This window comes from Arachis hypogaea, chromosome 14, assembly GCF_003086295.3.
Source record: "Arachis hypogaea cultivar Tifrunner chromosome 14, arahy.Tifrunner.gnm2.J5K5, whole genome shotgun sequence".
In the NCBI taxonomy this organism is placed as follows: Eukaryota; Viridiplantae; Streptophyta; class Magnoliopsida; order Fabales; family Fabaceae; genus Arachis; species Arachis hypogaea.
In genome coordinates this window covers 87,173,112-87,245,200 of record NC_092049.1, presented here as the reverse complement: position 1 = coordinate 87,245,200, position 72,089 = coordinate 87,173,112, and the positions used below count along the sequence as shown (strand labels likewise).

The 72,089-nt window shown below is 35.0% G+C and overlaps 3 protein-coding genes and 1 long non-coding RNA gene across 20 annotated transcripts; 3 read left to right on the top strand and 1 right to left on the bottom strand.

Annotated features, from left to right (window-relative positions):
- Positions 1-30,579: 30,579 nt before the first annotated feature.
- LOC112743220 (telomere repeat-binding protein 5) lies at positions 30,580-37,022 on the top strand. Of its 4 annotated transcripts, none has more exons than XM_025792435.3 (11): positions 30,580-30,865; positions 32,294-32,391; positions 32,486-32,763; positions 33,170-33,516; positions 33,601-33,768; positions 33,873-33,935; positions 34,031-34,110; positions 34,345-34,583; positions 35,165-35,479; positions 35,585-35,648; positions 36,490-37,022. In XM_025792435.3, the coding sequence occupies exons 2-11, from the start codon at positions 32,311-32,313 to the stop codon at positions 36,637-36,639; spliced, it is 1,785 nt and encodes a 594-aa protein (XP_025648220.2). In that variant the 5' UTR covers positions 30,580-30,865; positions 32,294-32,310; the 3' UTR covers positions 36,640-37,022. The 4 variants fall into 4 exon arrangements, with proteins under 4 accessions (XP_025648220.2, XP_029147950.1, XP_029147949.1 ...); XM_029292117.2 differs by having other exon boundaries at positions 33,601-33,774; XM_029292116.2 differs by lacking the exon at positions 30,580-30,865 and adding an exon at positions 30,874-31,079 and having other exon boundaries at positions 33,601-33,774.
- A 3,989-nt stretch (positions 37,023-41,011) lies between these two features.
- On the top strand, positions 41,012-47,157 carry LOC112743215 (protein translocase subunit SecA, chloroplastic). Of its 12 annotated transcripts, none has more exons than XM_025792425.3 (15): positions 41,014-41,557; positions 42,099-42,183; positions 42,455-42,521; positions 42,721-42,849; positions 43,451-43,613; positions 43,857-44,035; positions 44,407-44,473; positions 45,015-45,161; positions 45,331-45,426; positions 45,507-45,575; positions 45,882-46,133; positions 46,220-46,322; positions 46,474-46,542; positions 46,645-46,711; positions 46,828-47,157. In XM_025792425.3, the coding sequence occupies exons 5-12, from the start codon at positions 43,551-43,553 to the stop codon at positions 46,232-46,234; spliced, it is 888 nt and encodes a 295-aa protein (XP_025648210.1). In that variant the 5' UTR covers positions 41,014-41,557; positions 42,099-42,183; positions 42,455-42,521; positions 42,721-42,849; positions 43,451-43,550; the 3' UTR covers positions 46,235-46,322; positions 46,474-46,542; positions 46,645-46,711; positions 46,828-47,157. The 12 variants fall into 12 exon arrangements, with proteins under 12 accessions (XP_025648215.1, XP_025648210.1, XP_025648206.1 ...); XM_025792421.3 differs by having other exon boundaries at positions 42,718-42,849; XM_025792420.3 differs by having other exon boundaries at positions 42,099-42,196.
- Positions 47,158-54,855: 7,698 nt separating this feature from the next.
- On the bottom strand, positions 54,856-56,573 carry LOC112742722 (uncharacterized). Its single transcript, XR_011871822.1, has 2 exons — positions 56,095-56,573; positions 54,856-55,314 (listed from the first exon to the last, which is right to left on the bottom strand). It is a non-coding gene; the product is annotated as an uncharacterized lncRNA (long non-coding RNA).
- A 6,446-nt stretch (positions 56,574-63,019) lies between these two features.
- Positions 63,020-66,496, top strand: LOC112743208 (scarecrow-like protein 9). Of its 3 annotated transcripts, none has more exons than XR_003171932.3 (3): positions 63,020-63,208; positions 63,626-66,037; positions 66,133-66,496. XR_003171932.3 is itself a non-coding variant. In XM_025792414.3 (2 exons), exon 2 carries the CDS (start codon positions 63,748-63,750, stop codon positions 65,971-65,973), a length of 2,226 nt encoding a protein of 741 aa, XP_025648199.1. In that variant the 5' UTR covers positions 63,063-63,208; positions 63,643-63,747; the 3' UTR covers positions 65,974-66,496. The 3 variants fall into 3 exon arrangements, 1 of the variants encoding a protein (XP_025648199.1); XR_011870969.1 differs by having other exon boundaries at positions 63,092-63,208; positions 63,643-66,037; XM_025792414.3 differs by having other exon boundaries at positions 63,063-63,208; positions 63,643-66,496.
- Positions 66,497-72,089: the final 5,593 nt, after the last annotated feature.

Here is a 72,089-nt window from a genome sequence, read left to right as displayed (position 1 = left end):
TCCGGTGGCGGTGAGACCTCTAACAACGCCGGCGCGGCTCACTCTGCTCCATAGCACAACGGCGCCTGGCCCTTCCCCCACCGCGAGCTCTCTGCCTCTCGCTATCCTTCGTGGCGGCTCTGGTGGCCGTTCCTGATGGCAATGGCAGTAAGGGTGGCAGAACAAACCCCCATCGCGCCTCATCCTCCCCGCAACCTCCTTCTCTCTCCTCGAAGCTCGACGGCGGCATCAATCCGAGGCGACGGTGATAGCACACGGTGGTGCAGCTCTGCGCGGTGGGTCGCGCTCCTCCTCGCATGACAGAGGCGCAACTGCTGGCTCCAGGAATGGGACGAAGACACAGTGACCCCGACGGCGACTGGGCGCAGCCCGCAGCTCCATGGGTGGCGGCGATGCCGTGAGCTCCCCTTCTTCTCTCCTCTGCCGCGTGGCTTCTTCCCCCTTGCTCGGTTCTGGTCCTCGTGATGGCGGCGAGCGGCGAGCAGCTCGACGGTGACGGTGAGGCCCGCCGGCGCCAGCCTGCGCCTCTCTTCCTCCCCTGCTTCCCTCTGCGTTCCCTGTTTCCTCCTGGCCCTTTTCTCTCTTTTGTTTCTTCTGGTAGCAGCTGTTACTGCTGTAGTGTTAGGTGCGTGTGTGTGTTGGGTTCAGGGGAACCGGGTAACCGGGTAGGGTTTTTCAGGGTTAGGGTTCATTTTCAAAAATTAGGGTTAAGGGCATTTTAGTAATTTTACTTAAAAATAAGGATAATATAATAATTAGAATAAATTCTAACCCAACAATAATATTGTATAAAAATACTATTTACTCATCAATCTCACACTTTATTTTCAATAAAATGTCCAAATCAAAATAATTAGAAATAATATAATTAAACCCTTTATTTTCCAAAGTACAGTATTAATATTTAAAATATTAATTATTTAATCTGAATCATATAAAAATCCTTATTATTTCACAACTACTAACTATATGCTTTAAATATTGGAAATAATCCAATAATTATAAAATTGGATAATAACCATAACTTATCTCAAATTCAATAAATCAAAACTTGCCTTAATCATCTTTAATAAAATGATTTCCGAAATTAAGGCTATAAATAACTATATGATTTGAGACTTGATCATAATAAGACTTTTCAAAAGTTCTGGGTATTACATCCTACCCACCTTATAAATATTTTCGTCCTCGAAAATTGATACAAAACGAAAGAAATTTCATAACAGTTCATCCTTGAACACATTTGAGGAAGAAGAAAACATATCTCAAAATATACATATATATGGTTTTCAAATACTTGGATGGTCGTATGCATAAGGATACAAAGGTAGGGGTGTGATTGCAAAGCAAACGTTACAAGATAGGCTCAATGCACAAGGTCATATGATCTCAAAGCTTTACAAAAACTTGAGGTACCAAATAGGATGCAAATCAAGATGGGCGTTCACAAAGCAATGATGACATGGTTCAAACATGTGATAGTAAGGCAAGGCATTGAAGGTTATAAAACATGATGGGGTTAAAACGACGTGCTTATCATCCGCACACTAATCTCATATCAACCTCAAGGCTTCAACTTTCTAACCTCATCAGGCACTTTTCAACCTCATAGCCAATCATAAGCCTAACACCCGCAAGCTCGTTTGCAAGGGACAAAACACCCACAACTCATCATAACGTTACACACCTACCGCTTCACCTTCCATATACACATATCACGTCTTAAAGAACTAATGCATCGCGTTACGTATACGTCTACAAGTCGCACGTGATATCAAAACAATTCTCGAGTCTACTCAGAAGGATACAAGATTTAGAAAGGAGAGTCAAATGTCAAGGATAGCAATAATAGATTTGAGAGAATATATCCAATCCCAGATAACCAAGGATACTCAAGCAATGAAGTTTGCTAGACAAAATTCAATTGACAACCTCAAAGATAACCCTTGAATCAAAGAAATCCAATAGGATCAACAAGGAGAAGGATCAGCGCATTAGTTTGAAACAAATTCAAGGTGAATCGAAGAAGTATGAAGTTTATAGAGAAGAATCTCTCAAATCCAAGACAAAGCTCACAGAACTTCAAGAGCACGATTAAAAATACTTCCGAATACATCGTTCATAAAAGAATCGAAAACTTGCAGGAAAATCACCTCGCAGTCTAAAAGAAAAGTTAAGCAACAAATATCCTTCAAGAGAGTAATAAAAGCATAAACGTGGCTTTGCTCTAGTCCAATTTCACGTCGAAGTAGATTATGTAGAGTTTTAAAAACAAGATGCTCACAAGTTTGGCTAGGAGCTAAAATATTCTCTCAAATATTTTAGAAAGATAATTAGGTGCACAACTTAACCAAAAGCAATCATAAAACTCGGAAGAGAAATCAAATGCTTGTTCAAAAATCTCCAAAGTCCATATTCAAACAAGCGTGTATAACATTCATAGCAAGGGCGAAAGAGGAAGTTAAACTCTTTTTAGAAAGAAAATCCGAGGTAAAAGTTTGCTTATAAATTGGTAAAGGAAACAAGTGGTGCGTTACAAACGAACTGGTTTTCACTAAACAAGGAAGCTTTTCAAAACTTCATTTAAAATAGCGCATGCCAACTTTAAAACAATTTTGCCAAAAATTGAACAATGGTCTCAATTATAACCAAGCAATTGAAAAATAAGTTCAATTTAGAACTTATTCAAAGAGAATTCAATCTGCTTTATAAAATTCAAAACAAGTCTCCAAAAGTATACTTGAAATCACCATCTCGCAATAATATTCAAGAAAATTGGGATGTACTTGAAAAGGAGTCAAGCCATACAAGAAAAGATCTTAAATCAAAGTAGTTTAAACAAGATCCACTAGGCATGCGACATCAAACAAGCTTTCAATTGATCCAAAAGAAAAAGTCATAGGAAAAGACAACTCAATCATTAGTAATTTTCCAAGGATAAATCTTTGACGAAAAACTCTTGTAAAGACAATGAGAGGATAACGATGCACTAATTCAAAACGAATCAAACTGAATCACATAAGGATGAGATTCGCCAGAGAAGAAAAACCAAGATCAATGGTAATGTTTACAAGATGTAAAAGATTAGTTAAAAACAGAATCACGTATGACATTCATAGAGGTGAAAAACTTAAGAAGGAACGAGTCCGTTCATAAGAAGAAAGCTATGAGTCCAACATTTTCAAAAGAATAACAATGGCATCAACAATGTAGTATGCTAAACCGAACTCAAGTTAAAAATAATTTAGGTAAAGTTTATCAGCAAAAATCAACCGGAATAAAAGCGAAGAATTCCTTCTTCCCAGAATTTCGAAAAATGCCCAAATGCATAATCAGATAAAGGCGTGCGATGGAACTATAGTAAAATTACTAGAAAGTCAAATTGTATTTTAAGTAGGTGCAGTTCTGTAAACCAGTAAAAGTACGGCGGAGGTATTAGGAGTAAATAATTGTCAAACTGTATAAGAAATCTTCAAAGTTCATATATATATAAGTATGTATCTAATCAACAGTAATTTTTATAAAAATCTCAAAATTGGTTGTAATCAGTGTCAAATAAGAGGAAAACTGAATCAACAAGTTCTCTAAGAATGAACTCGGAATCCGGAGTTAAAAGTCACAGCACATTAAGACAAGTTCAAGGCTATATCAAAGAATACTTGAATCAAGAAGAACTCAAACAGAGGAAAGTAGGTGCAACAAGGATCTCAAACAAGCATATGCACTTAAGATCAAACAAGAATACATGTGGATAGAGGAATAGAGTGGAACATCAAACTACTTTTCAAGGGGATTAGCAAAAAAGAACTTCAAGTTAGGATATGAAAGAACAAGTCGACTCGAACAGAATTCAAGACTCACAACTGAATAGCCTTGAGAAATAGTTTCTAACGTTCCCAAAACCCGCAATTCGCTTTACTCAAAACTCGTATATCATCTATGATAACCCATCAGTGCTTTCATATACATATTTCACTAGTATTAAGCCGGCCAAACTTAATACCAAGAATTTCGCAATGCAAGACTAACAGCGTTAATCAATAGACCGTCATGTGCATAAAGCTCTAATTCTCATCATTCGACAAGACCTAATACATGACAAACGCCCAGAGTATGTAACTGAAGCATAGTCAGTCCATTCCTCAGGCTCTACAGGAAGAACTGCTCTGATACCATAATGTAACACCCTAACTACCAAAGCTCACACTTCCGGCTGTGCGACTCTGATAGCTCGGACATTACGACAACACTTATACTATTTAATACTAAAATATGCGCCTATTTAAAACTTTAAACCGCAATACCGCTCCCAAAGATACTTACGTTCGATAACGTACATCCATAAATACCATACAACTTACAACAACTCATAAAGAGTACATCCATATATATACACACACACACACACACACACACACACACACACACACACACACATATATATATATATTATATATATATATATATATATATATATATATATATAATATTACAAGCATTAGACAATAAAATTCCTATCCCTCTTACAAAATATCTCAAGATAAAGGCGAGGGTACAATAAACCATAATCTAAAGCAATACAGAGCATTTCAACAACTAAATAAACTCTTCGTGACTTCTGCGCCATATCCTGAAAGGGGAAAAATGTAGGGGGGTGAGAACATCATCCTCGAAAGGGTTCTCAGTAGAGGGTTTTTGGGAATTACTGTAATAGAATACGTGAAGATAAACCGTACTAGTGATTAATAACCGTCTTATGCCTCTTTTCAAAAACAATGGTTTACAATAAAAGTAAAGTCGGAAATCTTTTCTGAAAGAGGAACCATTCAATTCTCAAAAACTCAAAAGCCTTTCAAAACGGTTTACTTATGCGGAACCAAAATAGCCTTTCATATTTTATTCCAAACCAGAAACACAAAATCGAAATCAACCATCAGTCATCTCATTCCAACCACGGCCCTAAGCCCAAACAATCCAACAACAATCAATCACCACAGTCCAACAGAATCCCAGTAGCAAACACAAATAGGAAGATGCAAGCACAAACAAACAGTTATTGCAAGTAGAACAGTTAGCAATTAATCACATAGGCAAACCAAGTATAATATGCACATCCAAACAATGTCACATAAATGCATATGATGCATGTCTGTCCCTAGTGGCTGATGATATCATCCATCGGTTACCAAGCCAACCCGACGTGTCCGGTAGCTAACCCGGGCACGGTCTCTCTGTTGCGCATTAATATCATTAGAGGGAATATGTGCCCTGTCACCATTAGAGGGTATCTACACCCTGTCGCCATTAGAGGGTATCTGCGCCCTGTCACCATTAGAGGGTATCGGTGCCCTGTCACCCTTACAACCAGAGAGAAAACACAAGCATATTCACATTCAACATTTATCTCAGCCATCCGGCTCACGGTTCAATCCAGAACCAGCCAATTTATCAATAAATACAGCCCTTCGGCTTAAACTCATAATTCATAATCAGCAATACGGCCCACAATTCATTCGGCAATCAGCCATAGTTCAATAGCATACACAGTCTTTCCGGCTCATAACAAAATAGCACTTCCACCATTCAACATTATCAAATTCATCAATCAGCATTTAAGCCATAAATCACTTTTCTCAATTCATTCCACTTGAAATAGAGTTTCAACTCTTTTTAGCCTTGACTTTGAAGATCTCATGTTCAAATCATCTCAGGCTCATAAGCCAAATTTACTCAAAGTGAGTTTCCTTTTTAAAACAAAGCAACTCTCGGCATTCTCTTTCCAAAACTTCCAAAACCATGGCAAGTTAAGGATTTATTTCAAAGCATTCAAAATCACCCATCCAACAATGGGATTTTATAACAAAAGTTTTCCAACAGAATTCCAAGTCTTTAAGGAAGGTCAACCTATATCGATTCCTTAAAATTCATTGAAACTCTTAAAATCATAGATTATCGGTTCAAGTAAATAAAACTGAATTTACTATAAAATCGGCCATTCAAAATCACAAGTTTCAACCCGGTCCAAAAATCAACTCATTTGAAATGGAACCGGTTCATTTGAATCAAATCACCTTCAAGTTTCTTTTTGGAACCCATTTTTCTAACTCTTCTAAATTGCCTCAAACTTAATTTCCCAATCAAAGGTCTAAATTCCTTTAAAATCACGAAAAGACCCTTTTTATATTGAAATCAATATTAGAGCATCATTCTTTCCTTTAGTGATTCAAATGGTAAAAATAGTTCATTTCTAAATGGGCCGAACTCAACGCATAAAGTTCATTAAATAAATTAAGCTTGAAAACATAATTATTCTCTTAATAAATCACATAATACAATTTCTCAAATCTAGCCCTTTTCAAATAACTTTTCAAACACGACTAGGATTTTGCAGAAATTTTGGCAGCACCTCCCCTAAAACTTGGACTTTTGCCATCCGGTTCGGGTTCCAACTAAACCGTTTCTCATTCCTTTTCAACAGCTCAAAACCAGAAATCAATTCAAAGCAAGCTAAATCCAACAGTCGCCTCAGTGGCATATCTCAAGAAAACCATTTAAAAATCAACTCAATATCAACCGATTTAACTCATTTCCAAAGCTTTAAAGAAACGATTCAGTAACAAATCATTTGTCCAAGATCAAGTCAATTAAAGTAACCAGGCTGAATTCAAAAGTGCATTCGACTTTTCACATCATCAAATAATTGACTCAAATCAAATCAATCCTCAACGGATTAAACTCAGATTTCAAATCTTTAAAGAATCACTTCAAAACATTACGTTTCACAAAGCCGCACAACCATTCAACCAAACCAACATCCATAATCACTCGAGTCAATCAAAAAACACATAAGGCAGATACAATCACCAAATACACAATATCTCACAACAGTATCCATATGTAATAATTCCAATAATAAACTATAGTTTTCGGAAAGCGCCCCTACCTCAAAACGCAATTCCATAACCCAAATGCCTCACAGAGTCCTTTCCGCCCCAACCCGAACTGACGGCAACCAAAACCTCAGCTCCAAGCCACTTTCGCAACAGTCTCAACAACTCTAATCACAACATACAACAACCAAAACTCAATCTTATAGCAATTAACGCCATAAACCTCAGCGTGAGATTACAGAACAGTAACGAAAGGGCTTTCAAATCGAAACACTTACCGAACCGAAGAAGGAACGGCTGAACCAAAACAGCGGCAGTCTCTGAGCCGGTTTAGCAGCAACTCAGCAGCCACCTCAAGCGGCAGTGGCGACAAATTCTGATCACGACAACGGCAAACTTTTCCGGCGACGGTAGCAGGATCTCAAGTGGCAGAAACTCAGCCTGGAGCTTCGGCGGTGATCCCGGAAGCCACATAACCACTCCCGGCGGTCAGAAACACAGAGGCGCAGCTTACCCCTCCGAGAGCGACACCTACGGTGGCCTGAACCCTTTTCCGGCAACAGTGAGACCTCTAACAGCGCCGGCGCGGCTCACTCTGCTCCATAGCACAATGGCGCTTGGCCCTTCCCCCACCGCGAGCTCTTTGCCTCTCGCTATCCTTTGTGGCGGCTCTGATGGCCGTTCTTGACGGCGATGGCAGTAGGGGTGGCAGAACAAACCACCATCGCGCCTCATCCTCCCCACAACCTCCTTCTCTCTCCTCGAAGCTCGACGGCGGCATCAATCCGAGGCGCAACTGCTGGCTCCAGGAACGGGACGAAGACGCGGTGACCCCGACGGTGACTGGGCGCAGCCCGCGGCTCCATGGGTGGCGGCGATGCCGTGAGCTCCCCTACTTCTCTCCTCTGCCGCGTGGCTTCTTCCCCCTTGCTCTGTTCTGGTCCTCGTGATGGCGGCGAACGGCGAGTAGCTTGGCGGTGACGGTGAGGCCCGCCGGCGCTAGCCCGCGCCTCTCTTCCTCCCTTGCTTCCCTCTGCGTTCCCTGTTTCCTCCTGGCCCTTTTCTCTTTTTTGTTTCTTCTGGTAGCAGCTGTTGCTGCTGTAGTGTTAGGTGCGTGTGTGTGTGTGTTGGGTTCAGGGGAACCGAGTAACCGGGTAGAGTTTTTCAGGGTTAGGGTTCATTTTCAAAAATTAAGGTTAAGGGAATTTTAGTAATTTTACTTAAAAATAAGGATAATATAATAATTAGAAATAAATTCTAACCCAACAATAATATTGTATAAAAATACTATTTACTCATCAATCTCACACAGTATTAATATTTAAAATATTAATTATTTAATCCGAATCATATAAAAATCTTTATTATTTTACAACTACCAACTATATGCTTTAAATATAGAAAATAATCCAATAATTGTAAAATTGGATAATAACCATAACTTATCTCAAATTCAATAAATCAAAATTTGCCTTAATCATCTTTAATAAAATGATTTCCGAAATTAAGGCTATAAATAACTATATGATTTGAGACTTGATCATAATAAGACTTTTCAAAAGTTCTGGGTATTACATCTGTACTAGTGACAAACAAATTTTTGTATTAAAGGATTGATGTTGGTTTAGAAACTATATTGCAACGAGCTTTCATTTGTGAAATTATAAACCACACAAAAGTCCAATCATCAGGTACCTGGAGCCAGATGGATTTCTATAGCACTTTATTGCATGTCACTATTAGAGCTCACAGAACTGAAGAAGCAATTAGATGAGCTACTAGGGAAGAAGTTTATTCGTCCAAGTGCATCACAATGGGGAGCTCCAGTACTATTCGTGAAGAAGAAGGACGGCAGAATGAGGTTGTGTGTGGATTATTGGCAGTAGAACAAGATCAATATGAAGAATAAGTACCCGCTTCCTCGGACATACAATTTGATGGACTAGTTGAATGGTGCAATTGTATTTTTGAATATTAATTTGTGATTGGGTTATCATCATATTTGAATGAAGGAGTCAGACATACCAAAAACTGCGTTTAAGAATAGATATGGTCATTATGAGTATACGGTTATGTCGTTTGGACTAACTAATGCTTCTGTTGTATTCATAGATTATATGAATTGCATCTTTCATCCATATATAGACTAATTCATAGAGGTCTTTATAGACGATATTCTTATTTATTCAAAAACCAAAGAAGAACATGTGGAATAATTGAGGATGGTGCTACAGATACTAAGGACCCGGAAGCTATACAAAAAATTGTCAAAGTACAAGTTCTGGGTGAAGGAAGTGATGTTCTTAGGACATGTTATCACACTAGGAGGAATTTCAGTACATCCCTCAAATATCGAAGCAGTAGTGTAATGGGAGCAACCTACAACTGTCACAGAAGTTCGAAGTTTTCTTGGATTAGTTGGATACTACTAGAGGTTCATCAAGGGATTTTCACAGATAGTGTTACCCTTAACATGACTTACCTGGAAGGAAGTACCATTTGGGTGGATGACAAAATGTGAAAGGAGATTTGAAATGCTAAAGGAGAAGTTAATGACGGCACTCGTGTTAGCATCGTTAGACCCACAGAGACTTTTCGATCTGTACTGTGATGCTTCTTTCAAGGGATTAGGATGTGTACTGATGCAAGATAGGAATGTAGTGGCTTAGACCCGCGATAGCTAAGACCTCATGAAAGAAATGATCTGCCACATGATTTGGAGTTGGCTGTAGTGGTTTTTGCACTCAAAATATGGAGGCATTACCTGTATGGTTCTCAATTTGAAGTCTTCTCTGATCATAGGTGTCTAAAGTATATCTTTGATTAGAAGGACCTCAATATGAGGTAGCAAAGATGGATAGAGTTTAAGCTAAGCTATCATTCTGGAAAAGCAAATGTAATAGCAGATGCCGTAAGCAGGAAGAATTTATGCATTTCTTGAATGATAGTAAAAGAAGAAAAACTGCTGGTAGAGTTTAAAAACTTGAAATTGGGAATGATAGAGACCCCACATGGAGTTCTTATGGCACAATTGCATGTAACACCTAATTTCAAAGTTGCTATCTAGCAAAGCTCAAGTGCAAGACTCGGAGATGTCAACTCTGTTGGCACAAATAAAGATAGAGAAGCCAGAAGATTTATACCAAGATAAAGATGGAGTGTAGAGATACAATAATAGAATTTCTATACCCAACTATGAGGATTTGTGATAAAATATTTTAACAGAATCTCATCAAAGCAAATTTTCTATGCATTCTGGAATAACCAAGATGTACCAAGACCTGAAGCAAATGTTTCGGTGGCTGGGTTTGAAGAAGGATGTAGTTGCTTATGTTTCAAAGTGCCTAACTTATCAAAAGATAAAGGTAGAACATCAGAAACCTTCAGGAATCCTACAACTCCTGGATATACCACTGTGGATATGGGAGGACATTACATTAGATTTTGTGACTGGATTACCAAGAACATCAGCTGGATATAATGCTATATGGGTGATTTTGGACAAATTAACAAAATCAACCCACTTTTTTCCAATTTGAATTGATTATAATTTGGAGAGACATGCACGGATATATATTCAAGAAACAGTATAGTTGCATGGAGTACCTTCATCTATTGTCTCAAATTGTGATCCAAGGTTTACTTCCAGATTTTTGGGAGCTTTTGAGAAAGCATCCATAACAGAATTGCATATGAATATGGCATATCATCTTGATGAACGAAAATTGTAAGTGTGGTTTAGAATTACACAAATGAAATCTCGTTGTAAGCATAGTTCTAAACCAACAAACAATTTCTTCAATCAAAAATTTGGTTGTCACAAACAAACCCCAATGAAAATAACCGAAGTATTCAAACCTCGGGTCGTTCTCCCTAGGAATTGCAATAAAGTGTTCTTTGTTATTGGCTATAAGTATGTTTTGGGATTTTTGAATTAAGAGACAAGAAATGTAAATGGCAAAAGAAATAAACTAGCAACTAGGAAAGCTCTTAGAAAGGTATGAGAATGGGAAGTCCTATCCTCATTATCATCCTCAATTGTGATGAGAAGAATTGTCCATTGCTCCACTTAGTTAACCTCTAACTATGAAAGAAAGTCAAGTGGAGATAATCAACTTGATTCCACAAGTCCTAGTTTAATCATGATGAAAGACTAGCTTTAGTGACATTCAAGTCAATTAGCAACTTCTAATTATTAATCAACAAGAGAGTTTGATAACTCAAGAGTCACCAATTACTCAACCAAAGCCAAGAGGAGAAAGATCTAACTCATAACTAAAGGAAGCATTTCATCAAACACATAGAAGGCAATAAAGGTAAACAATATGAATTACAAAAATTAAAGAGAGATCTAACTACAATGGCAAGAGATCAATAATAGAAAACCAAAGCAAACATGAGAAGACATGGAAATCATAAATTGCATTAAGAGGGAAATGGAGATCTACATAAGAATTCATAAAGCAAAAAGGAAAATTGAAGCAAGAGAAGAAGTAGATCTAGATCTAAGAAGAAATTAACCTAAACCTAATCCTAATCCTAGCGAGAAGGGAGAGCTTCTCTCTCTAGAAACTAACTAAAGCATTAACTAACTAAACTATCACCAATGTGTCATGTGTCCTAATATGATGTAATGTCTTAATCCCCCTTTGAATTCTGCATATAATAGCCTCAGAATTGAGTTGGATCTGGGCTTGGAAAGCCCAGAAATCACCCCCCAGCGGATTCACTTTAAGTAGGTCACGTGCGAGCACCGACGCGTATGCATGGGTCACGCGTACGCGTCGATGGCATTTTCTATCCACGCGTGCGCGTCTGCTATACGTACGCGTTGCCATACGACTTCACTTTCCACGCGTGCGCGTCTGCTGCGCGTGCGCATCGATGAGTGCATCCCAAATCCTTGATTTTCCATGAGTTCTCCACTTGCATGCTTTTCCTCTTCACCCCTTTGATCCATTCCTAGCCTTTCCATCCTGAATTCACTAACAAACACATCAAGGCATCTAGTGGAATCAAAGGTAAATCAAAATTAGCAATTAAGGGCCTAAAAAGCATGTTTTCACACTTAAGCACAAATTAGGAGACAATCATGAAACCATACCATTTCATTGAATAAATGTGGGTAAAAGGTGATAAAATTCCCTAAATTAAGCACAAGATAAACCCTAAAAATGGGGTTTATCAACCTCCCCACATTTAAATCAAGCATGTCCTCATGCTAAGATCAAGAGAGAGACAAAGGGTATCAACATTTATTCAAGGCAAGCTAATTAGATGCAACCTATCTACATGCAACTATCTAGATGAATGCAACTACTTGGTCAAAATAAATCAATTTCCAAGAGAACATATATAAGATAATGGGTAACGTAATAGCAATCAAATCAAATCCACAATTGAATTGAGTTATTAAATATTTTTACAAACTTGCAAGAAAAGTGATGATTTTAGGTGGAGACATGTAAATGAGCAATCGAACCCTCACCGGATGTGTATCCGCTCTAGTCGCTCAAGTGTTTAGGATTGATTCACTCAATTCTCCCCTAATCATGCTTTCTAAGATTTGTTTTTCTTCTAACAATCAACAATTATTTAATGCATACATACAATTATCATGAGGTCTTTCCACAAGGTTTTAATGGGGCTAGGGTCAAGGTAGGATGCATATGGTCAAGTGAGCTTGAAATTTGAATCTTTGACTAACTTAAGCTTCCCACCTAACCTATGACAACCTATATAATCAAGTGCTAACCTAACTACCCATTTTTCACTTTTTCACATACTCATGCATTTTCTTTTTGATCACCACACATATGCATTGATTCTTATTGAACTTCACTTTGGGGCATTTTGCCCCCTTTTATTGTTTTTCTTTTTCTTTTCTTTCTATTTTTTTCTTTTTCTTTGTATATCTTTATTTTTTTTTTGCTTTTTATTTTCTATTATTTTTTTTCTTTCTTTTTGCAACAAGGTATATACAAGAGTATCAATGCATATGGTTTTACATTTAATTAACACATGAGTATGTACCCAATTTCCAATATCTTCAACAAAGTACAAAAACACCCTTTTTACCTCAACCAGTGTCCCAAGTTTTCCCACACTTGAATGATACACACACTCACTAGCCTAAACTAATCAAAGATCCAAATTAAGGACATTTATTGTTTTTCGCTTTAGGCTTGTAATGTGCTAAAATTAAGAACAAGTGGGTTAATCGTAGGCTCAAAGTTGGCTAACAAAGGTTGTTGTAAGGTGAGGCTATTTGGGTAAGTGAGCTAATGAATTTATGGCCTCAATCATATAAATGCATGAATACACAAAATAATGGACATAAAGAATCAAACAAATCAAAGATTACAATCATAGGAAGAGAACAATGCACACAAGAAGGAAAATAAGTGGTTATAAGACGTAACCACGCAATTAGGCTCAAAACTCTCAAGGTTGTGTGTTCTTAGCTCAAAACATGTTCCACAATATATAAAATTCAAGCAAGTTTAATGAAAAGTTTTCACTCAAATTAATTGGGATGTCAATGCCCTATTAAGAATGTTTTCCTTGGAGAATTTCATTATTTTAACTAAGCTTATTTTACATGTGTATGAAAATGAAATGCAAAAGTGTTGGAATTAGAAATTTGTCACCCAAAGACGCCGACTGGTCGGACGACCTCCCCACACTTAAAAGTTTGCATCGTCCTCGGTGCATTCTAAGATGAGCAAGGGGATACGACGACTCTACGAGTTGCTACCTTCAGCTGGTAGGTCAACCGGTTGCTGCGTGTTCTTTTTCCTGCTTCCGTTTTTTTATGCCAAAACATCCTGAAAATAGAAAGCAGGATAAGAAGACAAGTAAATGCAAAAGTAAGGAATCCTAAATTGTTGGAATGAGGTAAATCACTAGAATGGAGTGAGTGAATTGGTGTGACATTGAAGAAAAGAATGTGCGTGGATCCTAAATTGCACACGGTTTAGAACACACGCATACTAGCAAAAATTTTTTGTCACAATTTATACAAAAGAAGAATGCACCACACTCATTCTAGTGTACTTGAAATACTTTAATCTTGTGGGTTAGGATAACCAAACAAGAGATAAAGAAGCATGAAGGCATTCAAGCACATATATAACATATGGATGCATATGATCAAGAAACACAATGAATTAAGGTAAATGCACAACATCCAATATCAAGAATTTTCCTAATCAAAGAGGAGGGTTTAAATCACATGGTGGCTAGCTACAACATACAATTCAAAAATATTTAGAGTGCTTGAAAGGAAATTCTCATGTACTTGGTATTCACAAATGTTCAATAATAGAAACTCAAAACCAAGTAGCAATATATAACCTCAATCAAAGAATCCAACAATGATTATAAACATAATGATGCTAGGATAGCATCCCGTTTAGTACTCACTGGCAATGAACAGCAAACAAGATTACTAATCCAGCACTTACAATGAAAAACAAAAATAAAACTAACTAAACCACTAACTAACTATCTAACTAACTAAAAGAAATGGTTATAGAAGGTGTTTGGTGGTGTTGGATGATGGTTGAAGGATGGAAAGAAAAGAAGAGAAGAGAGAAGAAATGGAAAGAGGGGAAGAAAAGAAGAGTAGTGAAACAGGGCAATCCACGCGTGTGCGTCGGGCACGCGTACGCGTGATGAGTTATTTGAAGCGGCGACGCGTACGCGTAGGTCACGCGTACGCGTGGGAAGAGTTGTGCCTTGGGCAAAAAGTTGGCATGAAGTAGGCACAACTATCGGGTTTATGTATGGAGGTGAAAATTTTGTATCCACACGTACGCGTGAGGCACGCGTGCGCCTGGATTGGCCGAAAAGCTTGGGTCACGCGTGCGCATGGATTGGCCCAAAAGCTTGGGTCACGCGTACGCATGGGTTGCGTGTACGCGTGGATGGTGCTCTATTTTTCAAAAATTTTTCAAGTTCTTGCACCAAACCAAGCATTCCAAACCTCTAAAAAGCTACCAAAACACCTTAATACCTTATTCAACATTCCAAACTACTAATTAAACTTAACAAACTAGACAAAACATGAAATCAACTAAATTCTACCAATATTTACAAAAGAGAAAATGAAAAGATTTTACCATGGTGGAGGTGTCTCCCACCTAGCACTTTTATTTATTGTCCTTAAGTTGGACTTATGGGGGCTCCTCTCAAGGTGGCTTGTGCTTGAATTATTCTCAGAACTCCCATCAATGCTTGGTTCTCCATTGTGTTTCAAGATTTCTCATGAGTTGCACCAAGTCTTGCTGGAGTCCTTCACAAGCTTAGAGCTCCCAAGGTTGATCCTCATTGTGCGATCCGGGATCCCAAACCTTGTTTTCACACCCATCTTCTAATTGATCATCATGATTCCACTTGGGTGGTAGACAAGATAAATTCTCAATGAAGTCCCTAACAATCCTCCTAGACCCATCTAATTGAGTACTAGTCCAACCTTTGTATCTCATCCTTGAAATGTCAACCAAAATGAGCCTTGATTTGCAACGCCAACCACGGAACATCTTTCTCTTACGCTTCATCCCACAAAGTGCCTTAAGTTGAACATCCGTTTTAAGCAAGCTATACTCAAGTGGGACAATAAAGCTAATAGAAATGAATTTCACGCACTCAAATAAAGGAGTAGATAACAACCTAGGTAAAGAAGCTTCCAAGGATCTTAACAAAGCGTATTCAACTCCCGTCCTTCTTTTTCTAAGGACTCCCACCTCTTCACAAGATTTCTCGAATGTGATCCTTTGTTCAACAATTTTATCTAAGCATTTTCCCTTACTCAAATCATAATTGGGAGGATGAGAGAGGTTTACCTCCATAACACTTTCAAATTCACCGGGAGGAGGTTTTTTAAGTTCAAAGGATTCTTCACCACTAAGCCTTGATGCTTGATCTTCATTGCCAAGGGAACTCAATTCTTGCTCTATCTCGTCCAATTCTTCATAAGGGATATGCCTTGGAGGTTGTGCACATTCCTCCTTAGCATCAAATTCGATCTTCCTGGAGGGTTTTTCTTCAACTCTAGGTTCCCATGGAGGTTTCGCATCTCCTAAGTCCTCAACCACTTCTTCCTTTTCTTCGACAATTGTAGCTTCCTCCAATTGTTCCAACACAAAGCAACTTCCCTCATTTCCCACCGGAGTTTCCAATCTCTCCTTCATGTTATGCTCTTCCTTGGATTCTTCACATGTAGCTGATGAGCGGATAATTTATACGCTTTTTGGCATTATTTTTAGTATGTTTTTAGTAGAATCTAGTTACTTTTAGGGATGTTTTCATTAGTTTTTATGTTAAATTCACATTTCTGGACTTTACTATGAGTTTGTGTGTTTTTCTGTGATTTCAAGTATTTTCTGACTGAAATTGAGGGACTTGAGCAAAAATCAGATTCAGAGGTTGAAGAAGGACTGCTGATGCTGTTGGATTCTGACCTCCCTGTACTCAAAGTGGATTTTCTAGAGCTACAGAACTCAAAATGGCGCGCTTTCAATTGCGTTGGAAAGTAGACATCCAGGGCTTTCCAGCAATGTATAATAGTTCATACTTTTTCCAATTTTAGATGACGCAAACTGGCGTTCAACGCCAGCTCCCTGCCCAATTCTGGCGTCCAGCGCCAGAAACAAGTTGCAAAGTGGAGTTCAGCGCCCAAAATGGCACAAAAGCTGGCGTTCAACTCCAAGAATGACCTCTCCACGTGTAGACTTCAAACTCAGCCCAAGCACACACCAAGTGGGCTCCGGAAGTGGATTTATGCATCAATTACTTACTTCTGTAAACCCTAGTAGCTAGTTTATTATAAATAGGACTTTTTACTATTGTATTAGGCATCTTGGAACATCTTGGAACATCTTTTGATCATTTTTAGATCTCTAGACCTCCATGGGAGGCTGGCCACTCGGCCATGCTTACCCTCTATATTCAATTATGTATTTTCAACGGTAGAGTTTCTACACTCCATAGATTAAGGTGTGGAGCTCTGCTGTTCCTCAAAGATTAATGCAAAGTACTACTGTTTTCTATTCAATTCAACTTATTCCGCTTCTAAGATATTCATTCGCACTTCAACCTGAATGTGATGAACGTGACAATCATCATCATTCCCTATGAATGCGTGCCTGACAACCACTTCCGTTCTACCTTACATTGAATGAGTATCTCTTAGATCTCTTAATCAGAATCTTCGTGGAATAAGCTAGATTGATGCCGGCATTCATGAGAGTCTGGAAAGTCTAAACCTTGTCTGTGGTATTTCGAGTAGGACCCTGGGATTGAATGACTGTGACGAACTTCAAACTCGAGAGTGCTGGGCGTAGTGACAGACGCAAAAGGAGGGTGAATCCTATTCCAGTATGATCGAGAACCTCAGATGATTAGCCGTGCTGTGACAGAGCATTTGGACCATTTTCACAAGAGGATGGATTGCAGCCATTGGCAAGGGTGATGCCTCCAGACGATTAGCCATGCAGTGACAGCGCATCGGACCATTTTCCAGAGAGGATACAAAATAGCCATTGACAACGGTGATGTCCTTACATAAAGCCAGCCATAGAAAGGAGTAGGATTGATTGGATGAAGGCAACAGGAAAGCAGAGGTTCAGAGGAACGAAAGCATCTCTATGCACTTATCTGAAATTCTCACCAATGATTTACATAAGTATTTCTATCCTTCTTTTATTATTTAATTTCGAAAATTCCATAATTATTTTATATCCGCCTGACTGATATTTACAAGATGACCATAGCTTGCTTCATACCAACAATCTCCGTGGGATCGACCGTTACTCACGTAAGATTTATTACTTGGACGACCCAGTGCACTTGCTGGTTAGTTGTATCGAAGTTGTGACAAATTATGAATTGAGATTAGAGCACCAAGTTTTTGGAGCCATTACCAGAGATCACAATTTCATGCACCAGTAGCCATGGGAGTTCCTTGAGTATTCAGGCATTAGAATGCTAACCGGTTCACCACCTCGTCCAAGGCGGCCGCGAAGTTTTGTACATCCATTTTCATCTCTTCTTGTCCTTGAAGAAGAACACCAAGGATGTCATTCATTGGAGGTTGGAGTGGATGGAAGGGTTCATTATCTTGGAGGAAGGGTTCATAGTAGGAAGGTGGTTCATCATAGTAAGGATGTGTTGGTTCAACATTTTCCATTTGTTCCATTTGTTGCACCGCACACTCCAATCTTTTGCTCTCAAGTTGAAGTTCTACAGTCCCCTTCATACTCCCCTCTTTGGTTACTCTTCCACAATCATCCGTGGACATGTGGTATGAATCCCATGCATCTAACTTTTGATGGACGGTTGCTTGAAGCCGATCCATTGTTTCCTTGAGGTGATCATTTGATTCTTGTTCCAAATCGCTAACATAAGTAGGATCATATTGCTCTTGGATTGATGGACATGGATATTCTTCCATAGAGGATGGTGGTGAAAGGTAGAATTCCTCTTGAGGTTGAAAATTCTCATACATTGGAGGTGGTTCATCTTGGTCATAGTATGGAGGTGGTGGTTGTTCTTGGAAGTATTGAGGTTGGAATGGTGGCAGTTCTATGTATGGCTCATATGGTTCAAAAGGTGGTTGGTATGGTGGATATGGATTAGGGTCATACGGGGGTGTTTGGTGAAAAGGGGCTTGTGAGTATGGTTAAGGGTTATGTTGAGGAAATGGCTCATAGGCATATGGTGGTGGTTCTTGAAAGTCACAAGGGGGTTCACCATAGCCATTTGATTGGTATGTGATGCGTGAGCATCTTTTCTATATTTTCCTAATGAATTTGCATCTAAATTGTTGAGTTTAATAAAGAATTAATTATCTTTTAGCCAATATGGATGCTACTTTGAGTCTTTTGCAATTTTGTTTATTTTAGGTAGCATTCGGCTAGATTTGAAGGAGTTTCTACAGCACAAGAATCAAAGGAGATGACAGCGAGGAGCGACGCGTATGCGTGACTGACGCGTACGCGTGATTTGGAGCTTTCTATGGCGCGTACACATGATTTGAATATTTGCTCAGCAACGCGTGCGCGTGACTGACGCGTACACATGACACGCAAAGAAGACCATCGACGTATACACGTGACTGACGCGTATGCGTGACATGCACCACGTGCAGAAAACGCAGAAAAATGCTGGGGGCGATTTCTGGGCTGTTCTGACCTAGTTTCTAGTCCAGAGAACACAGATTAGAAGCTGCAGAATGGACAAAACAAGTGGTCTCCACCCATCAACTGAAGACTTGCTGATTATTCTAATTTAAATTCAAATATTATTTTTAGGAAAAGATATTATTTTTAGTTTTAGATAATAGATTTTAAATTAATTAGGATTAGATATAAAAGGGAGAAACTTTTCTTCCCAAAGGGGGGACTTCCAATTCTATACCAATTTACATTCCGTAATCCTAGTTTTCTACTCTGAACCATGAGCAACTAATCCTCCATTGTTAAGGTTAGGAGCTCTATCTATTTGTATGGATTGATTTTATTGCTTTTTCTATTTTGATTCATGTGTGAATTTATAATTTAAGAATTGTTTTCGCTCTTTATCTTATGAATTTGGGTGGAACGGAAGTATGACCCTTTTTCTATTTGAGTTCTTGTATAACTTGGAAAAGCTCTTTACTTGAACAACAGCTTGAAAACATATTCTCCTAAATTTTAATTATCTAGATTTAATGGGATACGTGACATATAATCCTTTTATTTTTGGGTAATTAGAGTTTTTGTGGCATATAAACTGGAATTTGATCATCATCCTCTAATTGGAATTAATTGACCAAGGAATTGGCTGTTGATGAATTTTAAAGGAGACTACAAAGGTCTAAGGAATTAGGGTCTAGTCACATATAGTTTGCCATAAATTAAATCCTACATGATTAAAATAGTTAGTAAGAAAAGTTAATCCGGGAAAATAGATAACTCTGAAACCTTAACTGTCTTCTCCATATTTTATTCCCAACCCATTTACTTTACTATTTTAATTTCTGCACGATTATTTAATGCTCTTTGAATATTCAAACACTCTTTTTTGTTTGTCTAACTAAGCCAATCAATCAATCATTGTTGCTTGATCCATCAATCCTCGTGGGATCGACCCTCACTCACCTGAGGTATTACTTGGTACGACCCGGTGCACTTGCCGGTTAGTCTGTGGTTAGAAATTCCGTACCATTATGCATCATGGAATGGATCTTGTTCATAGTCCAATGGTGGAGGTTGTTGCCAAGAGGATTGATCATATGCATATGGCTCCTCCCACCTTTGATTGTCCAATCCTTGATGCATGTTATCATTGAAGCTCCCATTTCCTACAATATAGTTGGAACCAAATTCATAGTCAAAGTGAGAATTCATAGTAACAATAGAAAATGAAAACAAAAACAAGTAACAAATAAAGAGAACAAACTCCTACAATTACCAAAAACTAGCAAAGAAGCAAAAGGCAAACATATTCACAATATTCACATATATACAATAACCAATAACAAGGCACACAATTGCAACTCCCCGGCAACGGCGCCATTTTGATGAATGAAAATTGTATTTGTGGTTTAGAATTTCACAAATGAAATATCGTTGCAAGCATAGTTCTAAACGAACAAACAATTCCTTCAATCAAAAATTTGGTTGTCACTAAAACAAACCCCAATAAAAATAACCGAAGTATTCAAACCTCGGGTCGTTCTCCCTAGGAATTGCAATAAAGTGTTCTTTGTTATTGGCTATGAAGTATGTTTTGGGGTTTTTGAATTAAGAGACAAGAAATGTAAATGGCAAAAGAAATAAACTAGCAACTAGGAAAGCTCTTGGCAAGGTATAAGAATGGGAAGTCCTATCCTCATTATCATCCTCAATTGTGATGAGAAGAATTGTCCATTGCTCCACTTAGTTAACCTCAAACTATGAAGGAAAGTCAAGTGGAGATAATCAACTTAATTCCACAAGTTCTAGTCTAATCATGATGAAAAACTAGCTTTAGTGGCATTCAAGTCAATTAGCAACTTCTAATTATCAATCAACAAGAGAGTTTGATAACTCAAGAGTCACCAATTACTCAACCAAAGCCAAGAGGAGAAAGATCTAACTCATAACTAAAGGAAGCGTTTCATCAAACACATAGAAAGCAATAAAGGTAAACAACATTAATTGCAAGAATTAAAGAGAAATCTAACTACAATGGCAAGAGATCAATAATAGAAAACCAAAGTAAACATGAGAAGACATGGAAATCATAAATTGCATTAAGAGGAAAATGGAGATCTACATAAGAATTCATAAAGGAAAAGGAAAATTGAAGCAAGAGAAGAAGTAGATCTAGATCTAAGAAGAAATTAAGCTAAACCTAATCCTAATGCTAGCTAGAAGGGAGAGCTTCTCTCTCTAGAAACTAACTAAAGCATTAACTAACTAAACTATCGCCAATGTGTCATGTGTCCTAATATGATGTAATGTCTTAATCCCCATTTGAATTCTGCATATAATAGCCTCAGAATTGAGTTGGATCTGAACCTGAAAAGCCCAGAAATCGCCCTCAGCGGATTCACTTTAAGTGGGTCACGTGCGAGCACCGACGCGTACGCATGGGTCACGTGTACACGTCGATTCCATTTTCTATCCACGCGTGCGCATCTGCTGCGCGTGCGCGTCGATGAGTGCATCCTAAATCCTTGATTTTCCATGAGTTCTTTACTTGCATGCTTTTCCTCTTCACCCCTTTGATCCATTCCTAGCCTTTCCATCCTGAATTCACTAACAAATACATCAAGGCATCTAGTGGAATTAAAGGTGAATCAAAATTAGCAATTAAGGGCCTAAAAAGCATGTTTTCACACTTAAGTACAAATTAGGAGACTATCATGAAACTATGCCTTTTCATTGAATAAATGTGGGTAAAGGTGATAAAATCCCCTAAATTAAGCACAAGATAAACCCTAAAAATAGGGTTTATCACATCCTTAGACAGATGAACAAATAGAACAAATGATCCGAATGTTAGAGGATATGCTATGATCTTGTGTAATGAAGCATAAAGGAAGATGGGACAAGTATCTACCGTTGGTTGAATTTGCTTACAACAATAGTTACCAGCAGAATATCAAAATGATACCGTATGAAGATATCTACAGGAGGAGATGTCAATTACCATTATGCTGGTATGACGGCGGGGAAACTAGTGTTCTGGGTTCAGACTTGGTGGGAAAAACTACCAGTTAGATCAAAAGGATCCGTGATAAGAATCAAACAGCTCAGAGCCGACAAAAGACCTATGCCGATAATAGACGTAGACCCTTAAAGTTTAGTGAATGTGACTTATGTTTTCTTGAAAGTAACTCCTACTACTGGAGTAGGTCGAGCCCTTAGGACCAAGAAACTTAACCCCCGAATGTAGGGTCCTTCCAAATACTTAGAAGAGTCAGTCTAGTAGCATATCAAATAGCCCTTCCTCCATAATTGTCAAACTTCCACGATAATACCGACGAGAGCCATGTCTTGTAACCAAAGATAGTGCGATTATGAAACGACTTTACATACCAAGTATCACCGATTAAGATCGTGGAAAAGGGTAACAAACAACTGAGAGGCAAGACAGTTCCTCTAGTTAAGATGGCAACGGAACGAAATGTAGAAGAAGAACACATGTGCGAGCTGGAGGAAAACACAAAAGTAGACTATCCGCATATGTTTAGAGGTAACTAAAATTTTGAGGGCAAAATTTTCTTTAAGGAGGGTAGCGTGTAATGGTCTATTTTTGACGAAACGGAACCTTTTTTTTAAGAAACAATTTTTTCAAAAGTTCAGTGAAGCAGGCACCTCTATTACACAAGCACTGCATCATCAAGCAAGTACCTAAAGTAGGAACCTTTCCTGAGCTTTGCAAGCACATCGACTAAGTCACAACAAGTTGAGTTTTTGAACCACTTCGACTAGAAATTTTGAATTCTGATTTTCATGGTTAGACTTATTTTGATGAGTTAGACCTAAATCTCGAGAGAAAAAAATAATAATATAATATTATTATTATATTATTATTATTATTTTACCCGGTTTAGTTAAATCGGAGATAAGTTTAATAATATTAACCGGACCTAAAATCTACCGGTGCAGACTAATGTCGGCACTCTCTGACGAGCTTAGCTATGCTAATACTTTATCATAGATATTTTATCTCTGAGATAATTGTATTACTAGTATCATTTATACTAGTACCTCATATATTTATTTTAGGAGTGTAATTACTAGTGATTCAATACATCTAGCTTTAGTAATTATCTCCTTAATGATATTTTATCTTCAATTTTGGGTGACTAAGCACCTTAAGTACCATGGCCCCTATTTTTTTAACACCACCAGCTTCATTTCTTTTTCTTTTAGCCAAGATTTTAGAGAGAAAATGGTAGAAAAACTCCATGACCTCTATACTTTCAAGCTCGGTTCTTTAGCCTTTCAAAACTCCACTAAAAAATCTAAACTAATTAAAAGTGTTCCTCTCTTTCTCCTCTTCACTCTCATATTAGATTCCACAAGGTAAGTTGGGGTATAAATCTTGTTCATGGATGGTGAAGGTTCGGCCATAGCTAAACCTTGGTGAAACTTAATGTTTTTGATGTTGTTGCTAGGAACTCTTGTCTTGGAACCTTCTGGAGCAAGAAATCATCATTTTCAACTTGAGAAAGGTGAGAAAATCTCTTTTTATTCCATGGTTAAGGTTTGGCCTTCATGGAACCTCATGAAATAAAGTTTATTTTTGGTTGAAAACTAGGTAAAAAGTGGGCTAAGAAACCCTTAGTGAAAACTAGTTTTATGGCTGATTTGGAAGGTAAAGGTTTGGTTAAATTATCATGAGTTAATAGTGTTCTTGCTGTTTGTTTATTAAATTAATGATTAATGCTTGAAATTGAATGATTATATGCTTGATTTGTGGTGTTAATTGGAAATTGAATGACAATTAGGTTCCTTGAAAAAGCATGAAATCCAAAATATTTGCAAGCTTAAAGGAGATTATTTTAGGCTTGAAACATGATGTATTTTATGTGGTTTGATGATTGGAATTTGGGGTTGAAAGAAACTAAAAAGTGGTAACCAAAAAGCTTGAAAAACATGTTGAAAATTAAGGTTGAAATCATGATGAAACATGAACATGGTTTTGGCTTTTCCATGCAATGGTAGCATGGAAATTTTACACTAAGAACACAATGGTAATTAAGTAAAAGATAGAGTTTAAAATGATAATTTAAAAGTCTAGGGGTATTTTGGGAATTAACTAAAAAGATTAGGGATAAAATAGTCCAATCAATTTTCAGGGACAAAATGAAAATTTCATAAAAGGTGTAGGGGATTTTGATAATTATGTGAAAGTGTAGAGACAAAAGTGTAATTATGAAAAAGTTTGAAGGCTAAAAAGTAAATTAACAAAAGTTCAAGGGTTAAAATACAAATATTAAAAATTCAGGGACTAAGATGTAATTAAGTAAAAGTTTTAATAGTAAAATAATAAAATAATGAAATATGATATAATAATAGAAATAATAATATAATAATAATAAAAGGACAAAATGATAATTATAAGTAAATATTAAGGACAAAATAGTAATTTTTTTAAAAGACTTAGGAAGACAATTTAAAGCCCAGAATCTTGTGATTCCTTTCATAAAATATCAAAAGAGAGGTAAGAATAGAGTGTGAAAAATTCTGAGAAAACAAGGAAAAGAAGAGGATAATGAAAGAAAACAAAACAATGAATAACAAACAACGAAAAATTATTGATTAATCATCTGCTGCCCAGGGCAGGCAGATATATGGTGGTGCATCCACTGAGTATTTCTTTCCAGGGATACACGACCATAGAGGGTTTTACCTGTAAACTGAGACAAAGGTCACTTACAGTAGATATCAGTACATACACGGCTGGAGTTTCGTACATGTAAGGCAGAGATTGCTTATAGTAGATATGTCGTGTCTAGGTCGGCTAGAGAGAGTCGCCTTATAAGACAGGGGTGCTTACAGTATTTTTGCCAACTGGAAAGGCATATCCAGACTTGATGCCAGGTAAAGTCGGGAGCGGGTATATAACCGACAAGTGAACTCATGACCTGTACTAGAGCTAGATATACATCATACTTGTTTGCGTCTCTTTTCTCTGTTATGCTTCCTGAATGAATGTATGGTGAGTTTAGAAATAATCGTCCGTAGTGTGAATGTGTTTAGGTGCTAATCCAAATTTTTTACATTTTAAAATCTATTAATAATTATTTAATTAATTAAAAATCTGAATTTTTATATCAATTTTACCTTTTTTTATACCGTTATTCACGTTGTTCACTGCATACATTGCTTATCTATACTCTCTCTTTCGCGGGGGGTAAGCCACAATTGTAGGAAAGTCATTTGGGCATGTGAGAATTGCAAGGTTCTGAAAACTGGATCAATCATCAAACTGCTCTAGCTACTAGTTCAGTAGTTTATTAGTCCAACTGGTTCAACTGTGGTTAAACTGGTAAAACTGTTTTATAATAAAATAACAAATAAATTATAAATAAGAACCTTAAATATAATTATAGTCAAATATAAAATTTAAAACGTCTTCCAAAATTAAAATACTACATCAATCAAAATCTAATATAACTTTTAATCTCATTAATTATTAACAATTTATCACTCATTAGTCATAATATCACTATTGAGATCATTAAGATAGTCACAAGAAACAAAAGAAATTCATTGAATTAAAAAAACCAATAACAAATATTTTCATCTATTTATTTAGTTGATTGAGTTAATTCAATTCATTTATTTCTTCGTTAAAAACAAATATGACAAATTAATTTCTCCTCTGACAAAAGACTGATCATAGTGAACAAATAAAAGCTCCAACAAACTTTTAACAAAATTTTTAATATAATTTTAATAAAGTTTAACAAGATGTTTAGTTAATCACAATTTTAGCGAAATCTCAGCATAATTTTAACAAAAATTGATAACCTTTTTCCAAACATTAACCCAAAAAAAAAAAGCATTCATTGATTCAATAACACCAAGCATATAGAGTTTGGAACAACTAGATATAGAAAGGAATCATAGCTAATCATTCAATGATTCAAGTTATGAAAGGGAAGGCTCTAAGATGGTTCAATCATAGCTAACTAAATATGCCTTCAATCTTGCCAGAATCAAGCAACAATTCAGCAATCACTAACCATAATTTCAAATACAAAATCAGCAACAACAGGAATTATATGATTACAAATTAATAATTATAATGAAGCAGCAACACAAATTCGGTAACAGCAAAACCAACTGCATCAACTAAAACACTTCATGCCAAAATTCAAAAATCAGAAATGCAGTGGAAGAAGTAATAGAACTACACATTGAATGTTTAGACCTAAGAAATTCAATTGAGCAAAACTCACTGTGAACCTGTTGTTGCATGGTGGAGCGAAGCAATGGCACCAAGGTCAGTGCCTCGGTGAATGGCAACAAGGATGGAGGTACGATGAACGGTGGTGGCGCGATGAACAAGGGTGGCGCTAGTGGTTCTTCAAGTGTGCTCCACCGCGACCCCACGAACAAGCACAGCGGCACTGAGCACTGACCTTCACCAAGCAAATGATGGTGACGACGACCAGAGGGTAGACGAGGATGACGGCGACCAGAGGGTAGAATGGCAGATGAAGACAAACGCGACAAAAGGTAGATGAAGACGACGACGGTGAGACGAAGACGAAGGCTACCATGATGAAGCTTGTCAACAAAGACAATGGTGGTGTTGGATGATGCATGAGCATCTTATACCCATTTTATGGTTATTTTCTAGTTGAATTTAGTTAGAATTTAGTGAGTTTAATTATATTTTAGTATTAAAATCCTTTTTGGATGCTACTTTGAGTTGTTTTAGTGTTTTATTCATTTCAAGTGAAATTTGGATCAATTTGAGAGAGTTTTGAGCAAAAATGAGAGGTTTCAAAGCTATCCCATTGGGCGTTAAACGCCTAACTGGCATTTCGTGCCAGCAAACCAACATAGATTAGAGGCGTTCTGCCCTCAAGGGCGCTAAACACCAAGTCTAGCATTTAGCACCAGGCAATCCGAACCCATTTCCCACTCTTGGAGCATATTTAGTGGATCTAGCTTTTAATTATTATTTTATCTTTTATTTTTATAATTTTTATTTACAAACAAAATCTTTTAGGTTTAGAATTTATTATTTTATTTTAGTTTCAAATCAAATTAGGTTAGGTATAAAAGGAAAAAATTCACCCTTTAGGGGGATCAACTTCTCACTTTCGTACTTTCACACTTTTCGAAACCCTTGTTTTCTCTATAAGTCATGAGCCACTAAACCTCCTTGGTTAAGGTTAGGAGCTCTATTTATTTCTATGAATTAAGATTATTGTTTTTCTATTTTAATTAATGTATTGATTCAGTTTCAAGGAATGCCTTCATTCTTCATCTTTTGAATCTGGGTAGAACGACAGTATAACCCTTATTCTACATGTGTTCTTGTGATTCTCGATAGAGTTATCTTGCTTAAACAACAGCTTGAAAGCAAATTCCTCCTAAATTACTAATTGCTTGAACTAATCGGGATACGTGATATATAATCCTCTTAGTTTTGGGTAATTAGGGATTTTGTGGCCATAAACTAGAATTGCTCTTAACCCTCTAATCTATATTAAGTGACCAGGACATTGACGATTGATTGGGTTAGAAGGAGACTAAATCACTAAGACATTAGGGTTTAGTCAATTAAAGTTTGCCATGAAATGAATCTTTCATGATTAAAATAATTGGTAAGAAAACTTAATCCGGAAGAATAAATAACTCCAAAACCTTAAATGCTTTCTCTCGTATATTTCACTCCACTTTTATTGTTTGCTTTCTTACTTTTTGAATTTACTGTTTAATGCATTTTATAACCCTCCAAACACAACTTTCTGCTTGCCTGACTAAGTGAGTCATTCGACCATTGTTGCTCAGTCTATTAATCCTCGTGGGATTCGACTCTCACTCACCTAAGGTATTACTTGGTATGATCCAGTGCACTTGCCGGTTAGTTTGTGGATATAGAAAATCCGCACCAGTGGAAGCTAGGGTTACCGTTTGAGCCTTTAGAGTTTGGAGGCTAGGGTTGCTTTCTGATTTAGGAAGAAAGGGACTGGGTCACGCGAAAAGACAAGAGAGTGAAGGTCTAAAGGGGCTTTTTCTTTTTTGAAACGGCGTCGTTCCTTTCGAACCGGCCGATTCCGGTTCCAATTGTGGTTCGACCGATCTGCTCACAATCGATTCAAAAGTTTTCTGCCAATTTTTATCAAAACGGTTTCTACATGTAAACCAAATCGTTATAACTGCCAGTTTATGGTTGAACTGATCCGACCGATCAATCTGATCCATTTTTAAAACCATGGAGAATTGAAAAGGTGTCGATAAAAGATTAAAAATTAATGTCCAAAAATATGATTAAAAAAATACACACCCACACGCACTTTTTTTTTAGAAAAATTAAGTGACAATTTAACATAGCATAGTTACATAGCATTAGCTGAGTATGGTCACTTTTTGAGTTTCATTATCATAATCTTCTTCCCGTCACTCATTTTCTGTTCTTATGTCTCATCGCGCAATGCTTTATCATCGTTTCTCTTTCTTGTCTTAGTCTGAGGTTCTTTTCCTTTTATTTCCAAATTAGTTTGGAAGTAAACTTTTCTTTTTTTTTCTTTTTTTAATATTTTATGATATTTTTTATGTTTATTTAACAATGGAAATGTTTGGCTATTTTAAGTCCAAGAAGAATATTTTTCTCATTGATAGATCTAACCTCTATATAAAATTCAACTAGGAAAGTTTTCCCTGCATCAATCAAACGTTATACGATATCCATTATTCTGTTCTTGTTGTATACCTATTTCCTTTTACACAAAATATAAATGATCTTTTTTGTCTTAACTAAAAATAGTTTTCAAAATTACATTATTTTTCATTATCTTTTTTGTTTTGAAATTCCTTTATACTTTTCTGTGTTTCTACGATCAACGATAAAATAAAACAATTAACTTTTATAAAAAGCATATATTAAAGCACATTACCGAAAGAAGAAAAAGCTAAAAAATGAGCGCATTCATCCTATAAGCATTTTTTGGGTCACTATAACTTGGAAATTGTTTCGCCTTTAGCTTACTTATATTCAGAGAAGGCAACTACTCCAATGAATATGTCAAAAATATTTTTTTACAAAAATTTTTATTTAAAAAATATAACTTATTTGTTTATATTAGTCACACTTTAAATAAAAATAACATTTTTGTAATATATAAAAATCAAATCCTACAATTTATTATCTAATAGTCAAAACGAAATATCTTTACGTGATAACAATCATAAAATTTTCATTGAAATAACCACCATATTCAAATGCACATTTTTTTCTGTTACAAAAAAGTATGATTAATTTTTTATTAAAGTATTATTTTAATCTCTAACGTTTGAAACAAGTCCTAATTTAGTAACTAACATTTTAAACATCTTATTTTATTCTTAAAAAGTTTCAAATTTTTTATTTCAATCTCAAAAATTTTTAAACATGTTCAAAAAATTGTCACATAATTAAATTTGATACAAACAATTAGCATATTAAAGAGCCAATAACGTTTGATTTTGGTACATAAGTAAAAGTTTTTTCTTTGATTTTGGAGCATTGATTATTGATTAATAGGATTTGAAATTTTTTTACAAGAAGGAAATCGACAAGAAATATTACAAGAATGTTTTGGTTATGTTTTTCTAATACATAGAAGAAGATATGACTTAACAATAACATTGTTAACATCCATGTTAGTCATTCTATTAATTATTATTCGTGTGAAATTTAACAATAGGACAACATTAAACCCATTTAAAACTTTTTGGAACAAAAATACAACATTTAAAATATTAAGGACCATATTAAAATTTGACTCAAACAATGAGGACCAAAATACTACTTTATCCTTAATTTTAAATACTCTTCTTTCTCTAAACATGTTTAAAAAGTTTAATGTCTATCAAAAGACATTAAAGAGATTATTTTTTATGTATTTTTATATACATTTAACACTTTTTACATTATCATTCAAACCCGTATCTATATTTATTAAATTAAAAAAGATAGTTAGTTAGCTAAAATATATTAAATTTGAAGACAAACATAATAATTCAATATATATTGTAAAGTGTTTAATTTTAATACACTAATAGTGTAAATTATTTTACACAATTGTCTATTCATATTCATTTCTTTGAATATTCATACCGTTAATGTAAAAGATACTTATTTTTGTTAATATGACTTTACGTAATTGAATATATGTATAAAATTATTTTATACTAATAGTATTGTATCAAAATTATATTCAAATTGTAAACCACATTTGTACCTACATTATATCAAAATTATATTCTATTATATATTATGTTATATATATATTTTTTTTGAGAGATATATTATGTTATATATATGAAACCATATGCATCCTCGACTTCATTTTGCATTAGAAAATTATTTTAGCACGTGTTAAACAACATTTTCATGTAAATTAAGTAAAACGTTTTGAATCTCATCAATTCACGCAATTTATTTCGTTAAAACCATGCAAAAGAGTTAACCTAGCGCCACTGAATTGTTTTTGGCTTAAAAAAATTAGAAAAAAATGAGAAAAGAAAAAAATTATTAGCTAATTCTCAGTTGTATTACTTTGTCAAAGGCTTTGAAAATTTGGAGAACTACTGTTGGGGACAAGCAAAGGAAGTGTGGCTCAAAGCTTTGAAACCCATTCAATCATGTTTTTTGTGTGTGATAAGAAATGTGAACGAGATAAGATGGAACCCAAATGAGTGGAGAGTGTGCCACGTGGAAGAAGGAGAACTCCCATGGCTTGAGGAGTGAGTGGATCACCCCAAACCGAGGTAACTGTTTCCAATCTCACAAGTGGGTTTTGCTCTTACAACCTGCTATAGCCAGTCACACTCGCTGGTTGCAACCGATTACACCATTCCTAGGATTATTGAGTGGTCAAACTTTTAGAAATAGTTAGTTGGGGTTGTAAGGGGTTTAAGAACACAAGCCTTTAAGGTGGTTTTCAGGGGGTTTTTGTTGATCAGACATAACCCAACTTTCTAGGTGAGAAAACATTCTAGAATATTTTTTCTTCTTTGTTCTCTTTCCCGTGAACATTTCTTTCTGCACATTAAAAGAGAAAAAAATGGTTAGTGGATGATGTTCTTTTTTGTGCAAAATTATTCAACATGGTTATGACTCTTTTCAATTGATCAATTGTTGGCTGTGTTAGTGTGGGAATTCGTATTGCTTAATGCTTCTTTCTTCCTTCTCCATTTTATTTTTCTGTGTTCATTTCATTTGTGTAAATTATATATCCTAAATATTCTCTTTTGGGATAAAAGAAAACTTGATCTGTCTTTTTCTCTCTCATACGTTCATGTATATATTTAAATTTTTGTCAGGAGTTATCTCCTTAAAAAGTGTCACACAAGGTTCTAAAAGATCCATATAGAAAACATATTTTAAGAAGAAAAAAAATGAACATGATGTTGTACATAATATATGATTTTTAAAACCTTGGTTTCTTGTCCAGGGTTCTATTTGATTATTGTTGGTGTTATCCTTAATTATGTTTCATGTAAATTTGTATATATAATAACAAACATCATTATGTTACAAATTGTAACTTTTGAATGCTTATGTTTGAAGCATGTATTTATTTATTTTTGTCCCTTTTTTATTGTTTTGTTTCTTCATATTTGATCCCTTTTTTCCCTTCCTCTAAAATGTTAAAGGGTTTGTGCTTGAGTTTCAAACCTGATCAAAGTGTGGGGTGAAGTGATGGTGATCTTATACTGTAGGTTTCAGTACTTTTTTATTTTTATTTTTTTATATTTTTTGTGATTACTCTATAATGGTGGCACCTAATCTCAAATGATAGATTTATGATTGCAGCAGCAACTGATAATGTCATTATCATGCAATCCATTACTAAAGAGTTGTTGTCATGGTTTTTATGCCAAGTTATATTATTCATTCAATTTTGGTTTAAAATTGGCATTATTTTTCTTTAAGATTATTCTTTTGTTCTTATTCAATCACTCATTTTAACTCTATGATGCAAAAGTATTTTTATTCTTAAATTCAAAATTGTCATTTTTCTTGCTCCCTTTTCGAAATGCAATTCTTAGTCTTTGGTATTGAAATTGGTTTTCTTTCACTAAATTGAATTAAGGGCTATTTTTTTATTGTGCTGATACAGGTGCCGATCTTTGGTGTTTCACAAACCGAATAAAGCTAGTTTAATTGTTTTATCTGATAACTTTGTCTTATAGGAGTGCTTTTCTGAGATATGGTGTTGCATAAGAGGTTGAACTACAGCTTTGATGGCTATCATGTGCCTGTCATTCCTAGAGCTTCAAGATCTGTTAGGGTAATAAATTATTTTTTTGCCCCCAACTACTTTTTTATTTGTATTCTGTGTAGAAGTTTTAACATCATTATCATTGTTCTAATAAATGGTTTAGGGGAGAGGTTCCATCCGGAAGAAGCGCGACAACAGTCACATACATGCTTTTGAAATTTTAGCTAGTGTAGCTGGCAATTTCTTGCATGCAAACGAGAGTTCCAACCCTGAAAACACTTCTTTTGCAAAAGAAGCTGATCTTTTTCATGGTAATAATGTAAAGGAGAAAGAGAATGATGAAACAGGGTTGTTTAAGGGGGACCTTTTCACACACGGGACGTGTAGCAAAATTACCACTACTTGTGTCCCTAGTTTGCAAGGAGAACATGACAACCAAAGGTACATGTCTAAATAGTTTTTTGTTTGCTTATGAACAATTTTGTTCCATGATCTTGATGGCACTGGAAAGTGGTAATCATCAAATAAACTATCATTTCTTTCTATGAAAGTTTAGAATGTTGACAAATCTACTCATGACTAAACAAAACTAACTTCATTCTCATGAAAAATGAAAAATTGTTATTTCTATTTATAAAAGTTCAGAATATTGACTAGTCTACTCATGAATAAAGTTAATGTTTAGATACTTTTGTCATATAGACACCATCTTTCGTGGATATAAAACTAGTTTTGTTCATTCATAGTTAAATTTGTTAGCGTATTAAAATTTCATGGTTATAAATGCTAGTATTGTGTTCTGCAAAAATGTGGTCCGAATAATGCATGGTTTATTTTTTCATGGCAGCCATATTGAAGGCCAAGGACAAAATGTCCTTGAGAGGGAAGATGGAGGCATGAAAAGAAGAAATTCTAATGAGAAAATCATCCATATCAAAGGCAGTTATGTCGGAGTTAATGAACCAGGTCATAAGGTATTTAAAGATTGCACTTTGGAAAATAATGTGGAAAAGCCTTTGCCAGAGTGTCGCAATCATCTTGATTCTTCGCACGGCGGTTCCATTGCTAGGAAATTAGTTAATACAGATAATGACGAAAACTTTGCTCGGTGCACTCAATCAAACTTGAGGAATAAGATATCGAGTCCACCATTAGACACACCAAAACTGAAGGATGCAAGTCCTATTGCAAGTGGTATGATACTTGTTGTTGACGTATAAGAGTTCATAATTATGATACAAGCTATATGTGGCTCTTAATTGTTGTGTTGTCTTTTAGATGAGAACAATAGTAGAGACAACTCTGAACTTGAAAATTTACAACGCATGTATCCATTTAAGAAGAGGAAGTTCTTTAATCAGACCTCATCATCCACATCCGATAGAGGCTCTCAGTGTCAAGGCGTATTTGATTTTTCAGACAGCAAAGTTAATAGCACAATCCATGGTACAGGTGCAACATTGCATCACTGCCTGCTTTTTATTATTATGATTATTATTATTATTATTATTTGATTTTTTTGGCTAAATAACTGAAACTATTACGTGCAGGGATTGAAGAATCGTCCTCTATAGCTGGTCAACAGGTTCATCCTGGATCCAAGGGTTGTAATGGTAAGAAACTTAAGGAAATGATTGCCAATATTTAATCCTAATTTTGTCTAACATCTTGTTTAAGGTTCTAAAATGGCTTTCATAATAATTTGTAGTGAAGCTTAGCATAAAATCCTTCAAAGTCCCGGAGCTTTTCATTGATATACCAGAAACTGCAACAATTGGATCACTGAAGGTATGTAAAAATTTGAGAGATAGTAGTAATATGATTTATTTACTATATTATGAATGATGTTCTTGAATCTATGCATGAAGGGTATCAATTAAAAAAAACAACAATATTATGTACTTATTATATCATAATATATATATATATATGGTTTTTGAGTAATACTAGACCACTTTAATATGTCTTAATCAGTGTCTTCTTTTGTTTGTTCTTGCTTGCTTTGTTACTATTGTTTTCCAGAGGACAGTGATGGAGGCTGTGACAACTATACTAGGAGATGAACTACATATCGGCATCCTTTTGCAGGGAAAAAAGATTCGAGACGACAACAAAACTCTTATTCAGACAGGGATATGCCAAGATGACAAACGTCATAGGTTAGGGTTCATGTTGGAGCCAAGACATACTAGGATTTCTTCACCTTCATACAATGAAGACCCTTGTTATTTAACTTCTAGTCCACAACAAAAGTTATCTAGGTAACTATTCAATCTAGCATTAACATGTTTATAAGCTATGTGCAGTTTACCGCACTGATTTTAAAATTGTGCACACTTAACCCTTGATATTTGCAAAATAATTTAATTTTAATACACTATTAGTGTAAAGAAGTTTTATACATGCATTCAATTATATAACATCACGTGAGCAAAAAAAACCTACATTTTATATTGTTAGCTATCAAAATTAAGCTATTTTAAAATATAGTGCAAATCAACCTCTAAAAAATTAAATGGTAATGCTAGAGAGACAAAAAAAATAGTCAGAACTTATCTTATTTAACATTTATTCATTGCCACAATAATTAATAAATGTTAAATAAGATAAGTTATAGTTACTTTTTGACTAATTTTCTTTGTCTATCAAATATTTCCAAAAACTAAAATACCCTCATCTTGAGGAAGTATATAAGAGAGGAAAAGATGAAAATAAGGGTAATTTGGTTATTTTGGGTTGCTTTGTAATTTTTTATTTTAAATCAAGGGTAAAGTCTATATGGTAAGCATTTGGTTGTCCTATCATATGAGTAGTTACTAAATTGATCATGTTGAATAAACAGGCAATCAACATCATTAATGTTCCAACAGGGAACATATAATGTATCTCAAGAACGCTCTCTGATCAAAATTGAAAGTTGTGCTGAAGGTGATCTCAAATTGTCCTCCTCTGTAGCAGATACTTCAGCTAACAATAACATGTCCAAGTGTCGTGCTCTAGTAGCAGTTCCTGCCATTAACATGCAAGCATTAGCTGTGGTCCCATTACGACGCAAATCTGGGAATCCTGACTTCGGACAGCGTCGAATTAGGAGGCCTTTCTCTGTTCTTGAAGTAGAAGCATTGGTTCAAGCAGTTGAAAAACTTGGAACTGGAAGGTTTGTTTGATGGGATACTTTTTGTTTTTTGGCTCCGGTTGATGTGTAGTGCTAAAAGTTGTAACTGTATGGTACTAACTATCAAGCATTACTTGCGGATTGCAGGTGGCGCGATGTCAAACAACGTGCTTTCGATCATGCAAAGCATCGAACTTACGTGGATTTGAAGGTAAGTGGTTTGTTTTATGCACTAAAGATTGTGTCAATTGAAATCTCTTGCAACAAGTTAAAAATGCCAAATTGCAAGATGGTTCTAACCAACGCTACTTCAAGCGATTTTTACCATTTATTCTTTCATTTTGATAAAGAGAAAATATTAATGAGAAATAAAAAATTTAAGAGAGAGAGACGATAAGGGCGTGTTTAGTATCTGCTTTCATAATTTTGTGAAAAAAAAATTATTTATTAGAGCAGTGTCAACTATTTCCAAAAAAAATAGTTTTCTTTTCAAAGATAATTTGCTACAACACAAAGAAAAAATACCTGAGTCACAATGTAGATAAATAGAACAACAGAACACAAATATAAGAAGACAAAACAGTGAGAGTATAAGCAAAGGTTTTCTCTACAAGATATTGGAAGAGATAACTTGCAACATGGAGCATTTATTTGAAATATCTTGGGACAGAAGCATAAAAACACCAAGAAAAATACTTATTTGGAGATGTAAATAAACAAACATGCCAAATGTTTCTATTTTGAGAGAAAGTTTGTGTAATTTTCAGCCTTGTTTTCTATCTCTTGTTTCTTTCTTTTTCAACATTTGTTCTAAATCTCGGCCCAAATGTGGAGAGAAAGATCAAGTGCAAACATATCCAAAATACATTAAAATGCCTACACTCCACTCTTCTTTCCAATCATTATCTCAATATAAGGATCACCCATAGTATAACATTCTATCTCTTGTTTCTGTATTTTGTGTATTGTAAAACTTAGGAAACATAGCTTAAAATGAGATATCAAAGTAATTGCATTCTGTTAATTCTTCCATGACCATATAAATGCTACAGGATAAATGGAAGACATTGGTGCACACAGCGAGAATCTCCCCTCAGCAAAGAAGAGGAGAACCTGTACCTCAAGAGCTTTTAGATAGGGTCTTAGCCGCACACGCGTATTGGTCTCAACAACAGTGCAAGCACCAACTTAAACCTTTGTAAGAGACTCCTCAAAAATATTAAAGCATGCAGAAGAGCAAGTAAATTTGCTGCAAAATCTAGGTTTAAAGTAGTGTAGTTATTCCCAAAAGAAAACAAAAAGAAAAAAAGTTGATAATATGTTCATCTTACATAAAATGATAACATAATTGATCCATAATTTGGCTTCTCTTAAGCCTGGAATTAGTTTGATCACCTTTGTAAATTAGTTATTTGACCTAAAGGGAAAACATGTCATAATAATTCTTTCCATCCCTTGTGGGTCAATTGTTCGCTATGCGATTAAAAGCATACTAGAATAATGAAATATGTATAGAAGTTGAACATTTTTCTGAATTCTTTACAAGTAATTTGTTTATAATACAAGTTACAAACATTTATCATGATACTTTAGCATAAATGATGATTTAGTTTTCTGATGAGCGAAAAATGAAGCTCACAGATACTGGCAAATGTACTAGATCGTTCAAATAATACCACGGTAAGTCAATATTATTCCCACAAGAATTACGGGATTAAGCACGCAAATATCGAGTTAAATAACTAATTAATCAACAAAACCTGGAATTGGTGAATGTTGAATCTTGCTGAAAATTTAAAAGGCTTGAATGTTGAATTGCTTGAGGGCAGTGAACGTGTAATTGATTGAAAGAGAATAAAGTAAGCTACTATTTATACTCACAAAAGTTGAAAACGTTGACATACCTACCCATAGAAGAAGAAAATTATCATTTGTACCCATGAAACATAAACTTTTTCTAACAAAACTATCCAAATCCAAAAAAAAAAATTGAAATTTCCAAATTACCCTACCACCACCACTTACTCCACACCACCACTTTTCCAATCCCAAACCCACCACTGAAACTCTTCCTCACCACCACCCTAAACCCTAACTACCACCATTACTCAAAATGCCTCTCGTGCCTCCGACGGACATTCTGGAAACAACGATTATTTCAACCAAACACAGAACAAATATAAACTTCAACCATGTCTTGTTGTAACTACAAGAAAAGATAGAGACGCACTTGGATTTAGGGTAGAATCCTTCCATTGAAGGTGTAGCAGATGTGAGTCATAGGATACAGATCCCAATCCGTTTTCACATTTGGGAATAGATCCCAATCCGTTGGTTCTCCTCGGAGCATTTTATGGCCGCCATGAGGGAGTTTGACACCGGAGGTCCGTCGTCATCGGCAGTGAAGGAGGTCGATGAGGGTTTGGACGAGGGGAAGCGGTCGACGGACACGCCGACAGAGAGTTCTAGGGCGCACAGCTGGAGGCACGGGGAGACGATTACAGCTGCGGCTACGACAGTGACGGTAGTGTGCGATTGGGTGATTGCGTCGCGGAGGGATGAGGAAGAGAGAGCTAAGAGAGCGGAGACTGCGTGGAGGGAGGTCGTCTGGAAAGCTTCTGAATTTTTTATGGCGACAGTGATGGTTGTAGCTGGGGATGAGAGTGGTGGTGAAGAATTTGGGTGGTGGTGGGATTTGAGATTAGAAAGTGGTTGTAAAGATAAGGGTAATTTAGGAATTTTAGGTAATTTTTTAGTGTTTGGATAATTTTGTTGTGTGGAACCCATATTTCATGGGTACAAATAGTAATTTCCTTCTTTTATGGGTAGATATGTCAGCGTTTTTAACTTTCGTGGGTAGAAATGGTAATTTACTCAAGAGAATATATGATGGAGAAGTCAAGGATTTTTGAAACGTTTAAGTCCTTAGAAAAATCAAACTTTGTTTTCCTATTCTAAAGCAAGCAAAGATCTTTTCACGACAAATCTCAACTAACTGATTTCTAATGTCTTGCCTCCTCGGTTTCTCTTCAATTAATCAATAGCCAATGTCTTAGTCAATCGATTAATTAAAAAGGTTAAGTGCAAAATCTAATTCAGTTTCTCATAAGATTCAACAGTAGTCCTTAGGTTGGATTATATGTCACGTATCCAAGGAGTCCTGTCCGATTGAATCTTATGAGAAAATACAATTTTCAAGTTCAGATTGGGGGTTTCTCTGCTAATTATTTGACAATTTGTCCTATTTATACTTCCAAGTTTTGTGTAGAGGCCTCTTAATTCTTGAAGTTAGCTCTTGTCACCATTATGAACTCCTCGGTTTGTTGCATAAATTCTTTGAAAACACTATCCAAGGTGGTTTCTATAGGAGGTTTCTGAAAATTTTATGATTGTGATAAAGATGTTCCTTGTGGATATGGAACGTTGAAGTTCCTCTGTCCTTGATTTCCCCATCCAAAACTTGGATGGTTGCTCCAGCCTGGGTTATATGTCTTTGAGAATGGTTGATGAGAGGATTTTATGTCGGTCTAGAATTTCTCAAAATAATTGAATCTCTTCGTTGAAAGCATAGTCTAGACCAACAATGGATTCTCCATGAAAGTTTAGTTTAGTTGTCACAAGTTTAACCCAATAAAAATAACCGAGAGTATTACTCCTGTGTCATTCTCTCTAGGAATTACAATCGAGTGCTCAATTATTGGTTATGAGATTCACGAGGGTGGGTTGATAAAAGGGCAAGAATTTAAATGACAAGAAAATAAAGCAAATAATTAAAGAGAACAAATGCTAAAGAGGCATTCATGGCAAGGATTGAGAAACAAGATTTTCTATCCTAGTAAATAATCATAACACAACAATTACTAAGAGTTAAGCCTATTACGTTATCTCCACATCGGAAGAAGAACAATTAGGCCTAGTTAATCCCAATCCATAAGTAATGTCAATGGAAACAAGATTAACTAACAACTCTAGATCACAAACATAAATTGTGTATTAATGACTCAAGATTGTCTAATTTCTCTTTCCAAGCCAAAAATGCTCAAAATCTACTCGAAAACTAAGACAAGTATTTTATCAAACACTTGGTGTGCATGAAAAGAAAAGCATATTAAATTGCAATAATAATAAAATCTAAAGCTACCAAATGCAAGAAAATAGTAACAATAACTCAAACAAGCATCAATAAACATGAAAACATAAAATTGCATTAAATGGAAATCAAAATCAATAATAGTTCATAAACATAAAAATGTCCAAAATGAGAAATTAACAAGAAGAACTAAGAGAATTAAAGGAATGCAACAAGGAAAAGCAAAGGAAACCAAACCAAAACAAGTATTTAAACCTAAATCTAAGAGAGATTAACCTAAATCTACCCTAATTCTAGAGAGAAGAGGGAGCTTCTCTCTTTAGAAAATGACCTATAGCATGTTTCCTAAGCTACACTAGTTGCTCCTCCCTTGTTCCTTCCTGAATTTGGCCTCAAATACTTCAGAAATGAGTTGGATCTGGGCTTGGATGAGCTCAAAAATCGCCAGCCACGTTTTCTTTAAGTTGATCACGTGACAAGTGTCACGCGTACGCGGGATGTCACGCGTACCGACAACACTACCCGAACCCGCGTGTACCCTCCCAGCCCCTATCCGTTCGGGGCGGGACGGGGCGGGTTCTTAGGTGGGGCGGGACGGGGCGGGGTCGGGTTTAAGTTAAACCCACCCCGGTATATATAATATATGTAATATATATAAAATAATTAGTAAAATGATTAATAATATTGTATCATATTTAAATTTTTACTTTAATTTATGTTATGTATGTAAATGAAGGTTATATAATTTTTAAAATTTAATTTTATTTGTTGGATTTAATAATTATAGGGGCGAGTAAGGGCGGAGCAGGTACCCACAGAGGCGGGTTAGGGTTTAACATTTTACAACCCGTGGGTAGGGGCGGGGCGGGTTCGATGCGGGTTTTTGTAAGGCGGGGTGGGGTCGAGTAGAGCAAAAACCTACCCCGTTGCCACCTCTACGCGTATGCGTGGCTATGAATTCTACCAAATCCTCATTTCTTCATGAATTCTCCACTTTGCATGCTTTTTCTTCACTTCTTCAACCCAATCTCTGCCTTGTAAGCCTGAAATCACTTAACAACACATCAAGGCATCGAATGAAATTAAAAGAAATTAAATTTAGCAATTTAAAAGCCCAAAAATCATGTTTTTAATCTTAAGTAAAAATTAGGAGAAATTCACAAAACCATGCTATTTTATTGAATAAATGTGGGATACGTTGATAAAATTCACCAAATTCAACACAAGATAAACCCTAAAATTGGGGTTTATCAATGGTTATTTTGTGGATTTCTTGAAAAGTTACCCATATATTTTACTTGTTCGGAGGGGTACTAGTCATCTTTGAATAGCTCACACACTACAAAAAAACTTGTTTAAAACGGCATTTATATTATTGCGGTTTTAAAAAACTGCCATAATATTTGAGTATTATGGCATTTTATGGTGCTGCCATAATTTATTTGCATAAAAAGGCGGTTTTTGGTGATTTCGGCAGTTTTAAGCCGCCGTTCACTAGATCCATGATTTAAAAAAATAAAAGACCCAAAACACATCTCCAACGACGAAAACCCTGAAACTACGCACTGAAACTCACGCTGCCACCACTGAAACCTAAAAATGATGCTACCACTTTGCTCTGTTCCAGCAACGATCTGCTCCGGCAATGGTCTTCTCAGCGTCATTCACCCCGATCGACTGGAAACTTCTCCATCGAGATTGTGTGTTATGAACTGAGACGCTCTCCTTGTTGTCTCCTCTAGTGACGATCTCTCCAGCGACGATCTCCTCTGGCAATGTTCTCCTCTGGTGGCGCGTTCTCCTCCGGCGACGCGTTCTCCTCCGGCTATAATATACTCGATTGAGCTACCGTGCCGCGAACTGAAACGATGTCACTGTGTGAGAGCAAGGTTGAAACAAAGATCTCCTCCAATGATATTCTCCTCCTGTGACGATCTCCTTCGGCGGTGTTCTCCTCCGACTACAGCCTCCTTCATCGAGCTACTATGCTTCAAGTTTTTCCTTCCGTCGAGATTCTTAGGTTTTACCAGGTAGGATTTTTAGGTAGGATTTTGGCCAGGGGGTTATTAACTTAGAAATTGGACTTATAATTAGCCTTGATGTTTATCATTTAGTTATATTAACTTATAATTTTGGACTGATTTGATAACAAATCCAAACTATCTTCACTATATTGATATATGCTCTGTTTCCTATCACTAGTGATTCTGTTTTTCTTGTTTGTGACAATGTGTAATACCTTGAATGTTGTTCAATAAAATTGGTGGTATTATGATTTGATCTCTAGTTACTGGTAGCTCATGTTGATGAATCCTCCTTTCTTTTGTTATATTTTCAATTCGAAGATTAGGATAATAGATTGTGCAAATTGTGTTTCTGTTTTCTTTGGCTGCATGATGATTAATAGTAGCATTTAAATTAGTATTTACAGTTTGCTTGTGAGCTTTACATGATGCAATGACATTGTGTTTAAATCCTGGTTGATGTTCATTTTTTTTAGGAGCATTAATTTGATGGATTGTATTGTCATCACTTTTCAAATACTGAAATTTAGCTTTTTAATCTGAGCAGATCAAAGAAGAATGTGATTATCTAATCAGTATGGCAAAGCCACACATGCAAAAATTGAGAGTTGTTGATAGTGAAACTGGAACAAGTAAAGATAGCAAGTTAGAGTTTTCTCCCCCTATCTTTCCCTGTTCACTGTCCTTTGATATTGAAAGTTGTCTCTTGAGACTACCCTTGCTTCTCTTCCGTGATGATAGACCTTACCTTTTTATATTTCTTTTACATTTAGAGTCCGTACAAGCTCCTTTTCATATTTTTTATTTTACTCTAACCTTTTCATAATGCACTCTATGTGTTTGTTATTTTGCTTCTTAGAAATTGGAATCATTTAAATATATTTTGTTGTCCAATTGTTGCAGCTGAATCTTTAGCTCTGACCCTGCAAGCATCTTGCAATTTAAAAGATTCAAAAGAACTTTTTAAAAGGTTATTCCAATTTAAAATTATTATCAAAGCCTCTATTTTAGCTTCTCTTTGGAAACAAAATTACCAAATGCCTAAGCATATAAAATCAATTACTGATTTGATAAGGTAATATATAGAGAGGCATCATTTATCTTGATGCATATAAAATCACTCTATCTCCTTTGCTTGATGCATATATCTCTTTTTTTTCTTATAGCAGCGTGAAGAAGGAAAAAGAAGAAAGGTTCACACTGATGCTGATGGCAGTGAAACAAGGTGGCACAAAATTATCGCATATATATATGCACTTCTATTGGAATACAACGACTATGTTCCTCCAAATAAAGAGGTCTAATCACTTTATTCTGAAGTTCCCTTTAAGATTGACTAATCACATTATAAGGATAATATACACCTTATAAAAATCTTTAAGATTCTATATAACATTCAATTATTATAGTATATTTTCTAACTCAAGTACTGATTGGGTTGTTTAAATGTGTGTGTGTCTCTCTCCTTCCTAATATAGCATCCGGCTGGTGAGTATACGAGGAAATTGTCGAATTAAAGAATGTTATGTGTACATATTAAATCTACAATAATATTATATTCATTCGTATTTTTATTTGTATATACTAAATAAAAATTGAATCTTATTGATAAAATAATATATTTTTTCAAATTATGGTATGAAAAGAGCTAGATTTTAGAAGGTAGTTGAATTGATTTGGATAAAAAATGATGATGAAGTCCATTAATTATACTATGAAATGCTCATAGTCTGAATTGGGCCTCCAAAATTTGAGCCACATAAAAAGAGTGTTCTTACCATCCCAAAAAAAATTATTTTTTAAAAATTATTGGAAAAATAGAAAGAGAAATTAGTTAATTAGATTTGACTATTTGAGGCATGATAGACGATGATGTTTTATTGTTTTATTTGAATGCAGTTGCTTGAGATGCTATGCGAAGAATACGGTGGTCATGTTGATCTTGCAAAAGCTTATTACAAAGCACTTACAGATTCTATGAAGAAGCATTTCAAAGGCAATGGAGTCATTTCAGAGCGATTCTTTGTCAAAGCAATTGAAAGAAGCTGGAATTCCACATGAGGTAAAGTCTTTTTCATTTTAATGGGGATGTTGGAAGATGTGAGCGCACATTATTAATCTTACCTGTGTTGAATGTCTTTAATGGAGAAGGGTAGTGTATTCTTTGCCCAAGACCGGATGCCGCTATTAATAGTTGTTCTTCTATTTGAAAGAGTAGAGTTAGACATAATGATAGAAACTGTTCTTTCTAATCCGATAGTTTTTTGGATATAATATAATGAACCCTGTCCTTGTATTGTTTAAGGTTCTTAATGCAAAACCAGAAAATGTTGAGAGGGAAGCAGAGATTGTAGCTCAGAGTGGTCGGCTTGGGGCCGTGACAATTGCTACCAACATGGCTGGTCGTGGGACAGATATAATTCTTGGCGGTAATGCTGATTTTATGGCAAGATTATTAAAGCTTCGTGAGATACTGATGCCTAGGTATTTTCTATTTCTAAATGAAAGAAGAATTAGTTTAGTGGAATGGCTTAGGGTCTTTAGGTGGAAGGTTGTATGTTGATTACTTGTCCTATGCAATTTTATGCCAGTTAATAAAAAGTTCGTAGAATGATCTAGAAGAGCAACATATGTGCAAAATACCTTTTTTATCAATGCTTCATGCAAAACTATTTCATTTGATGTATGTTCTAGGATGATTTAAACTTTCTCAAGGTACAATGTCAATGACAAAGACAATTAAAATTATATAAAATGGTTAACGTATCATGCATTAGAACTGAAAGTTCCTCTTCAAACAGCTGGAGGTCCTTGCAAGCATGCATTTCATTCTTTTTGGTAATATATGATTGCAGAGTTGTCAAGCCAGATGATGGAGTCTATGTATCAATAAAGAAACCTCTTCCCAAAAAGACTTGGAAGGTTAGCTTATTAAATCTATCTATGACCGAAACAGCCAGCTCAGCTTAGGTTTATAACCTACTGCAGTGTGCCACTCTTTGTCTCTCCATGTGCAGTGAATTCAAATGAGGGGAACCTAAAGAAAAGTTGTTACTAACAAATCAAACAAAGCAATTGCTGATGAAGTTTGAATGATGAAGGAAAAATATATATGGTGGGGAAAGAGATCCAATTTTTTGTCAGCTCTATTCCCAAATTTGTAAAAGGATCAGTTAATTTATTTTCAAATTAGAAAGTTTTTATTCAAAATATTTTAGTTGAGGATTTATATGAATATATAAATAAAATGTTAAAGTTCCACATGCATATTCACCAATTACAGTCAAATATATTGGATGAAAATTGTAACTTTTAAAGTTGAGTATTTAATACTTACTTTCATTAGTTGAGAGGGTGAAGGTTCAAAAACACTCGAAGTTAAAAGGGTTTGTTTGAATTTTATTTTTCTTATATTTTATTCAGCAATAACTGGTCTGAAACCCATGAACATATCAATATCCAGGTGAATGAAAAGTTGTTCCCATGCCAACTATCAACTAAAAATACTGAGTTAGCTGAGAAGGCGGTGCAGTTAGCAGTTAAAACATGGGGCCAGAGATCATTAACTGAGCTTGAAGCAGAGGAGTGCCTATCCTATTCATGTGAGAAGGTGACACGATGATGATGATCATGCTTTTATCGAATTAATACTATAATTGAGAATGCGTTATTAATGAATTTTTTCCCAAAAGAATATCTTAAGTGATGTTTTCTTCTTTCTTGATATCACTTAAGCAAAGTTTTAATCTTGTGTCATTAAATCATGTATGTTTATGTAGGGACCTGCTCAAGATGAAGTCATTGCTGAGCTGAGAAATGCATTTCTAGAAATTGTTAAGGAATATAAAGTCTTTACTGAGGAAAAGAGGAAGAAGGTTAATTTTTTACACTTGACTAAACCTCTATACTAAATTTATTGCCCTTAGCAAATTTTTAATAATAATTGTGACTTTAGGTTGTGGCAGCTGGTGGACTGCATATAGTTGGCACAGAGCGCCATGAGTCCCGGAGAATTGATAATCAGGTTTGCATTCTTTTCTTTTCTTAGGAATAGCTTCTGGCATTACACAGCCAAATGCCTTTTATAATTCTCAGCTATCATAGCCCCTATTCACAACTCCTTTCATGGATATATTGTTGAATAAGTAGTTAAACTTGAAACTTCAATTTCCATTTTTTATTTTTGAATAATATTTGGTTAAGACTGAGATGGATATATTGTTGAATAATATTTGGTGGAGACCGAATTCAGATAATCTATTTGATGTGCAGCTGCTGTGCAGGGTCATTGATCACTAGAAATATTATTAGTAACAGTGTGAATGTGTAGGGTCTCATGCGAGCTTTCAGAGTTGAGGACCTACCTATTGAGTCAAAGATGTTGACTAAAGCATTAGATAAAGCCCAAAGGAAAGTGGAGAACTACTTCTTTGACATTCGGAAACAGTTGTTTGAGTATGATGAAGTGCTAAACAGCAAAAGAGATCATGTTTATACAGAGAGAAGACGAGCACTTGAATCTGAGTATCTTCAGTCTCATCTTATTGAATATGCTGAATTGACAATGAGTGATATTATAGAGGTAAGTTTTAATTAATAACAATTTCATTTATATTGTGACCTCTTGCCTTCTTGGGCAATATGATGATGAATTGAATTTTGAATTAGGCAAATATTGGTTAGACTTGGTAGATAATCAACTCACAGGGCCTATTTCAGTTTCAACCTCCACCACCCCTGGATTAGACCAACTTCTAAAGGCTAAGCACTTGTTAGTATTTTGACACATTTTTTTATTTATTATTTCTCATGTAATCACTTAATTTGACCCTTTATAAAGGATAAAATCGTTCTGATTTAAGAAGCAGTATTCTCTTCATCTTATAATAACTGTATTGAATTGCATTTGTAATCTAATGCAGCCATTTCAATAAGAACCAGCTTTCAGGTGCCCCCAAACTTTTCAGCTCTGACATGGTGCTCATACATGTGTAAGTTCATCTATTTTATTTTATTTTTCCAAAAATTGGTGTTATAAGCTTGTGATGTCATCTATTTTACCATTTTTAACAAACTTTTCTTTTTCCTTGCAGATTATTTGAAGGAAATGATTTATCTGGTTCTATACCAGAAATATTAAGACTAGTTCAGACACTTGAGGTTCTTTCTACCGATCTAATCTTATTTTTTCTTTATATTATTTGACTAGTTATATATTATTTCTAATGACATCTTTTCATTGTTATAATTTCAATTTATAACATCTGGCTTGATAGAAATTCCCGAACAGGAGAGGTTCCTACAAATTTGTCCTAAAAATCTTTGTAAGAGATGAGTTTGGATAATGAAGTTGGAGTGTTGGAGCAAGAAACAAAGATGTTGGAGCAAGTTCCCGGGATGAAACTCACACAAGAGACTAAGAAACTAAGGCAGGCTTGGTTTAAATACATTATTAGATATTAACATAGTTTAGGGAATTGGATAGTAGATTTGACTGATTAGTGTTTACTGCAATGCTTGTATTTTGGTAAGTTTAGTAAGACAATGTTTTGTATAGGAGTTATTACTTTTGATTTTTAATAATAAAAAATTATATATTATATTAATATTTTGTTTATGACTTATATAATATTTCATTTATGGATTATGATTTTTTGCTATTGTGAAATTTTAATCACAATTATTTATTTAACGCGATAAAAATGATGGTAAAAATTGTTTTTTTAAACGATAAAAAATGTCACTGTCAGGGTAAAATGGCGGTTCAAAAATGTCATTTTAACCAACCAAAATGCTATTGTTGGGGTAAAAATGGTGGTTCAAAAATGCTATTTTAACCAACCAAAATGCCACTCTGTCAGGGTAATAATGGCGGTTCAAACTGCCGTTTTAACCTATCCAAAAATTACCATTTTAACCCTAGAAATAACGGCAGTTTGAACCGCCGTTTTAACCAACCAAAACGCCACTCTGTCAGGGTAATAATGGCGATTCAAACCGCCATTTTAACCTATCTAAAAACTACCATTTTAACCTATCTAAAAACTACCATTTTAACCCTGGAAATAACGGCGGTTTAAACCGCCGTTTTAACCTATTCAAAAACCGCCGTTTTAACTCAGGAAATTGTGGCGGTTTTCAAAAAACCGCCGTAATAACCAGAATGGCGTCCAGAATTACGTCGCTTTACGAAACCGCCATTATTACTAATAATGGCGGTTCAAACCGCCGTAAATACCCAAAAAACCGCCGTTTTTACCAGAATTTTTTGTAGTGACATTCTTCATCTTTATGAGTTCCTTCACACAAATTGCATGTTGTGACTTGTGCTCTTCTGGCTAAGAGTTGCATATACCCCCTTGTTTAGTGAGGGAGCTGATTTGTGTAGGACATAGCCTTGTTTTGTGCTAACAGGGTATCTAATGTATTTAGCTCCATGACTCTTTTCTTTACTGTTCTCTCATTGGCATATATATGGTAGTTGTTAGCCACTATCTCTATCAACTCCAAAGTCTCTTCGGGTGTCTTCCGATGCAAGGATTGTAAGAACCAAAAGCTAATAACTGTTTAAAATAAAATAAAATAATAATTTAATTCTCCAAAATAGGTTCAAAAATTTAGAAGTATTAATTAAAAAATTTAAAGGTGAGATTTGAATTTAGTGAATTTTTTCGAGTGGAAAAATGTAATTTTCTATAGAAAATTGTGTAAAAACGCGTACCAATAAATTAACCGGTAATTTCGGCTTAAGTCTATCCGATACTACGTGAGAGAAAAAAAATTGTATAAATCCTTAGAAAAATATTTAAAATTGAAAACCGGGCGCTAATTCTAAAGGTTTTGGCCCAAATTTAGGCCAAACGAACAAAAAATGCTAAGTGGTTGGATCGGGCCCAAGTTAGGCCCAAGCCCAACATATAAAAGTATAATTTAATGAGCCATTCAGCTCATAACACACCTAAAGAGAGGGAGATGTAGCTGAGATAGAGAAGAGGAAGACCATCATAGTTACTGTTCATCTTCTTCATTTGCTTGTAACTTGAGATATAGTACTCCGATTCACGTGCTGTTTGCGGCCACGTGTAGCTCTCATGGAGCCCTTCATTTCTAACTAAACAAAGTTGGTAAGAACTCAAATTCTGTACTCCTTTCCTCTGCCCTAATAGTTTCAAAAATTTGGGTATAGTTATTGAGTAGATTCTTTGATTTTGGTTGTTTAGGGGTGATCTAGCATTGGATTATTGTTGGGTTTTGCCCTTAATACTATTGGGTAAGGTAAGTTACTTCAAACCCATTGTGGGTTCGTGTATTTGTGAGGTCAGGTTACATGAACATATAAGCATGAAGGAGGAGGATATTCCAAAAACTGCGTTCAGAACATGTTATAGTCACTATGAATACACGGCGATGTCCTTTGGGTTAAGGAATGCACTTGCTGTGTTCATGGATTACAAGAACAGAGTATTTCATCTCTTTTTGGATAAATTTATGGTGATGTTCGTAGATAACATCCTCGTTTATTCAAAGACAATGAAAGAACATGAGGAGCATCTGAGGATTGTGTTGTAAATTTTGAAGGAGCAAAAGTTGTATGCGAAGTTGTCAAAGTGTGAATTCTGGAAGGAGGAAGTAAAGTTCTTAGTTCACGTGGTGAGTAAAGGAGGGATAACGATGGATCCTTCAAAGGTTGAGGCGGTGATGGAGTGGAAAAGACCGACGTCAGTGACTGAGGTTAGGAGCTTCTTGGGATTAGCTGGGTATTACAGAAGATTCATCCATGGATTTTCACAAATTGCGTTGCCAATGACTAAGCTAACTAGGAAAGATACACCATTTGTGTGGACGTCCGAATGTGTAGACAGTTTTCAGACTTTGAAGGAGAAGTTAACTTCAGTGCCAGTCTTGATTTTACTCAAACCACATGAACCATTTCAGGTTTACTGCGACACCTCATTGAAAAGCTTAGGTTGTGTATTAATGCAACACGAGAATGTGGTAGCTTATGCTTCGCATCAGCTAAGACCACATGAGGTGAATTACCCAACTCATAACTTGGAATTGGCGGCAGTTGTGTTTGTGCTAAAGATTTGGAGGTACTACTTGTATGGAGTTAAGAGTCGAGTCTTTTCTTATCACAAGAGTCTCAAGTATATCTTTGATCAGAAAGAGCTCAACATGCGCCAAAAGAGATGGATAAAGCTATTAAAAGACTACGATTTTGATTTGAGTTATCACCTCGGAAAGGCTAATGTTGTAGCAGATGCCTTAAGCACGAAGTCATTGATTGTTGCTTGGATGAGAATTAAAGAGGAGGAGTTGGTAAATAAGTTTATGGAGCTTAAGTCGGCCATTGGGAAAGTTGACGGAAAAGCCTGTTTGGACCAATTGCACATTTCAAGTACATTCAAAACAGAAATTCAAAGGGCCCAGCTAGACGACCAAGAGCTTCAGAAAATGTTTCAGCTAATTGTTAAAGAGAGGTAAGAAGAATTCACTAAGGACGGCGAAGTGTTATGCAGATACAAGGGGAGAATTTGTGTGCTAGATGTTGGGAGTTTGAGGCAAGAACTGTTGTCAGAAGCTCATAAGAGCAGATTCTCTATTCATCTAGGAAGTACAAAGATGTATCACGATTTGAAGAAAATGTTTTGGTGACCTGGAATATAAGGTGATGTAGCTTCACTTGTGTCCAAGTTTTTGACGTGTCAAAAGGTGAAGATAGAGCACCAGAGACCGTCGGGAATGGCACAACCACTTGAGATTCCTCAATAGAAGTGGCAAGGAGTTGCTATAGACTTTGTAACGGGTTTGCCAAGGACTAGGTCAGGATTTGATGTGGTTTGGGCGATCGTGGGTTGCTTAACCAAGTCTGCTCACTTTCTGCCTATCTGACTAAACTATTCACTAAAGGAATTGGCGAGATTGTACATTAAGGAGATAGTGAGGTTGCATGGTGTGCCAACAACGATAGTTTCGGATCGAGATCCCCGATTCACATCAAGGTTTTGGGGAACTTTTCAAAAAGTTTTTGGTATGAGACTATGTCTCAGCATGACATGTCATCCACAAACTGATGGACAGTCGAAAAGAACTATTCAGATATTGGAGGATATGCTAAGGGCGTGTGTGTTGGATCAAGTGGGAATTTGGGACCATTACATGCTATTGGTGGAGGTTGCGTACAACAACAGCTTTCATGTGAGATTGGTATGGATCCGTATGAGGCTTTGTATGGACAGAAGTGTTAGTCTCTACTGTGTTGGTATGAAGCCGGTAAAGCAAGTGTGTTACGTCCGGATTTGCTAGCAGAGACCACTGAGAAGATCAAGCAAATTCGAGCTAGAATCCTAATTGCGCAAAGCCGACAGAAGAGCTATGCAGATTAGAGGAGAAAGCCGTTAGAATTTGAGGAGGGTGAGAACGTATTCTTAAAGGTTACTCCAACAACTGGGATTGGTAGAGTAATTAAGATGAAAAAGTTGAATCCGAGGTACATACGACCTTTTGAAGTATTGAGGCGAGTCGGGCCAGTGGCTTATAAAGTAGCTTTACCACCACACTTATCTAACCTACATGACGTATTTGATGTATCACAACTTTGTAAGTACACATCGGATGCGGCTCATGTAACACCCCAATGCTTTTAAACTGAGTTAAGCTTTATCTGGATTATATTTAGTAGTTGATATTCAAAACCTTGCGAAATTTTTAAAGTAATATGAAATCTTTTTATAAAATAATTTACATGTGTAAAAATATTGAATAACTAGTTTTTATTAGAATAGTTATTAGTTGAAAAATATAAGTGGATCTGGAAATACTAACATGAAAAACGGGCATGCTAAACTATGAAGGCATAACAATGACAAGCTTTACTCATACCAAATAATTGTAACAAGAAACATCATAGTTACAATTCGCAGTCACTTAATAAAATAAAACAACACACAGAAAATCCTAATTCTCTTAATTTGTTTAAATATGACTTAAACAATCGCCTATTCTTCCTTCTTAAGATAAACGCTTAATGTTTCGTATCTACGTTCTTGATAGCTCGCTCCTAATAGTACACTTGTCTTTTCACCTCAACTGAGCAATGTACTGCTTTGTGCCGCATCCTTCCTGAAGATGGTACAGAGAGAGGGGTGAGAAACAAAAGGTTCTCAGTAGTTTATCTATATGGTGTCATCGTATCCATCTCCAGCCACTCCGAGTTTTAAAATAAAAATAGTGATAATGCAATGTTGTTCAATTATTATTTTAAAAAGTCCTTGTTAGTCAGAGTGGTGTGACTTTTAGATGCTTCTCATTTACTTATGTTATGACATGTGTGATGCATACAAAATACCTATAGCGTTAAAACATATAAATGTAAACTCATAAACCTTGGTATGATGTTCTCATAAGCCATAAAGCAAGGAAAAATAACTAGTATTAAATAAGAGAAGAATAGTAACATTGGCATAGATAAGTCAAATAGAATAAATCTGAATAAAATAAAGACCTTAACGAATATCATAAATCAAACAAAAAGGAACTTTGGATAAAAGAAGGATCTTTGAATACAATAATAAACATAATCATAAATCAAAAAGGATTAAAGAAGAACAATCATGATCACACTTTTCATTGCACTTTTCATTACTTTTTCTCGTAGCTTTTATGGAAGGTATTGAGCTCAAACCGGTATAAAAGGTGGGAGTCCCCTTCCCTTACCGAAGGTTCTTATCCCAAACGTTTTGACGATCACCTTCCCTTACCGAAGGATCATATTGATATCTTGTCTTTGGGGGTCACCTTCCCTTACCGAATGATCATTCCCTCAGTTCAAATTACAATCAAGGTTATTTAGACATATACAAGAAGGAAGTCATGGCAACCAAGATATATTATTATAAAATTGATGGGAGTCTCCTTCCCTTACCGAAGGTTCCCAAAAGTTTGTCGATCACCTTCCCTTACCGAAGGATCATCTCGATTATCTTGTCTTTGGGGCTCACCTTCCCTTACCGAAGGATCATTCCCTCAGTTCTTTAATGCACATAAGATTGTTATTATAATGCATAATGCGTATGAAGGAAAGAGACATTATACCATGACATGCAAAGCTAACATTTATGTTCGAAAACATTTAAAACATGACATATAAAGATTAGCACAAAACCCCCTACCTCGAGTAAAGTTCCGATTGGTATTCCGATGCAAATAGATGCGGTTTGTTAGTGAAGAAAGACTTGTTCTATAGCTAGACTTTGTGTATACTAGAATGTTTTGTATAGAAAAAAGGAAATAGAATGAGAAAGGAAGGATCAAATAGCTCTCAGGTATGTGCAGATTATGTTAGGAGGCATTTAGGTGAAATCTTCAATCTGAATCGTCACTTTGTGAGCCTTATAACATTTTCTACGTTTTGAATTTGGAAATAGCTATTAGAGACAAATTTATAGAGAATTGAATTAGATTTAAAACGAATTTCAAATGAAGTCAATCAAATAACCACAGCTTGAGATATTCTCGAAATACTGTCAGTATATTAGGCTGACTGATAAGAGCGCGATTTTCTACTATGAACTTGTAACCGATTTATCTACCTAATTTAATTTGAATTTGATTTTATACTTAACTTAAGGAACAGAGCTAGTATTCTTATCTTTTCATATAACTAAATATCATTCAAATCTAATAAATGTAGAATTAATTATGACTATATTTTAAAAAGTTGTTTATTGTCGGTTAGAGATTTACTACCACTAGTGTGTGTTTTCATATGTTTAAATTTTAAATTCAAATCTTAAATCATTACCATTTTAATTAATTAATTAGTTATTAAAAAATGACTTGATTCAAAAAGTTGGGATGTTACAGCTAATGTGTTAGAGCCTAAGTCGGTTGAGCTGAAGGAAAACTTAACTTTTCAAGTCATGCTAGTGAGGATTGATGACACTAGTGAGAAGAAGTTGTGTGGAAAGGAAGTTCTGTTGGTGAAGAAGTAGCTTGGAAGAGAGCTGGAATGGAAGAGCACACTTGGGAATTAGAGTCAAAGATGCGAAAGGATTATCCCGAGATATTCTCATGTAATTCCTAAATTTTGGGGATAAAATATCTAATTTGGTGGGGAAAATGCAAGAACCGGAAGCTAATAAACGTTTAAAATAAAATAAAATAATAATTTTATTGCCCAAAATAGGTTCAAAAATTTATAGTATTAATTAGAAAATTTAAAGGTGAGATTTGAATTTAGTGAATTTTTCCGAGTGGAAAAATATAATTTTCTACAGAAAATTGCATAAAAATGCGTACCGGTAAATTACCGGCAGTACCGGCTTAAGTCTGCCCGATATTGCGTGAGAGAAAATAAAACTGTAGAAATTATTAGAAAAAATATTTAGAATTGAAAATTGGGTATTAATTCTAAAGGTTTTGACCCAAAGTTAGGACAAACGAACCAAAAACGCTAAGCGGCTGAATCGGGCCCAAGTTGGGCCCAAGCCCAACATATAAAAGCATACTTAATGAGCCTTTCAACTCATAACACACCCAAAGAGACCAAGATGCAGTTGAGATAGATAAGTGGGAAACCACCATAGTTACTATTCATCATCTTTTATTGAACAGGTCGTGAGCCAGGGTAGACGGCGAGCCTGTGACTCATGATGTCGGGGTGAATTCCAAGTATGTTGAAAGCTGTCCAGGAAAAGAGGTCAGAATTTTTTTGCAGGAGCTTAATGAGGTCTTGTTTTAACTATTTTTCTAGGTTAGCCCCTACGTTGGTTGTTTTTGCGATTTCATCCCCAATCTAGACTTCCTTGATATTTCTTTTCGATTGGGGTCTCAATTCTTCCCAAAGTCGAACACCTTCGAGTTTTATGGTGTTGACCATTTTTTCTTTTGTATATCCTTGTAGGTTCACGCTTTCATTGTAGCACATTCTTGTTAATTTTATCGTCTCCTCTTACAGTGGCTATCCCTTCAAAAGTAGAGAACTTCATGCAAAGGTAGGGAGGGGGTGGAGACTATTGCAGCAAGTCGGTTTAGTGTTGTCCGACCAATCAGGGCATTGTAAGTTGATGCTACGTTGACTACTATGTAGTCTATGCTCAAGGTTTTTTCAAGCTTCAAAAAATCGGACCGGTCATCAAACCGCTCTAGCTACTGGTTTATTGGTTTATTGGTTCAACCGGTTTAACCAGTGGTTCAACTGGAAAAACCGTTTCAAAATAAAATAATAAATAAATTATAAATAAAAATCATAAAATATAATTATAGTATAAATCTTAAATATCTTCCAAATTTAAAACACTATATGAAATGTCAACCAAATCCATATGATTTTATCAAAATACAAAGTTAAATAGTAAAAAGAGCAATAGTGCAAACAGCATCAGTACAACTAGAAATAATCATTAAGCGCTCCTAAATTAATTCAAAACAGTAGCATAACAAATAATCACCCCTAAATTAATTTAAAACAGCAGCATAACAAAATTACCCCTAGATTTTGGATTTCAACCTGCAGTGTTCTAAGTTTTTTCTCAACATTTGACAATTCCTCTTGAATCTCTAGAAGTATATTCAGTCTATTCTGTGCTTGATCTTGGTAAGGCTTGCCAAGAACTTTCACATAATTGTCCAAATATTCCATAGCTTCATTGAAATATTTATTCATGGCTTTTTCAAGCTCAGATGCCAACTTTTCTGCTTTTGCTTTCACTTTATCTATCACACTCTGTCTGCGTCTTGGAAAATTTGATATAGCTAGATACCTGACAAATCAATGTCAACCAAATTTGAGCATCAAGTCATCAATATGATCATGCAACTAATCCAAATTATTATATCACTAATTGAATCCTTAGACCAGGTACAGGGGGGCAACTGGGCAAGCATAGGCCTTGGCCACCCCAGCTTTTTGTCAAAATAGTTAGTAGTAGTAGTAAGTTAGTAGTATTAGTATGTGTATTGTGTATATAGAGAGGTTATTATATATTATATAATTTATTTTATATTTAATAAATTTGTATTCTAATATTAAACTGTTAAACATATTTCATGTCCAACTTATTATAAGTAAAAACTTAATCCAAATATTATTTATCTCTTATAATGGGAAGTGACAATACTAAAAAAGGTTCAGCTCAAATTTATCTATATCTAATAACCAAAAAATAAGTGATAATACCAAAAGAGAATTTAGGACAAAAATTACTACTGATTACTTTTCAATTGAGTAAAATTTCCATGTCCTCAAAGGCTTGAAGCCAGGTAGTTGATAAAGATAAAAAGTTTCTAATCAAAAGTGGTACACGAAGCTAGGTTCCCAAATTCCCTTTCATCTCTTTTGTGAATTATCAACTAATCAGAATCATTATATTTACTAATTATTTCATGCAACTCTTGCCGTAATAGTATAATATGTTTCCTTTTACAGAAGATTTAAGTTCAGAGATATCATCAACTCTATCACAGCATGAACAAATTTTGAAATACAATCTTGAGCAATAAGAAAGAAAGTTAACTACAAATAAAAATAGAAATCATAATACCCGCCAGCAAAACAAATGCCAAAAGCAAGAAGATGTTCCAATGTTGTTGGTAGCACAGATGTTAGGAGTGAAGCAGATAAACCAGCCACACCCTCCCGCGACCTCCACCCCTTCTTTTCCCTTCGCAGAGCGACGCGACAGCAGAGGAGAGTGGAGCATATGCGACGCGACGGCAGAGACGAGCTGCGACGACGCTGAAACAGTAGGGACGACGGTTGGACCAGATTCGACGGCGGCGGTGACACAGCTTGAAGAGGAGAGTGATGGAGGCTAGGGTTTGAGCAGACGAAGACCAGCGAGGAAGCGAATGACGGCGAGCTCGAGGAAGACGCACCAATTTCCGAATGAGGGAGAAGCACAGACAGTCGGACGAAAATACGGTGGTGCTTGAGAGCAACGAATGATGACGCTGAGCCCTGTGGCAGTGGGGGACTTGTAATCTAGGGTTGTGTTTTAGGAGAAAGATTGAAGAATGGCTCGAGGGGTTGTGCTAAGGAGACCTGGCCATTTCATTGATGCTAACAGAACGGAAAACGACGCCGTTTTTCAAAACCAGCCGGGTCCCGGTTCGGTCCGACTGACCGGTTCTCGGCCGGTTCAGCGGTTTGAGAACGGTTTTGTTTTTAGCGGTTTTTGATGTTAAACCAAACCGTAAATATCACCGGTTCACGGTTAAACCGGTCAGACCGGCCGATCCGGTCCGAATTTTAGAACCTTGGATTTTTTATCTTGGGCCCTTTGCACAGGTGGTGTAAAGAGAAATAAACCCTGGAGGTTAGATCGGAGTATCTCCCAAACCGAAGAGGGTATTTGGGTATACTCTCAAATTCTTTTCCTCTAGGCCTAATTTATCAAAAGTTGGTTTGAACAAGATGTTTGCTGAGCCTCCTTGATCTACCAAAGTCCTGTGGAAGTTTGCATTGGCAAGTGTCATTGTGATCACGACAAGGTCATCATGTCCAGGATTTTGTTACTCCTCCCTCTGCGAATCCTCCAGTAATCGTATGAATATGCCTCTCAAGAGTTCGTGGCAGTCGATGAACCCTTTCTTCTTCATCTCTTTTTCTCTTGCCCTGATCATCTGACCTATCTACTAAATACCTATCCAACCGACCTTCCCTAACCAACTTTTTGATTAAATTTTTTAAATCATAGCAAGCATTGGTGGGATGAGAGTATATTTTGTGGTATTCACAGTATTCTGATTGACTTTCACCTTTTTTTATTTTTGATCGGCCTGGGTGGTGGAATCTTTTCTGTGTGGCAGATCTCTTTAAAGACGTCAACAAGGGACCCTCGTAACGGGGTGTAGTTGTGATAACTTCGAGTTTTGTTCGAGTTGTATTCTTCTTTTTTTTCTTTGATTCCTTCTCTTTGTCTCAAGCTGGATATTGATTGTGTTATCTTAGAGATAGTTCCCTTAAACGAGTTGTTTCTTCCATATTGATGCACTTCTCAGCTCGCTCTTGCACCTCGTACAAAGAGGTCGGGTGCCTCTTTGATATGGATTGAGAGATGGGTCATTCTCTGAGGTCGTTGACTAGTCCCATGATGATCACCTCGATAGGTAGGTTCTGAATCTCCAAGCATGCTTTGTTGAATCTTTCCATATAAACCTGTAGAGGTTCCCTGACTTATTGTTTCACTCCTAAGGGGCTTGGCGCATGCCTGACCTTATACTTTTGGATGAAAAATCAAGTAAGAAAGCTTCTTGCCAAATCGTTGAAGCACGTGACTGACTTAGGTGGTAAACTATCAAACCATTTCATAGCCGCCTTTGTTAACGTGGTCGGAAAAAATTTACAGCAAGTTGCATTCGATGCATCTGCCAAGTACATATGGCTTTTGAAATTGCTCAGATAATGCCTTGGATCGGTGGTTCCATCATAAAGATCCATGTCCAGACTCTTAAAATTTCTAGGAACTTTAGCTTGCATGATTTCTTTTATGAATGAATTTTCGCCTGTCAGAGGCTTTTCTTCTTAGTCAGGTCAGGTTCTCCTACCCTTAATGTCAGACTCCAATTTCAAGAGCTTTTCTTCTAGCTCCCTTTGTCGTCAAACTTCCCTTTTCAGGGCTCTTTTAGATTCTCGTTGTCACTCTAGCTCTTGCTCGAGTTGCTCTAGCCGACCTTGATGTCTATGGACAAGTCCTATGATCTCTGTGAGATCCTTTGGCCTGGATCCTTCAGGTAGGTGTACTTTTGAGCTTATCTTGTGTCCCTCCGGATTTGATGGCTGCGCATCTCTAGCTACACCTTTCCCTCTATCAGCTGGGGGAAGTATGATTAATGCTCGTTCGTCATTGTGTTATTCTTCCTCTTGGGCTTCTGAATCAGAACCTGTGTCTCCATCTTCTGGGATGTCGTCCGCCATTGTACGGTCTTGATTTCCAGGTCCCCGATAACAACGCTAATGTTCCAAGGGTTACTTGAAACTGGTTACTTTGGGATTGAACGTGAGATCCAAACGCCTTTAGGTAATTTTTCCAACGTCTTCTCCAACGAGGATAAATCCGTCTGAGTTGTTTGTGAGCAGAGGTGGGGGGTGGTACCTACAAGGGACTCTGATGCTTAAGTTAGCAAGGGTTTAAGCAGGTTTTTACTAGATTGGGTTCGGCGAATATTTGAGAGTGTTAGAGTATTTATATATCAAGATGTGGAGTTAAAAACCACTTTTTAGAGTTATTCCACCTTTGATGTAGGTAATCGTTTCCCTTTTATTAAAAAAGTTGTTGATATCTCCTTTCTAGATTAACAAGAGGTATTGAGAGAGTTAGTTATTAATTTAGATAAAAAAGACTAAGCCCCTACTTTCATATCCGACTTCTATAAAATCAAGTAGGTGTTGGTTTGGACAATATATGTAAATTGGACTTTATTCATTTTGGATCCGACTAAATAATGGGACAAAGTATAAACAAATAACCTCAATTTACCATAACCAAATCCATCATTAATATCAATCCTCAAGCCCAAAATTCAAGGAAAAAATTTTGAGACAATTTCAAACTCAATCCATGTTGAACTCCAAATTTATATCTCTCACCCTAAACATAGAGCAACAGCTCACAATTCACCCACAATCAATTTCATCATTATCATCAAACAAACACATTTAAAACTATCCGTACATGTCAATGTCAATCTCATTTCAATTCCTTAAGATATATCTAACCTAAAGTTCAATATGATATTATATAACAAATATTCAAAATCAAACCCTCTACCCTAATTTCAAATCTTTCCAATATTTTTCGATCTTCAATTAATCACCAAAGCTCCTAATAAATGACAATATTTACACAAAATCATTATTCTAACTCATGAACATATTATAGGATTAGGAAAACGTCATTTTTCTTACCTTAAAACTTTTGCAGTTTGAAAATGAAGAGAAGGAAAAGACCACAAAATCCTTTTTCTTTTAAGTGGACTAAGAGCATTCTTGTTCTTATGTTTTTTTTTTGTCTGTCTTTTGACCTATATATTCAGTGGCTAAAAATTTTAGAGTTGTTATTTTGATCTTTATAGTACAAAAATTATTGAAAAAGTTAAAAGTTATCTATCCCTCAGATAATAATGCAGAAAAAGGCACACAACAACTTTTTTCTTTTAAGGGGCTGAAAAACTTTTGAAGTTCAACATTTTATAGAATCAAAAACCTCAAACCGAAAAAAATTGCTCAAATGGTATATTATTCTAAAGGGAAAATCTAGGGCTAGCAATTTTTTAAAAAGTTGACTAGCATTTAACTATCAAAAGAAAATTAAATGATTTTATATTATTAGATTTAATTTCACACTATTAAAAATACTATTAATGACCAATTCATGGTTACAAAACACAAAAGTTACTGGTTCTTAGCACTCCTCTATTTTAAATATCTTTTTACGATGTTATAAAAGAAAATCTAATGAAGAGTATTTTAATCACATTACTTTCAAAATTATAAAGAATTACCCGTTAATACATTTTATTATTAATTTTTAGAATACTTTATACGAGTGCCATAACAAGATGGATAAAAAATAAGTAACTATTTTAATAAAGATAGTAAAAATATTTTTTTATAATGATCTTTATTTAAAAATATAATTTATTTATTTAGTCATATTTTGATAAAAATAATATTTTATAATATATAAAAATTAAATTTTATAATTTATCATCTAATAATTAAAATAAAATATTCTTATATAATAACAATCATAAAATCTTTTTATAGGATGATAATTATATAATTATAAAATTTTTATTAAAGTAGCCACCTAAAAAATATTCTTCTTTCTGACAGCAAACAACATTAGACTCCACCCTTACTTTTGCAAAACACGTGTCTCCCTGCCATAGAGTTTTAAAGCTTTGTAGACCTCAACCCCACACGCACCCATGTTAGCATGTTACATTCCAACCTTTTCTTCTTATTTCTTTTCCACGGCTATAGCCAGTCAGTCATCAATCTCATCATGTCGCTTGGCAAAATAACAACGGCTCAGATTAACCCTTACATTTTTCTATGGACCCCAACATACTTTCTCTCTCCTCCCTTTCCCCTCCAGTAACCTGTACAAAGCCCGCTTCTTCGTTTCTCTTCCACGGGTATCCAGTTTCAAAAGGCAGAGATTAATTCAGCTCAGATCTAAAAATTTATTTAAAGAGCAAAAGTGACAATAAGCATGATTTATATCTGAGATATATTAATTCTTGAAAAATAATAGTATCAATAAAGTTTTTTTATAATAATAGATGTAAATATATTATTTTTAAATTAATTTTTATAATTAAATTAAAATATCTTAATTTAAAATAATTTATTTACGTTTATTATCATAAAAATTTGGGTAAAAAACATATATATGCCAAAGGGAGATTGATATTACGCAAATCAGCCAAATAAGAATCTCATTCATCAATCAACCAGAGTACACTATAATGTAATTCGAATCAACTAAATTTGAATTATATTTTTTCATAATTCGAATCAACCTAGATCGAATTATGACCAACCCAAGCGTACAAGTAGTTCGAATCAAGTAGGGTCGAATTAGACAACCATAATTCGAATTTAGTCAATTCGAATTAGATGCATGACGTGACAAGAAGTTCGAATCATATTGATTCGAATTACTCCCATCTTGTAACAAATTCTAATAAATTTTTTTAATGAATTTATTTAAATTATACTACAAAAAATATTTTATTCTATGCAAAATAATTTTAAAAAAATGGCTTAAAAATATTTTTTAAATTATTTTGCATACAATAAAATATTTTTTTTGTAGTATAATTTAAATAAATTTATTAAAAAATATTCATGAGCTATCAAGAATGGGTAGAAGAGTATTGTATAAAATTCGAATTGCTTACCGTATAATTTGAATAATGCTTGGTTTGGTAAAACTTTTACTTTTTAAGAGTAGCTTATGAAAGCTGTCTTTTAAAATACGACTTTTTAAAAGCTACAGCACTTGCATTTGGTAAAATCACATTAAAAATAGCTTTTAATAAGCACAAGTACTATAATTATGTTTAGTAAAACAGCTTTTAAAAATTAAAAAAAAAAATTATAATAAACATATTTATAACGAAGAATAATATTTTTTTTTTTCAAATTTTAGAGACCAATAATTTAAATATTTATTTGATTTACTCTCTATATTAATATAAATAGAGTTATCATTAGTCAATAATAAAACTTGTACTGATACGTCTATTACCCATTTATATATATTGACTCACTTATACAAATTACAAAAAATGAGACACATATCTCAAGTAAAATTATATAAAGATTGTGTTAGAATTTGTGAAGGTTAGGTTGAGAAATTAGAAATATATGAGGATTCCAATGGCAATATAATGACAGGAAATATGTGTGAAAAAATAAATAAAATATATTTTTTAATTGTTTTGTATGGAATAAAATATTTTTTTTAATTTCTAAATTATTATTGACTATGTAGAGTACTTTATTTAAAATTTGAGTACATGCATATATTTACCTAAGTCATTAGAACATTACAAATTTTTATAGTACTCCTAACATTTTTTAAGCCATTTTTTTTAAATTGTTTTGCATAGAATAAAATATTTTTTGTAGTATAATTTAAATAAATTCATTAAAAAAATTTATTAAAAAATATTTATGAGCTATTAAAAATGGACAAAAGTGTATGGTATGAAATTCGAATTGATAGCTCATTAATATTTTAAAGAAGTCTCGTAATTAAATATTTTGTTAGCTTTTTCTTAATGCATGAAATAAAATATATATTTTTTAATTTTTAAATTATTATTTTTTTAATAAATCAAGGTGTAATTCGAATCACCCTGATTCGAATTACTGTATGTGTGTAATTCGAGTCAGGTTGATTCGAATTAGTGTGTGTGCGTGTGGGTATAATTATGATTCGAATTATATGTAAATGGAGTTCGAATGGAGTAGATTTGAACTATATAAAAATAGCTATTGGTAGATTTATGAAGCAGTTTTTTATTTGGCTTATTTGTGTAAATTTTTTCTTCTCTTGGTTTAATACAGTGATTTGCCCTAAAAATTTTGTTGATTTTTTAAAAAATTAATTAATAATTTATCTAAAGTATAAATTTTTAGAAATTTATTTATTATTTTATTTTTATTTAAAAATATGTTGATAACTAATGAATTATTTTATATATAAAATAAGATTTAAAGATGGAAGATTTATTTTAAATTTATTCTTAAATATCTTTTATTAAGTGATGAGTGTTATATTTTTTATTAATTAAATTACTTTTATTTTTATTTATTATATTTTATATTAATGACATATATTTTAAATTTAAATTTTAATATTAAGATTTTAAATTTTAAAATGTAAAATTTAAAATGTGAAGAGTGTTGCATCTTTTAGTTTTTAAAAAACGGATTATTACTTTATGAGAGATTGAGAGTTAAATAATTATTCGACGAACTCTATTTTGATTTAAGCTCACTTAGAAAGCTCTTTCGGCCCTGACCCGGAAAAAAAAAAAAAAAAGAAAGCTCTTTCGGCAATCGGTACCCTTTTCATTGTTTATCCAAAGCTTCCTGTGTTGGGGACTTGTGCTGTGGTGGGTCTGCCATGCTGAGAGGTAAGCATCTCTCTCTCTCTCTCTCTCTGGTCATGTCTGTTTCAACGTTTTCTGTTTCTTGCTCCCGTTGTTCTTCATTCTCATTACTATCACTACTTTCATTTTCTTTCTATTTTTTAATTATTATTTTCAAATGTTATGCTAATTTCATTTCTTCTATTTATAGAGCTCTGCGTTTGAAATACGGTAGCTTTTGGTGTCGTCTAATGTAGAAAAGTAGCGGCTACTTTCTACATGTTTCTCTTATTTGTCATCTTTTTATTTTTTATTTTTTACTTATTTATTTGTAAATCCTGTTTTCATCTTTTGATTTTTTTTCCTTTTTCTTTTTAATTCCACATGATGATACCTATTAAGTTTGACTTTATTTTCTTAATATTTATTTTTTGTTTATATGGTTGTGTTTTGATTTTGAAGGATTCTGTTTTTCTTAGAGGGAGAGAGCGAGTGGTTCAAATAGAAGAGGAAAAAGTTGTTATTGAAGATTGATTAGGAATAAAAAATTTGAATTTTTATGTCAAGAAAAGATAGCATAGTATATGATAATGGATCCACATCTTCATGGATTTGGTGGTTCCACAAAGGAATTCCGGTTGGAGAATCAGTCTTTGCCAATTCTGCAGAATCAGAGGTTTGAAAATGGTTTATTTGATCAAAGTAGGGAGTTTGGTTACCTTCAGTCCAATCTTCTGCCACCAGCTAATAATACACATTCATCCTCAATTTTGACAAATGATGAGCCTTCTCCGGAGGATTGCGATTTTTCTGATGCAATTTTAGGTTACATCAATCAAATCCTAATGGAAGAAGACATGGAAGACAAGACATGTATGCTTCAAGATTCTTTGGATCTTCAAGTTGCCGAGAAATCGTTATATGAGGTGATAGGTGAAAAGTATCCATCTCAGCCATTAGGGATTAATCCAAATGATGGGGAAGGAGTTAATGACTTGTTTGAAAACTATGGTAGTGATCTTGTTAATGACGGCGATCTTAGTAGCATTGTTATGAGTAGTTCGTTTCTTCGGAACTCAGAGGAAGTACATCGCCAAAACTCTCAAGGGAATAGCATTTCACAGTCATCTCATAGTTCTTCGAATAGTGTAATAAGCAGCTTGGAAGGTCCTGTTGAATCTCCAAATAGCATTCTTCAGGTGCCAGATATGAGCAGTGAGAGTCAATCTATTTTGCAATTTCAGAAGGGTGTCGAGGAGGCTAGTAAATTTCTTCCAAGTGGAAATGGTCTCTTTTCCAATTTTAGTCCAGCTAAGTTGTCGTCACCATTAGAGCCTAAATTGGGGACCAATGCATTTTCTGTTAAGGTAGAGAAGGATGATGGCGAGTCTTTTCTAGCAGGATCCAAGGGAAGAAAGCATTCTGACAGGGAAGAGGGAGACAACGAAGAAAATAGAAGCAGCAAGCAAGCTGCAGTTTATTCGGAACCTACATTGCGGTCAGATATGATTGATATATTCCTGCTTCACAGCGCAGGGGATGGTAAGCAACATTATATGGCACGTCGCGATGCTTTACAGAATAAGAACACGGACAAGATGTTGCCGAGAAATGGTAAGTCAAAAGCATCGAAAACTGGGAAGGGGCGTGGTAAGAAACAAAATGGGAGAAAAGAAGTGGTTGATTTGAGAACCCTTCTGGTTCTTTGTGCACAAGCTGTTGCAGCCGATGACTCCAAAAGTGCCCATGAGTTTCTTAAGCAGATCAAGCAGCACTCGAGTCCTTTTGGAGATGGAAGTCAGAGGTTAGCTCATATGTTTTCAGATGGCCTCGAGGCACGCTTGGCAGGCACTGGAAGCCAAATCTATAAAGGCTTAATTTGTAAAAGAACATCAGCAGCTGATGTTCTTAAAGCATACCATCTCTACCTTGCTGCTTGCCCATTTAGAAAGATTTCAAATTTTATGTCAAACATTACAATTAGGACATCTTGTGCAGACTCAATGAGAGTTCATGTTATAGATTTTGGTATCCTTTATGGTTTCCAGTGGCCGACTTTTATTCAGAGGCTTTCGTGGAGATCTGGGGGACCACCGAAACTTCGGATCACAGGAATTGACTTCCCACAACCTGGTTTCAGGCCTGCGGAGAGAATCGTAGAAACGGGACGTCGCTTGGCAGCTTATGCTGAAACTTTCAATGTCCCATTTGAGTACAACGCCATAGCGAAAAAGTGGGAAACAATTCAACTCGAAGAACTGAAGATCGATAGAGATGAGTATGTTGTTGTTACTTGTTTTTATCGAGGCAAAAACTTATTGGATGAATCTGTGGTGGTGGAAAGTCCAAGGAATAAGTTCCTCAATTTGATAAGGAAGATCAACCCGGATATCTTCATTCATGGCATTATTAATGGGGCCTTTAATGCCCCTTTTTTTGTTACTCGATTCAGGGAAGCACTGTTTCACTACTCTTCACTGTTTGACATGCTTGAAACTATTGTGCCTCGTGAAGACTGGGAGAGGATGCTGATTGAGAAGGAGATATTCGGGCGAGAAGCATTGAATGTTATAGCCTGTGAAGGCTGCGAGAGAGTCGAGCGGCCAGAGACATATAAGCAGTGGCAAGTCCGAATATTAAGGGCCGGGTTTATGCAACAACCTTTTGATCCTAAGTTAATAGGGATGGCAATGGATAAAGTAAGGTCTGGCTTTCACAAGGATTTCCTAATTGATGAAGATGGTCAGTGGCTGGTGCAAGGTTGGAAGGGGCGAATCATTTACGCACTCTCTTGTTGGAAACCTGCATGACTAAGATGGTACGACCACATCCGCTGAGGGTTTTCTGAATTGGTTTTAGTCATGAGGATTTCAGGTAATGTAGCCACCCCATATTTTTCAGTTCATCTGGAAAAATATGGCTTGTGTGATTGTTATGCATTGTGAACTGAATCTGATGAAATTGAACAGGGCATGTGCAATTTGGTTCAAGCTGCGAGCTCGGTTCACCAAAACATGGTTACTTGGATAGCCTGGCAAGGAATCAGAGAATGGTTTAACCATTTGTGAGTTGTACCACATGCCTTTCAGCGTTAGATCATTTAGGAAGTTTATAGTTTGATTCCTGACGTGGGTTTTCAGATTAATCCAATCTAGTGTTGTAGATTAGTTTGCCTTGTAATAAAGTCAATCTTTTGAGTTTGATTGCTGTTTCCAATTTTGAGGTTAATACCCTGACACCTTTTGTAGGTAACTTAACTGAAGATGATATAGCTTGTGTACTTTTTTTCTGTGAACACAATCTAATGTGACATATTATCTGGTTCTCATGGTAGTTAATGACTCACGAAGTACTTAGAAGAAAAGAAAGATCTCTTTAGAATGGAGAAATTATCTAAATAAAAAGTTTAGCCTTTTATTCTTTTTATTTTAGTTTTTGGAGACAATGGCAGGAAGAAAATTTCAGGCATCACACTGGTAAACCACACTGGATTTTGGTTCACCTAAATAATGTAAGCTTTACAAGTAAGAAGACGTAAATTCTGGAATTTGAAGATTTGGTTACCTCGACAATACCCCAAACATAAACAATTCAAAACCCCTTACCAATATCACAATCTAGGGTCATCATGTTTGAAAAATAATAAATAAATAAATACATAAATTGATTTCTAAAGAATTTTAGATCAAATACTTTTGTTTTCAATAAATATTTATTTTATAAAAGGTTCTGAGAATTATTTTCGTTAGAGAGATTGGTTTTACCGTTATTTTGAAAGGAGACTAATTTGTTTTAAAGTGTTATTTTTAATCTTTAATTGTGTTATAATAAACTTTATTACCGATTTATTTATTCATCATATATATTAAAAATTTGATCGCAAATGAGAATAATGAGTGTTTTTCGATTTGAAATTCTTTCGGGATTAATTTGAGTGTTTTCTAAAAAGTAATTTGATTTACTTGTAGTTATTGGAAATGAGTCAATGAACAAAAGTGGTACGACATCTCTATACAAATTCTCAAGAATTTATAGACGTGTGAAACATTAAGGATGTTGCAGATGAACTGTTCATTAAATAATTTCGTTAAGTGCCTAATGACTAGTTTCGCTTTCAACCCTGTTGATTTCTAAAAGAAGTAGTCGAACTTATTATTTATTTTGGAGTATTTCAATGGTATACACAACATTTAATAGTGGTGCGGTGCCGTGGTGGTCCTCGTTCCTGGGATGTGATTGTTTTACGAGATATTCCCAAAAGGGGTAGAAATAGAATTCATTCCTCAAGCAATTGAAAGTATAGCCATGGGAACCTAAAAGCTGTTATATTAGTATATTTTCAGACAATCTTTTTTTATTTTGATAATTTTTCCAAAAAATTCGTAGAACTCGTTAGAACGGTTTTATTTGTGATTTTGTAGGGCTATAATGACTAGATTTTATTCAGGATAAAATTTATTGTTTTTAATATTTTTTAAAAATTTATTAATATTTAATTTATTTTAATTTTATCTTTAATATTATTGATAATTTTAATATTACTGTTGTCGTTAAATTTTATATAGTCAACAATTAGTCAATTAGTCAATTTTTTTTAACAGTTTTACGTGCTAGTCATTATTTGGTTAAAAAATTTTAATATGGAAATAATATTCTATATATGCCCCAAGATGAAACTGTGAGGTATTATTCTGGGATGTTGTGGGCCTTATGTTTCTCCCACTATACGAAAACTGTTTAAATTTAATTTTTTTTAAAATTTGTTTCTTTCATATCTCGCACTGTGCGAGGAAGTAATTCGAAAAAGGGCCTATCAGCCATCTCACACCATGCGACAAACTTTTTTATTTTATTTTTTAAAATAAATCAAATTGTTCACAGCGAAAAAATTTTTGACAATATTTTTGTCAGTTCGTTGAGTGGAGGAATATTATTTTATCTTGTAAAATATTAATATTTTAATATTAATTTTAAAAAAATTTAATTATTTTATTAAATTAACAATTAAAATATTAATATCTACTCTCCTATATAAAAGAGTTAACCGAATTTGCAAATGAGTTCACTTTCACTCCTCTCTTTATATTCAGATTCATTTTCACTCTTCTCTTAACAAAATTTTCATTTCTATCCCTTTTTTCAAAATGTTTGTAGTGTGTCACAATTTTTTTTAGTTTTTGTTGTAAGAATAAGGAAGCTAATGTGAGTGTATTGGTATATTTTGATCGTAAAGTTATATCATATAGAACTGAGGGTGTAAAATTTATTTGTTGAAATCTAATTTCTTTTACTATTTCTTGCACGTTATTATTTGAAGAGTGAAAAAATAGATTATGCCAACATTTACACGGAGATATTTCAAAAAGAATTAGTAATATTTTATAAAGGCAATCGATGTTATTTTTCGGTGGTGTGATACAATTTCAATCGATAAATGTGATTGATGAAGCCACTATACTAGAGATATTAATAATTTATAGACAGAATCAAGCTCATGTGCCAATCTTGGAGTTGAATGTTGAGTTCAAGTAATTGGATAATACCCACAAAGGAGATGAATCATTGCTAAGTGAAGGAGACAATATAGACTAGGAAGAAAACAATAGTGATAGTGAAGAAGAGTTCTTAGCCAACAATGACATGTTGGGAGGAAGTGACGAAGGGAACGAGAGTTGTCCTGAATGAGAGTTCTTTCATGTGTGCTCTGGACCTCGACACTATGCTGCACCAGAATTTGTTGAGTTTGCAAACCCAAGTATGTGACTTTATCATTTTGTAAAGAATGTTGGTAAAATTTTAATTTTATTTTTAAAGAATGTTGATTATCTCAAGATTTCGCATGTAGCTACAGTAGTTGATATTAAAATTCTTTTACACTGAAAAAAATAACAAATAAGTTTCATTATTTTGCTTGATATTGTAACTGCATGAAACAAACTGCCTATAGGCCAGTGATATTTTAATTTTATTTTGAGTTAAGATGTTAAACGCTGTGAGTACTATAAGAAAAAGCAATATTTGTAACAAAAAAAATTGTTACAAAAAATCAAAATTTTGAAACAAAAGAATTTTGTAACAAAAAAAGGGGCCCTTGCCAGTATGTCCCGTTACAAAAAGTTTTTGTAACAAAAAATGGAACTGTTACAATTCAAAGTGATATTTTGTAACAAATTTTTCTGATACAAAAAATCAGAAGTCGTTACAAAAGTGGTAACAAATTTTGATCTTCAAGGTATTTTTGGTGACAATCTATTTTTTCCTATCATTAAATTTTGTTACAAAATGTAACTTGATTTTGTAATGTTTTTTTTTTCTTTAGTTACAAAAGCAAAATAATTATTTTGTAACAATTTTTTTAATACAAATTGCATGCATAATTTACTAAATTATTTTTTAAATTAACTAATATATTAACTATTTTAATAAGCAAGTCTACATTTATATAATATGCAAAAACATACATAATTCAAACATGCCTCATTTAGCTAAAATTGTTTTAAAACAAAATAACATTAGTGAGTACATTGATTAGTTCTACAAGTTATATGTCTTGCATAAGTTCAACAAAAAGTTAAAAGTTCTAGCATAGATTAGTGTCTCTATGAATCAAAATATTCTTGAGCCCTCAAGGTAGCATGTGGTCACCATTTCAACACTTTTGTAAATAAGAAAAACCAAAACAAAAAATTAGAAACAAGATATAACACTAATTATAATTTTTTCCATTAAGTTTTATCCAAAATGTTTAGAAAAATTTCGGCAGAACCTCCCCTAAAACTTGGATATTTCCACCGTCTACGGTTCCAACAAAAACAACCAATTCGCAACTTATTTCTCAGCCAATACACAACCAAATTTATCAAACCAAATAATAGGACATTTGTCATTTCTCAACCATGACACAAGTAAAATGTGATAAATAGATCCATATACAAATTAAACTATACTACTAATATAGGAATCATCTAGGAAAATATATTAAAATCATAAGCAATTTTATGAGTACCTTTAGGGTCTATTAGCATTTGAAACCCATGCGTAACATCTAGCAACCTCCGGTAAGATACACACGAAATACATGCAGGATCATCATTAAAACCATCATACTTGCCGACCATCGATGAACAGATCGGATTAACCAACCAATAGAAGCATATCGTCGATTACCTGCTCCTATGATTCGAATACACATCAATTGGCGGGCTCCGCTGTTATCGGCCATCATTAACCAATGAGATTGTAAAGCGGGTACTAATATTGCAGATTGATGCATTTCGGTTAAAACACCTCAAAAAACCCGATTTGTGCGGATTCTTCCCCCAACTAACGAAGAGATCTTGGCGGAATTGCCACATATGAAATTGAGCACAATTTTGCAAAGAAATAGCCCGCTTGTTTTCTTCAATACGTGTTCTGAAATTTTAGTTTACAGGCACATTCTTAAAAAATAATTAATTCTAATGCATATCTGGTTTAAAAATTAAGAACAGCTAATATAATACCAAAGCTGCATGGTGGTATGTCACTTACCTATGAACCATATTATAGCAGCAAGAAAGAAAATGGATGTTAAACAAAGTGTTGTTTTCCTCCAGTCATTAATATGATCCTGTGCAGGAAAACTGTTTTGCTTAGAATAAAAACAAATGTTAAAATAGGAACAAATACAGGCAAAAGGCTGGAACAGCCAGCAGGTCAGTAAATCATGAGTATGGATGCATCAAAATGTAAAACGTAAGGCAGCACAGTACTTGTTACTAGTTTTGTCAACTTCTTTTCCATATATGTTAATTCAAGAGGGATGTTGAAAGTTGCCTAACCAAACTAAGATGTGAAACCCTTTTACATCAAAGGGAGAGATGAGAAAGAGAGAACAGTTTGGCTAAGTGAAGTGTAACTAAAAGTAACCTGCAGGATGCCAACAATATCAGGAAAAATAAGGTGTAACCTGCAGGATGCCAACAAGTGGTGAGGAAGGCACATCACCAAAGATATGGATTGAAACTGTAGATATTGCCATGGACAGCGCCCTCAAAATTGGTTTTACACAATGAAGAGAAACATAATTTACAGGAGCCTACAAAAAGGGACACAAATTTAAGACTAGAGTTTTATGTTATATATCATTATCAGGTTCTTATGAACATGCAGTAACATGCAAGAAGATGAAATACCAACCATCTGAATCTAGAACAGCCAGTCCAATATAAAGTAATTGATTGCAATTATTATGCAAGTAAAATGGTAGGTTGACCCAAAAGAAAAAGAAAAACCCTTCAAGTGGCTCATAATGTTACCTGATGAGCGGATAATTTATACGCTTTTTGGCATTGTTTTTAGGTATTTTTTAGTATGATTTAGTTATTTTTTACTATGCTTTTATTAGTTTTTATGCAAAATTCATATTTCTGGACTTTACTATGAGTTTGTATATTTTTATGTGATTTCAGGTATTTTCTGGCTGAAATTGAGGGACTTGAGCAAAAATCTGATTCAGAGGCTGAAAAAGGACTGTAGATGCTGTTGGATTCTGACCTCCATGCACTCGAAATGGATTTTCTGGAGCCACAGAAGCCCAATTGGCGCACTCTTAATTGCGTTGGAAATTAGACATCCAGGGCTTTTCAACAATATATAATAGTCCATACTTTGCCCGAGTTTTGACGACGCAAATTAGTGTTTAACGCCAAGTCTTTACCCTATTCTGGCGTTAAACGCCAGAACTGGCATAAAAACTGGAGTTAAACGCCAGAAACAGGCAGCAACTTAGCGTTTAACTCCAAGAGAAGCCTCTACACGTGTAAGGCTCAATGCTCAGCCTAAGCACACACCAAGTGGGCTCCGGAAGTGGATTTCTGCACTATTTGCACTTAGTTACTTATTTTCTGTAACCCTGGCTACTAGTTTAGTATAAAAACAACTTTTA

Bases quoted from the DNA above. Each gene is read 5' to 3' on its own strand.
- LOC112743220 (XM_029292117.2), top strand. From the start codon at position 32,311: ATGGTGTTGCATAAGAGGTTGAACTACAGCTTTGATGGCTATCATGTG. The intron at 32,392-32,485 runs GTAATAAATTAT...TAAATGGTTTAG, and splicing joins GAGCTTCAAGATCTGTTAGG to GGGAGAGGTTCCATCCGGAA. The intron at 35,649-36,489 runs GTAAGTGGTTTG...TAAATGCTACAG, and splicing joins GAACTTACGTGGATTTGAAG to GATAAATGGAAGACATTGGT.
- LOC112743215 (XM_025792429.3), top strand. From the start codon at position 43,551: ATGGAGTCATTTCAGAGCGATTCTTTGTCAAAGCAATTGAAAGAAGCT. The intron at 44,036-44,406 runs GTATTTTCTATT...ATATGATTGCAG, and splicing joins CGTGAGATACTGATGCCTAG to AGTTGTCAAGCCAGATGATG. The intron at 44,474-45,014 runs GTTAGCTTATTA...ATCAATATCCAG, and splicing joins TTCCCAAAAAGACTTGGAAG to GTGAATGAAAAGTTGTTCCC.
- LOC112743208 (XM_025792414.3), top strand. From the start codon at position 63,748: ATGATAATGGATCCACATCTTCATGGATTTGGTGGTTCCACAAAGGAA.